This window comes from Salvelinus sp. IW2-2015, linkage group LG18 (assembly GCF_002910315.2).
Source record: "Salvelinus sp. IW2-2015 linkage group LG18, ASM291031v2, whole genome shotgun sequence".
Lineage (NCBI taxonomy): Eukaryota > Metazoa > Chordata > Actinopteri > Salmoniformes > Salmonidae > Salvelinus > Salvelinus sp. IW2-2015.
Window position 1 is genome coordinate 46,282,157 of NC_036858.1, and position 72,089 is coordinate 46,354,245.

Consider the following 72,089-nt stretch of genomic DNA (forward strand, 5'->3'; position numbering starts at 1 on the left):
GACAACACAATATGTATTTCTATTAGCTAACCACGATAGCAAAAGACTCAACCGCATATTTTAAAAAAAAAATTACCGCATAGGTAGCTATCACAAATTCGACCAAATAAAGATATAATTAGTCACTAACCAAGAAACAACTTCATCAGATGACAGTCTTATAATATGTTATACAATAAATCTATGTTTTGTTCGAAAAATGTGCATATTTCAGGTATAAATCATAGTTTTACATTGCAGCTACAATCACAAATATCACCAAAGCAGCTAGAATAACTACAGAGAGCAACGTGAAATAACTAAATACTCATCATAAAACATTTATGAAAAATACATGGTGTACAGCAAATGAAAGACAAACATCTTGTGAATCCAGCCAATATTTTTACAGCGAAAACACAATATAGCATTATATTAGCTTACTACAATAGCCAACCACACAACCGCATTCATACACCGCAAAGGTAGCGATAGCGAAAAAAACAGCAAAAGATATACATTTATTCACTAACCTTGACAAACTTCATCAGATGACAGTCCTATAACATCATATTACACAATACATATATGTTTTGTTCGAAAATGTGCATATTTAGCGGTACAAATCGTGGTTTTACAATGTGAATACGTAGTCAAAATGCACAAAATTGCCCGGAGAAATCTTGGAGAGTCACCTAATCTAATCAAATAACTCATCATAAACTTTACTAAAAAATACATGTTGTACAGCAAATGAAAGATACACTAGTTCTTAATGCAACCGCTGTGTTAGATTAAAAAAAAAAAACTTTAGTACGACAAACAGCTTACGTTATAGCGAGACAGCGCCCAAAATAAGGGCGGAAAACATTCCATCAGAATGTTGTACAAGTTGTCATTTGTCCAGAATAATCGTTGTTTGGTTGTAGAATGTCCTATTCTCCTATCGAATTAGCAACCAAAGCTAGCCATGTGGCGCAATCGTGCCCAACTTCACATAACGCAAAGAAAATAAAATGCCGAAAATCGCAATAAACGTTCAATAAACTGATATAACTCGGTTTAAAATAACTACTTTATGATGTTTTTGTCACATATATCAAATAAAATCAGAGCCAGAGATATCTAACGTCTATACCGAAAGCTTTTCAGAACGCAACCTGGGGTTCCTTCTCGCGTCTTCCAAGACAATGAAAATTCCAGACACGTCATTCCAAAAGCTCTTGTTCGGCCTCAGATCAAGCTAGACACCCCATTCCACCTCTCACTGCCTGTTGACATCTAGTGGAAGGCGTATGCAGTGCATGTAGATCCATAGATTTCAGGCAAATTAATAGGAAGGCCCTGGAACAGAGCCTCGATTTCAGATTTTTCACTTCCTGACAGGAAGTTTGCTGCAAAATTAGTTCTGTTTTACTCACAGATATAATTCAAACGGTTCTAGACACTAGAGAGTGTTTTCTATCCAATAGTAATAATAATATGCATATTGTACGAGCAAGAATTGAGTACGAGGCAGTTTAATTTGGGCACGATTTTTTACAAAGTGAAAATAGCGCCCCCCTATTGAGAAAAGGTTTAAGGGCTATTTGATCAAGAAGGAGAGTGATGGAGTGCTGCATCAGATGAACTGGCCTCCACAATCACCCGACCTCAATCCAATTGAGATGTTTTGGGATGAGTTGGACCGCAGAGTGAAGGAAAAGTAGCCAACAAGTGCTCAGCATATGTGGGAACTCCTTCAAGACCGTTGGAAAATCATTCCTCATGAAGCTGGTTGAAAGAATGCCAAGTGTGTGCAAAGCTGTCATCAAGGCAAMGGGTGGCTACTTTGAAGAACCTAAAATCTAAAATCTATTTTGATTTGTTTAACACTTTTTTGGTTACTACATGATTCCGTATGTGTTATTTCATAGTTATAATGTCTTCACTATTATTCTACAATGTAGAGCATACTAAAAATAAAGAAAAACCCTTGAATGACTAGGTGTGTCTAAACTTTTGACTGGTACTGTAGATCATGAAGGAACGTCTAGGGCAAGATTTTTATTTATTTATTTCTCTTCACAATTATACGAGGGTCAGGGTTTTTCAATGTGTAATGTCTAATGAAGGCAATAGGGCGGTGGTCACTGATATCATCTGCAACAACACCACTAGCCAAATACTTATGGGCATGGTTTGTCAGGATAAAGTCAATCAACGAGGAGTTTGCTAGGTTTTTTACATTCATCCGAGTTGGTTTCGTTATCAACTGAGTTAAGTTGAATGCAAGACAGATATTTTTAAACTGATCTGAGGCATGAGTAATCCAATCAAGATATACTTCTCCTAACACAACCAGTTCAGATGCCAGAAAGGGTTTCAAATAATCAGAAATAAAACCAACAGCCAGACGAAGCAGTTTGGGGTAGACCACAGCAATAAATACTGTATATGCATATTTTGGCTTATGGCCATTTCTACAATCCAGTTCACACATTTTGGGGACAGAGATGCTAAGATAGCATGATGCCATTAGAGTAGATCAAGGGTTCCCAAACTTTTGGCATCCAATGGCTCTATCGAACAAGGACAACCATATCTACACACACAAAAAAGTATAGTTCGATCAGTATAACATAGAGCCTTCACAAAATGCCTCAAAGCAGGCCTACATTTATTTTCAGATCTCACCCCCCTCCCCATTCAATACACCGGAAGCTGTCATAGGGTTTATCATTCAACGCACAAAGCCCAGACCTGCCTTCCACCTAGGCAATTATGTATAAAATACATCTCACTGTCCTAGAAATGCCTCGGACATGATGAAAACATGCCAAGATTCCCCCAGGGTGAAATTCCCCTTCAACCTTAACCATAACCCTTAACTAACCCTAACCTTAACCCTTACCTTAACCATTTTAAATTTCAACTTCAATGGGGTAGGGACGTCCCAAGGTACCCGGATAGAACTGACTATGCGCAATCGAGAGGGATAGAGTAGAGAGCAGTTGCTTCGCGAGGTATCTCTACATAAAAATACATGATCTAAGTGATTGATAGTTGGTATTCAGCAGACATAAAAGTATACCTTATTTAGTTTAACTTTTACTTGGTACTCATCCCGGATCCGGGAGCACCCCCCACAGTAAAAAAGCTGACTAGCATAGCCTAGCATAGCGTCACAAGTAAATACAAGCATCTAAATATCATTAAATCACAAGTCCAAGACACCAGATGAAAGATACAGATCTTGTGAATCCAGCCATCATTTCTGATTTTTAAAATGTTTTACAGGGAAGACACAATATGTAAATCTATTAGCTAACCACTTAGCAAAAGACACCACTTTTTTTTACCACCAGCTTTTTACTCCATCAGTAGCTATCACTAATTTGACTAAATAAAGATATATATAGCCACTAACCAAGAAACAACTTCATAAGATGACAGTCTGATAACATATTTATGGTATAGGATATGTTTTTTTAGAAAAATGTGCATTTTTCAGGTATAAATCACAGTTGTACATTGCAGCTGCAATCTGAAATAGCGTTGGAAGCAGCCGGAATAATTACAGAGACCGACGTCAATTACCAAAATACTCATCCTAAAACATTTCTGAAAAATACACAGCCTACAGCAATTGAAAGACAAAGATCTTGTGAATCCAGACAATATTTCAGATTTTCTAAGTGTTTTACAGGGAAGACACATATGTAAATCTATTAGCTAACCACGATAGCAAAAGACACAACTTTTTTTCTCCACCATTTTTTTCCTGCATCAGTAGCTATCACTAATTCGACTAAAAAAGATATATATAGCCACTAACCAAGAAACAACTTCATAAGATGACAGTCTGATAACATATTTAGGTATAGGATATGTTTTTTTAGAAAAATGTGCATTTTTCAGATATAAATCACAGTTGTACATTGCAGCTGCAATCTGAAATAGCGTTGGAAGCAGCCGAATAATTACAGAGACCGACGTCAATTACAAAATACTCATCCTAAAACATTTCTGAAAAATACACAGCCTACAGCAATCGAAAGACACAGATCTTGTGAATCCAGACAATATTTCAGATTTTCTAAGTGTTTTACAGCGAAAACACAATATATCGTTATATTAGCATACCACATGAGCTAACATCACACCAGCATTAAATCAAGGCAAAAGGGGCGATAACGTTATCGCCACCAAAATATATTAATTTTTTCACTAACCTTCTCAGAATTCTTCAGATGACAGTCCTGTAACATCATATTACACAATGCATATAGAGTTTGTTCGAAAATGTGCATATTTAGCATCACAAATCGTRGTTATGCAATGTAATCTGTCAAAACATGGCATGCATTCKGKSCGGCGCCATCTTGGAAAGGCACCTATGTTTACGATTATTTATCGATTAGATTGACTAMAAAAATACAGGTTGGACAGCTAATGAAAGATGCATTGGTTATTAATGCAACCGCTGATTTAGATTTTTAAAATTTACGTTACTAGACATACATTGTGAGTTACAGCCAGACTAGTGCCGCAAAAAATGGCTGACAACTGCGTTTACATTTTTCCACATAAATACGGAATAAAATCATAAATAACTCTTACTTTTGGACGAGCTTCCATCAGTATCTTGGGCAATGTGTCCTTTGTCCAAAAKAATCGTTCCTTTGTTGTAAAACGACCTCCTCAACTTCGGAACTAGCAGCTAACGATAGCTACACGGCACACACATGCCCAAATCCTCAAACGCAATACTAAGGAAATTCAGAAAAATAGCAATATACTCGCATAAACTGATATAAATCGGTTTCAAATAACTTCGTTATGATGTTTCTAACACCTATATCGAATTAAATCACAGACGGATATATCTTTGATCAATAACGAGAGCTTTTGAGCATGCGATTCTGATGTCCTCCCTTGCGTCCTGGCGAGCGTCGAAAAGAAGGGTCATCTCACTCCATTCCCTTTTATAAACTCTGAGAAACACCTAGAGACACCATTCCACTTCTCATTGGTTACTGACATCCAGGGGAAGGCGGGTGCAGTTCATGTCAAGCCATAGGGCACACACAGAGTTTTAAACTGATCYGAGATCAGAGACTATTTTTCAGAGCTTCGCATGTCCTGTCATGAGTTTCGCTGTAGAAAGAGTTCTGGTTYACCCACAGACATAATTCAAACGGTTTTAGAAAYTAGAGATTGTTTTCTATCCAATAGTAATAATAATATGCATATTGTACGAGCAAGAATTGAGTATGAGGCAGTTTAATTTGGAAATGTAAAAAAATAAGTAATGCTAACAGCTCCCCCTATTGACAAAAGGTTTTAAAGAACTACTAAAATAGTGATTTTGTTAGGCAGCAGCTCTACACTGAGTGTACAAAACACACCTGCTCTTTCCATGACAAAAATGTCAATTTATTATACTCAAATGTCCAGGGTTTGTAAGACGTGTTCCTTAATTGTTGAATGGTAAAACATGGACAGATTCCAATTGATGTTGATGCTAAAAAGGTATAACAATTATGAAGGTAAAAAATATGAAAGGCTTGCAATCAAAAGGTAAATCCAAAGGTATAATCCACAAATTAAGTATGAAACACTGATATTAAACTGTTGAAAACTGTATCTTAACCCTTAAAACCCAGATCCAGTTTTACTTGCGTGAAAATTAAGCAATTATTAAGACTGCCCAAGGAGACCCCAAATAACATATTTATATAAAAATACAAATAAATCAACAATCGTTTGGCCTGGTATCATTCTCAATCAGAGGCAGGTGTCGTTAGTTGTCTCTGATTGAGAATCATACTTAGGTAGCCTTTTTCCACCTGTGTTTCGTGGGTGTTTATTTTCTGTGTCTGTGTGTTCCGCACGGAACTGTTTCGGTTGGTTATTTCACGTGTCGTTTATTGTTTTGTTTCAGTGTTCGATTGTTTTAATAAAGAGTATGAACACGTACCACGCTGCGCATTGGTCCTCCGATCCTTACTACTCCTCCTCGTCAGAGGAGGAGGAAGACAGCCGTTACAAGGGTAAAGTCTACAAAACTTAGTCCACTCTTTTCGTAACCGATTGTAGTTTTGTAAACAGAAAACTGTATTGAGATCAAATGTTTAATTGATGAGAAATTTAGCAGAATGTTGATCAATAAAAGTAATTTAAAAAATGTCAAGATTATGTTCAGTCAAACAGCTGTTACCTTGCCAGCTTCATCAGTCAAATAAAGGGTAGCCAGTTCTTGCCCTGTTTGCTTTTACAACCCGGAGAAATAGAGCAACACACAGAGACAGCAGGTGCAGACAGCAGCACTGTGCTGGTCCTATAATAATAGCATTGCCATCACACAGCCTGTCCACCCGCTCTGTGGTATCTGCATGGTCCTAAATCCAGCTGACTGAAACTGCTAAACAGCCTGCCCGATCGTTCTGAGGCATCCACATGGTCCTAATGCACGCAATGCCATTATCTTGTATCACAGTGCAATGATAAAACTGGGGAGCACAAAAATGCAATTTCAAAATGTGTGTGTGTGGGGGGGGGGTCACAACATTCACAGTGGCGTGAATGTTGCGCCACTGTTAACCACAGACAATTATTTTGAGATAGAGTAATATAAATGACATTAAACTGTTCTATGGAAATGTGCATATGGAAATCATAACCGGCATCATAACTGGTAGCCATTTTTACATAAATTGTCACTCCAAATGGAAAAGGATGCCGACCGCTGGTGCAGCCAGCCTATTACCAACAACTTCCGAAGAATAATTCTGCGAAGACTACCAGCAGTGGGTGAAGGAGGGTCGGGCATAGGTTTTCTTCTTCTGGTTAGGCTATCTTGATCTCTGGCTCCCTCTTGAGTATTTTTTGTGTCTTAATTATTTAATCAAACAGCCTGCTTAAAGCATCAGACAAGTTCAGTGCATACTGTACAAGTCAAAGGTTTGGACACCGCTCCTCATTCAAGGGTTTTTCTTTATTTTTACTATTTTCTACATTGTAGAATAATAGTGAAGACATCACAACTATCAAATAACACATATGGAATCATGTGGTAACTAAGAAAGTGTGAAATATATTTTATATTCTTCATAGTAGCCACCCTTTGCCTTGATGACAGCTTTGCACACTCCTGGCATTCTCTCAACCAGCTTCACCTGGAATTATTTTCCAACAGTCTTGAAGGAGTTCCCTGATTGAAAAGATTTGGCATGGGTCCCCAGATCCTCAAAAGGTTCTACAGCTGCACCATCGAGAGCATCCTGACCGGTTGCATCACCGCCTGGTATGGCAACTACTCGGCATCTGACCATAAGGCGCTACAGAGGGTAGTGCAAACGGCCCAGTGCATCATTGGGGCCAAGCTTCCTGTCATCCAGGACCTATATAATAGGCAGTGTCAGAGGAAAGCCCATAAAATTGTCAGAGACTCCAGTCACCCAAGTTATAGACTGTTTTATCTGCTACCGCACGGCAAGCGGTACCGGAGCGCCAAGTCTAGGACAAAAAGGCTCCTCAACAGCTTCTACCCTCAAGCCATAAGACTCCTGAACATCTAATTAAATGGCTATCCAGACTATTTGCATTGCCCCCCCCTACGCTGCTACTACTCTCTGTTATTATCTATGCCTAGTCACTTTAATAACTCTTCATTAATTTACATATTACCTCAATTACCTCGACACCGGTGCCCCCGCACATTGACTCAGTACCAGTACCCCCTGTATATAGCCCCGCTATTGCTATTTACTGCTGCTCTTGAATTATTTGTAATTCTTATCTTTTACTTTTTTAGGTATTTTCTTTAAACTGCATTGTTGGTTAAGGGCTTGTAAGTAAGCATTTCACTGTAAGGTCTGCACCTGCTGTATTCGGCGCATGTGACAAATACAATTTGATTTGATTTGATTGAGATCCCCCCCACTGTGTACAGTCATATCTGAGGAGACAGTTATTTAACGGTGATTAACTAGATCATTGTGGTATCCCTTGTAGACCCAGAACTAAGTGGTATGAAGACTGTAAGTAGCAAGAAAAATATTGAGGTCAGAATAGAAGTAGAAGGCTGTATTGAAACGTTTACACAGGCTTGGTTCCCACACTCCTCATGTCAGGTAAGCTATATTTAAATATTGTTTTATGTAATGAGCCAATCTGCTGTACCTTCCATTTCCTGCATATCTAAGCCTCATCTCCTCATCTCTCAAAGGTGAGTTCCTCTGAAGGTAGAGTGAGAGTCACTAAAAAACAGAGCAGATAAGAGTGACTGTCTTTGCTTATCACCACACAGGCAGTAGTATGAAACAGGCCATGCAAATCACCCTGCCCACCTGACTGTACTGTGTGAGCCTGGACAGAGACAGGCTCCTATACGCTAGTCTTGGGTGCATGATGATCATCTCTCCAGATTGATCTCTATGCACACACCTGCTCTTAATGTGTGCCCACACACCCACACACTGCTGCTTGCTGTTGCTGTTCTTGTCAGTTCAATATTGGGACGGTTCCTGACGGTCTTTGTATTTTCTTTTGATACCATATAGTAACAGTCTGCTTAAGTGACAGCAGGGTTCGAGACAGCGACCAAAACACTCGCATTTGTGACCCTTTGACTTTGAAGTGTGACACCAATTTTTTATTGGTCGATAGGGTTCCAGTGAAAAAAATGTGACTGGTCACGTAAGTTTAGTATTGTATAGTATACTGAAACGTTGGTACCAGAACATTAAAAACTGTTTGGTACAAAATGTTTTGTTACTTTCGGTACTTGTGTCAAATGTGTCTCACGTCATCTACTGATTGAGAGAGGATTAAGTCCGTCTACGTCTCCTTATAGCACGAGCACACCGTGCCTGCTCCACTTACTCATTGCTAGCTCTAGCCTGTCAGAAGAACCATTGCACTCACTGGGAGTCTGGGCTGGATCATGTTAGCTCTCCACTCATGCTGCACAGAAGTTAATGCAACACGGCATGTGGAAGTGTTGCAAATGTTAATTACTGTTCGCAAAACATTGTCCATTTTCCAGGCTAGAACACTTTACAATGCAAGAAAATACCATTAGCATCCAGCTGTGTAGGCTAACTGTCCTAGCTTACAGCTGAAGCTAACATCAGTTCACTATCCTAGTACATTGTTTGTGATAATATGCAAACTATAACGCAAAATATGCTGATTTCAAAACTGATTGTCGCCAAAAACCATAGTCATTGACAAGAACTTGATTAATTCACTTCATCTCCCTTGCCTCACGCCTCTTCTGTCTCTCTCACTCAATGCTCTCACTGTGTGTGGATGACGTCATTAGGTCTAAATGAGACAGCGTACACTTTTAGAAAATAAGAGATTGCTTCCCCTATGCAAATGTTGATCAGTAGTACAATAAAATAAGTCCCAAATTGCTTTTTATTTTTCATCTGTAGCACAATGAAATCAGCCAAAACAAGTTTAGTAACTCAATGCATGCACACACTGATAATGCATTCACCTGTATTATGAACCATTATGTTATTATGTAGTTAAATTGGTAAAAGCAAAGTCAAATTGATTGCATGATTGTATAATTGATTGTATAAACAGACACAGGTCAAGTCATTTAAAAAACAATCTCTAATCTAGCCCCCTCTTCCTCTACTTTACAATGACTGTCTAATGAACGTTAATGAAGGAAGATGGTCTATGGATGTCTGTTGTTGTTGTGAAATAATTGACTGCAAGTTAGTGTGATTGTAGTTATTTAATTACACAAATTAATTACACATACATTACATACTGTATTACATACTGCTTACAGTTTGTTAGCATGGTGGCTCCATGTGATCTTGCTTAAGGCTCACTAAGAAAAGCTGTGTGTGATTGGGCGTGTGTCCCTGAGGAATATAGCGGGCACATGGGGGACTTTTTTCTGTTGTTTGTTGAGGAGACAAAGCACAGTTGGAACACATAGATGACATTTTCTCAACATGAGTCCAGCCTTTCAGAGTCACAGTGCCATTGTGAACAGAGCTCTCTTATTACACTGGTCAATATTGGGCTGTGGGGAGTGATATGGTTCACTGCATGGGAACCTGGGCTCTGCCAGCTACTGCTATAGCTGTCAATAGCTAGTCGTCAATAACCCCAAACACCCACTCACGTACACAGACACATACACACACACATTTTGTTTTACTATCATTGTGGGGACCAAACAATTGATTCCCATTCAAAATCCTATTTTCCTTAACCCCTAACCTCTAACCCTTAACCTAATCCTAACTTTAACCCTAAACCCCTAAACCTAACTCCTAAACCTAACCCCTAATTCTAACCATAATACTAACCCTAATTGTAACCCTAATCTTGAACCTAAACCCAAAGCGTAAAATAGCATTTTTCCTTGTGGGGACTGACGAAATGTCCCCACAAGGATAGTAAAACCAAACACACACACACATTCTTAACCTTATAGTCACTGCTCACTAACTGGAACATAGTCTATTACAGATAACAATCCCTCTATCTCTGACTTTCTCCCTCAGTCTGCTGCTGTGTCGATGTGGTGACGGTGACCTTTCCTTTGGCTCCTCTTTCTCTCTCTGTTTGTTTAAACCTGGCGCTCCTCTTCCTTTCACCTGTCTGGGTGCTGCTCTCCTTTCATCTTTGACAAGTAGGGAGGAAAGGGGGGAATGAGGCTTCAGAGAGAGAGGGAGTGAAGAGGGATTAGATTAAAACAAGTGACAGGTTGACACCCTGAGAACCTTTATAGGGGCGGAGGGCTCTTTAAAAAGGTGCAGACACCAGGTCAAACATGCCCAAGCATCATTTAGTGCCTGATAGACCTCAGATAAGATGGGGCTACACAAATAAAACACTGAAGGATTGTTTGAATGGAACACTGTATCACCTGCCGGGTCTATTTTGTTCTTTCAATCAGTGAGTTACTTTTAAGAACTCAATTATATCCAAGTTGTAGTGCAGTATCCACACAGTCTCTATAAACTTCCCCTTGTCCAGGGGTGAAATAAAAAAAGCACAAATGTACTGGAACAAATACCAGTTGGACAGGTAAATACTTTTAGTGTTTTGATTGCACAGTAGATTGCCTCATAGCTGACATTATGAAGTCAAATGACGTGCTATTGCTTTTCTGGTTAGGAGCCACTAGGTGGCATTAAAGTGGGTTTTAGCACCACACAAGCTGTGAATCTGAGGGAAAGATCTCAGTTAATGAAATTAATATTCTCCACACAATTGGAGACCTGCATGAACAATGACATGTTACTAGATAAACTTAATGAATTCAGAATTAAGGATATACATTTAGTCAGGCATATTATAAGCTAATATGTAAGACTTTTTTTAAACAATTATGCTTGATAATGCCTCACTTCATAAACTGAATTTCTTACTAAGTATTTAGCTGAAAAACATTCAATAAATTCATTACAGCATATAAGGGAATAACATATTTTTCTAGTCTTAAGAAATATGTATTTGTTCACACTGTCTCAGTGATTTGTGGGGTTGGCTGCCATTACTCACCCTCTCCACCCCATTAGTTTTAATGAGTTTCTGAATGATCCACAGGTAATTCTTCTCCCATGGAAACCATGGCTGTTAAGTTTACCCTCCTACTGACTGGGAACAATTACATCATAGGCCCTCCTGAGTTTATGATTAATATGACTGTCCACACAACAGCCATGGGGAACTGGTTGTCTAATGAGGGAGGCTGCCTGCACCTATGACAGAGAGACCTGGGGTCAGCTGAAATTTGTCAGAATAGCTCATCTCAATGTTTATTGCTATAATTAGGTTTGCCTGTTGCTGTGTAGTTACCTTCCTGTTTAGTTGCACAGTCAATATCTCAGATTGGATGTTGGTTCCAGCATTTTCTTAGAACAAGAGATTTTGTGTGTCAAAGCAAGAAAGTCAGACCGATTGTTATTGCAGTTAAAGTTAGGAACACTAAGTCAGTCGGCACTATTAAGTCCCATTGTAATATTTTACAAACTTGCATAAAGCCCCCAAACTTGCAAATACACTTCGTTCTTAGGCAGTTCAATCTGATTCCAGTCTGAGCCCTGTAAAGATAATGGCAGTGGTGGAAAATGTACTCAAATCTCATACTTGAGTGAAAGCTAAGATACATGAACAGAAAATGAGAAAATGTAAAAGTCACCCAGTAAAATACTTGAGTAAAAGTCTAAAAGTATTTGGTTTTAAATATACTTCAGTATCAGAAGTAAATATAGTTGCTAAAATATACTTAAGTGTCAAAAGTAAAAGTACAAATCATTTAAAATTTCTTCAATTAAGCAAACCAGGCAGCACAATTTTCTTGTTTTATTTACGGATAGCTAGGTGCACACTCCAACACTCAGACATAATTTACTAAAGAAGCATTTGTATTTAGTGAGTCTGCCATATCAGAGGCAGTATGGATGACCAGGGATGTTCTCTTGAGAAGTGTTCGAATTGGACCATTTTCCAGTCCTGCTAAGCATTCAAAATATAACGAGTACTTTTAGGTGTCAGGGAAAATGTATGGAGTAAAAAGTACATTATTTTCTTTAGGAATGTAGTGACGTAAAAGTAGTAAAAAATATACATAGTACAGTAAAGATACCCAAAAACATTACTTAAGTACTTTACACCACTGGATAATGGGCTCTGGTATATACAGTGGCAAGAAAAAGTATGTGAACCCTTTGGAAATAGATGGATTTCTGCATAAATTGGTTATAAAATTTGATCTGATCTTCATCTAGGTCACAACAATAGACAAACAGTCTGCTTGAACTAATAACACACAAACAATTAAGTTATGTCTTTATTGAACGCACCGTGTAAACATTCACAGTGAACCACTGGATTCAATAACTGGTTGACCCTACTTTGGCAACAATAACCTCAACTAAACGTTTTCTGTAGTTGCGGATCAGACCTGCACAACGGTCAGGAGGAAATTTGGACCATTACTCTTTACAAAACCGTTTCAGTTCAGCAGTATTCTTACGATGTCTGGTGTGAACTGCTCTCTTGAGGTCATGCCACAGCATCTCAATTGGGTTGAGGTAAGGACTCTGGCTGGGCCACTCCAGAAGGCGTATTTTCTTCTGTTGAAGCCATTCTGTTGTTGATTTACTTCTGCGTTTTGGGTCGTTGTCCTGTTGCATCACCCAACTTCTGTTGAACTTCAATTGGCGGACAGATAGCCTAACATTCTCCTGCAAAATGTCTTGATAAACTTGGGAATTCATTTTTCCGTCAATGATAGCAAGGTGTCCAGGCCCTGAGGCAGCAAAGCAGCTCCAAACCATGATGCTCCCTCCACCATACTTTACAGTTGGGATGAAGTTTTGATATTGGTGTGCTGTACTGTGCTCTTGCAGTCATCTTTGCAGGATGGCCACTCCTAGGGAAAGTAGCAACAGTGCTGAACTTTCTCAAGTTATAGACAATTTGTCTTACCGTGGACTGATGAACATCAAGGCTTTTAGAGATACTTTTGTAACCCTTTCCAGCTTTATGCAAGTCAACAATTCTTAATCTTATGTCTTCTGAGATCTCTTTTGTTCGAGGCATGGTTCACATCAGGCAATGCTTCTTGTGAATAGCAAGCCCAAATTTTGTGAGTGTTTTTTATAGGGCAAGGTAGCTCTAACCAACATCTCCAATCTCGTCTCATTGATTGGACTCCAGGTTAGCTGACTCCTGACTCTAATTAGCTTTTGGAGAAGTCATTAGCCTAGGGGTTCACATACTTTTTCCAACCTACACTGTGAATTTTTAAATGATGTATTCAATATAGACAAGAAAAATACAATAATTTCTGTGTTATTAGTTTAAGCACACTATGTTTGCATATTGTTGTGACTTGGATGAAGATCAGATCAAATTTTATGACCAATTTATTCAGAAATCTAGGTAATTCCAAAGGGTTCACATACTTTTTCTTGCCACTGTGGCTCCTTAAGTCAGTCTGGACTTTGTCTGCTGCTCCTGGAACACTTACTGTAGATCCTCAGTGCAATAAAACACCTGCCATCTGTCTGCCCAGAGTTGTCTGTATCTGAATGTACCGCCTATTCATGATGGCCAATGCTGTTTACTCAAGATGCTGAATCATTCTCTTGCTGGGGACTGTTGTGAAAATTAGAAGATTGTACAGAACTTTGACTTGAAGGTCATCACAAATCAGATCAGATTAATGCTATCTTTTTCTATACCCTGTCCTACAATGTTAAACATTTCAAGACATAACCTCCGTTATAAAAAATCAAAAAAATCAGCCATTGACTCACTTACAAGGCTATTCATACCAGTCTCTCCATTACCATTTTCTCACATTCTCATTCATTGATTTCATTGATTTATGCAAATGTTATGTCTCTGACTCCTGTTGTGTTTGTCCTCCAGCTGTTGCAGCTGTGTAGATCAGTGAAGGTTATGAGGCCCTGAAAATTGTGTCTGACTTCAATGTTCCCTCCTGCTGCATCTTTTTTTAATACATTTTTTATTTAACCTTCATTTAACTTGGCAAGTCAGTTAAGAACAAACTCTTATTTACAATGACGGCCTACACCAACCAAACTCAGACAAAGCTGGGCCAATTGTGCGCCACCCTATGGGACTCCCAATCACAGCCAGTTGTGATACAGCCTGGATTCGAACCAGAGTGTCTGTAGTGACGCCTCTAGCACTGAGATGCAGTGCCTTAGACCGCCGCTACGCCACTCGGAAGCCCCAGGTCCCCATTGCTTCTAGGTCCCCACTGCTGGGGTGGCCAACCCTCGGGCAGAGTGGGCCTTCTATTCCCCACCAGAGTACCCCATCAGAGCCTCCATTTTATGAGCCCCACTGTGCAGTATGCTGGGGCCGATCTCAGAGTATTAGCTCACACCAGCTCACTGCTTGACTCATCACATAGTTCTCAGTGAAAAGCCATGAGCTATGTTCCAATGTCCATACTAGCATACCACTAAGAATAAGGCAACATATTGGGCATGCATTCTAAGTCGCGTAGTGTGGATATTAGAACAGAGCCCATGGTATTTTGCCTAATCTGTACCAGGTTTGCAGACTACAGGCCCAGTTGTTGTCTACACTCAGTGTTGCTTAATGAATATGCTAATTTTGTTTGTACAAAAAAAGCTCTGAAATTAAATGTATTCATGATAGTAGTGGAACAGAACTACATTTTAACAACAAGTCTTAAGACTAATGTAATGTAACATTTGTTACTAGTTTCCCTCATGAGCTGAGACCTAGCCTTGGCCTGAGACAGTGCACCAGACCATAGGTGTATGGAAGCCGTATGTCTCAGTAGACACATGGACTGCACTGCTAACAGCATGAGGTAGCTTCACAAAGTGGACCAGTGAGCTATGTGCAATCACCCAACAAATACAATCCCCAGTATATACAGAGACCCACTGGGCACACACTGGTTGAATCAAAGAGGTTTACACGTAATTTCACTAACATTATGTTGAACCAACGTGGAATAGACATTGAATTGACGTCTCTGCCCAGTGGGGGTGGACACTTTTACTGTGAATCTCTCTGCCAGCCACTTTCTCTCATCAAGACCGAATAGGCCATTATGGCAGCTTTTTGATTCAGCGAGATACAAAAATTGTAAACACACAAGATATGTTTAGAATATATTTTATTAATACGAGCAAAGTCATAGAAAATGGTTTGTGACAGAATACATGTGGGAAATGTAGTACTTTATATCCCTCAATTCACTGATCAGATGTCTGCATTACATGTAGGCCTATAATGTTGATCGACTCTTAATAAACAAACATTGTTTGATCTTGCATAGAAACTTAAACTTTTCCATGACAGTGAAATCCGTTGTGTACTGTATCTTTGTCATAATCTGACAATCAATTATCAATGCCCTTAATACATGTACTGTATAGTGTATCTTGTTTTGTTCATGTTTTCCCTTTATAATTGTGTGATAGACATGCAGTCAACAGTTGAACCAAGGAGAAGTTAAAGTTGTCTGCGCATACATTATTCACAAAGATAAATGCCATGCTGTGTTTTAATTGGTTGCGAACCATTTATATAATAGTGTTATATTGTGCAAATGATCAACACATGGATGATTGTGAGAAGGTGCAGCTGACTTTTTAACACTGTCTTTTGATATAGCCTTTCTTCTAACTGAGAATGTGTGGGCAAAAGCGTGATGAACCAATGCAATAAATATTTTAGGGGCTCAAATATGTGTACTAAATTACTCTAGAAAAAGCCAATTCTTCTTAAATTAGATAATCTATAAAACAATGTTTAACTGAAATGTATTATCAGCTACTGGAGGTTGTTATTTTAATAGAAAAATATCCTCCTCATAATTTCTCTGACACAACTGAAATGTTGCTAGGTATTGGATAGCTGAAGTTGCCCCTCTGAATTTGGTAGGCTGATGTCAGTATTGTAAACGGTTCGCCTAAAGAGAGAGGGGGGAGAGAGAGGTTTATCTGGACACTTGAAGGGATGCTTTGAAACGAGGCTTAGATCCCACCCAGTGAAAGAGTAGGCGGGTCAGAGGCGGAGGATGGCATACAGGCGTCATCCCACTCTCGAGTCAGACCAGACGCTTCAACTTTTTATATCAATCGCGAGTGAACTGCTACAGCAAGGAAGTATTCTCAGCTGAGCTGAGATATCCACACCGGAGACAAAAGAGTCGAAAGCTTTTCCCCTCCTTCAAGCAACGTATATTTTGTAGGGGATCTGTTTTTACAAGGCGGAACCACTATTCTTTCGATGTTGACATCGTAGTTTTCTGATTAAAAAGGCATTGGGCTCTAAACTTTTGCGTTTTACGCGTATGTAAGAAGTTCAAAAGCGGATATTCAGATATTTTACCGTTATTAACAACTGTTATGTCGCGCTACTGAAGCGGTCTAGGACATGTCCTATTCGTCCAGGTGAGTGCAAAATAAACATAAGGAAATAGCATGCTGTGATGTTTTTGATAGCTATAATTTCAGAAGACTAAGAATAAACAATATAACAGAAAATCGCACCGCCGCTCTCCCAACTTTGGACTTCACTACCCAACATAGCCCCATAGGCCTAATTACTCGTTTTTAGACCATTATGCTGTCTGGTCTAAATGCATTTATTTTGTAGGCTACCATATCAAATAGGCTATTCATGTGTTTACGTAATGAAACAAAAGTGTTGTATTCAGCTCACGGCTCACGCCTAGACGCGCGCGATGTAACATTAATTGGAGAAAGTTCTTGTTTTGATTAAGTCCCTCCGGTGTCTGCACAACGGTTTAGCGTGGGAGAATTATGTTTTAACAGATGTCCGTCGTTCCTGATTATCTTTAGTAGCCCATTATTTCCATCATAGAAAAGCTTGAAACACTAGCCTACGCATTCTCACTGGGCACACACTGGTTGGAACAACGTTATTTCCACATCATTTCAATGACATGACAGTGAACCAACGTGGAATATACGTTGAATTGAAGTCTGTGCCTAGTGGGATTGGTATTGAATATAATAAAAATACCATATATATATATACATATAGGCGTTTTTTTCCCACGACTGCCTGGATTTAGTCTATGTTGTGTATGTAGCCCTGTTGGTTCCAATGCGATGTTGTCTATAATATGCCTATAGGGCAGTTTTTTGGGGATAGGAATGAGAGAAAAGCAGGCACTTGATTGTTTTGTTTCCTTTTGTTTTCCACATTAACCTATCTTCGCTCTTCTCAGTCTATCCAGCAGTTAATGTGCTACCTGTTGAAGTTGCACGACAATGGGGCTCCTGTTCTCGGGTGATTCAGTGAAGGCGAGGGGCCGAATTGTGTTTCCAATTTCAAGACAAAGTAAAAAGAGATAGGCTACTACTGCAACCTGTGGGTGGCGATAATGGACCAGTTGGCCGCTAGCCTATGATTTTGAATGCAGTTTTTTCGCCCGTCAGTCACAGAGGCATTAATCCAATCAGGTCTGCTTTCAACACATGTTGGTAGAATGTGTGCGGAGTCTGCCGACACTAAAGCAACAAACTGCGTGACTCTATTGTTCGTCGGTTTGACTGCGTTTTCGTTGTCTCTTAAATATGGCTTTCGATTTAACTCTGAATTTTTTTGATATGAGTAAGTATTTATGATATAATAGGCTACTGAAAGTATTATGAAGTATTATAAAGCCGACAGGTAGACTATAGGCCTAATAGAGAAAGAGTGTACGCTGCCTGCGATCCTTCATGCGCAAGAAATCCTCCATGCGTAATTTGGAACCAATTCGAGTATGCAATACATTTTCCCAAGTAACGATCAGATTAATTTCGAAAACATGAATATAACTACATTTGTCTTGGGGATGCACAATATGATATTCACAACTTTCATTTCAGATAGAAGAAGTTAACTTGGCTTGGAGATGGGGTTGTGACGCAGTTAGTACGGCTCGTAACTTCATGCCAACTGTTTCCCCCTGCTAAAAATGCTGGAATCAGCACTTATGTCCAAACAAATAATGGATATAGGCCTATGTGCAGAGGAAGAAGTAACAGCCGAGTCAACAACTTGACTCGACCGGGCGGGATATTTAGTCATGCGCGCTCTGTTTTATTAGCCTACACATTCTATAAAGTATGACTGTTTAGACTTTGAGTCCACAATAGCAAATCTCCAACAAATAATGACATTGCACCGACAAAATAATAAAAAATAGCCTAACTCTGATACTTGATCTATCCTACAGACAACAAAATCAGTCCAATGGCTCGACCATCCTAATTGAGAGAGGGAAATACGGAGAATTGAATCCCGGTGGCGGAGCAGCCTCCGGTGCCGAACCGACTGACAACCCCCAGTTCAGCGAAGGGGAGCAGCAGTCACGGGGAGGAATAATGATGCCGAATAGTCTGCTTGGTTACCAGTCGAGGTCGCCGTTGTTCAGAACACTGTCCAGGTCATCCAGTGGATATTTTTCGTTCGACAGCGATTCTATTCCAAGCTCCCCGCTATTGAAAGATAAGTCGACACAGACTCCGAGCCCATCTAGCCAAGTCATGACTCACGCACTGCAGCGCATGTCTCAAGCACAGGAGACCAATCGAGATTATGGTAAGGCACACCCTTGCTTGTGTCGCACAAATAAATGTTGTTACTCACTATCCAGCCCGCGCTGGGCAGCTGCATGGCATGGCGTATATGATAAATCCTTGACGCGCAAATGATGATATGTGCCACGCCCCTGTGTCAATCGGAAGGTGCACTTTGTTTTGAACTCTTAACCCACACCAGTTGACGACATTCTCTGTCTATTCCAACATATTAAGGTCTTGGTTTATTGCATGCTATTGTTCCTTGGGCGGTTTGTAATGTCTATTGTTATATTTACCTCAGTATCGTAGTCTTTACCATATCTGCATCTGTCCAGCCAACAGAATTACGTGACCATGAGCCAACAGTTGAATTCAACCTCAGCAGGAAGTTTCTAAAGAACAGTATCTGCCCTCTGTTTACTGAGTTGTGTCATAAACCACCAAGGATCCACCTGGGCTCAGACAGGGTGGGTGTGTGCACACGTCATAGCAAAACATGCGCGTGCATATGTGTGTTAAAGGCACCTGTGCGTGCACACAGATTTACACTCAACCTCAATAACATTCCCTGACAAAGCTAGTGGCCATAGAAGACAAGCTAAAGGAAATACACAGGGACAAACAGGCACAGTGCATAATAGATGTGATTGAGCAGCCTGATTCACTTGTGTCCTTTTATTTGCGCTCAGTGTTGCAAAGGCAACATGTAGCGAGTTTGAGTATAGGCCAGTCAAAATAGACCTCTGTGTCTTTTGTCAACAGCAGACAGGGATTCATCTCTGTTCATTCTCCTTAGGAGCCGGCTGATATAAGGACAGATAAATCTCTATCTGTAGTGTTTCACCACATCTCTAATCCCAGAGGCTACTCTTAATGGGGTAGAGAACAACAACTGTTCTATCTCTGATCTTGGGAAGTCAGTGAACTGGCTCCAACTCAAATCATTTTTTTTTAGATAAAGTCTGAATAGTATGTTTGTGGAGAATAACAAATGTTCTCCAGTTTTAGTTCTACCGTATGTCTGTTCTTGCCTGAGGGAGACAGATGCTGTGGAGGAATTATTTTCTGACTATCAGATATGAGTGATCCTAGCGCACATGTAGAACACCACAGCTGTGGTTTTATATCTTCTCAGGGCATAATGCCTTTGGTGACTTAAATGGCATTTTGATTTTGACAACTTTACTTGAGGATTCTTAACAAATATCCTTTATAACTCAGTCATAAGGTTGTCATAATATAACAGAATGCCACATTTCATAATACCAGTCCTACACTTATCTTGGGAAATGTTGTGGTGATGCATGATGCATGTCATGAATTGTCACTGTGCTGTGTTATTGTTATGTCTCTTTTATGACAGTGATTTAACAACATTATACCAGGCCACTTGCAGTAAAGTGTTTCCACATTAACATATGGTTCCACTGATATTACAGGGCCCGTGAGGGATATGAGAAATATTACACATATGTTTCATGACACCTGTGAGTCATAGAAAGAGATCAGAACACATTCATATTGACAACTTAACCACACTATAGGAACCACTTGGCATGTCTGCAAAGTGTCATACTGGCCTTTTCTTAGTAATGCTGTAGCTTGGTCTTTGTTACTAGATTGTGTTCTAATGAGTTCTGACAGCCATTTGCTCTTTGTCCACCAGACGCGTGGCCCAACCCCCTCCACCCCTATAGACCACGGCCACCGCCAACTGCAGGGGACATGTGGCCAGAGACACTGATCGGTCAGGAGCTTCAGCGCATTGGAGATGAATTTAACGACCTCTTCATACATGGGGTGAGTAGGTACACCACACCAGCACTGAGTCTTGTAACCTACTACTGTATATACACATACAAGGTTGGAGGAGCCACATATAAGTGATGATGAGGATGATAATGCCCCTTATATCCAGAAGATGCATCATTTTGGGGGTGTTAGCATTTAATTAAAGGACCCTCTTCAGGGAATGGGTAGCTTCAATATCCAGGGGGTACAAATATGCTACATAGGCACTGCAACAATTATTATATCAGGGTCTTGATAATCACAGGTGTCACTGCAGGGCAGGGGAAAGTTAATCTTCCCATTAGATAGTGTCAATAATTTAAGTGTTCTCTCAGAGCTGCTGCCAAAATCATGGCAGCACTGGTGAACAACATGCCTGTGCTGCCATACGTTTTTTTTCTTCTCTTGCTACTTGCACAGCACATTTCTGGAGGTTGCATCACCTTATTTACAAACCATATCAAGGACGGCACTGTATCAAATGGAGCTGATAAGGTGCTCAGCTCAACATGTGCCATTCTAAATTATTTCACGCTTCCATACTTTCTTTGTGACCTTGACCTAGCATAGACGCGTTCTGTGCTGTAATTTCTTATGTACCGAGGGCTCTCTGGTTTTATAACATTATTTATAATAGATACAGGACAGATCCAATAGCCACATTGAAATTGTGGTGCATAGTGCAGAAGGCAAGATAAAGGGAAATCTGTGCACCTGCTATTGCAACATTGTACAGTAGCTTGTATGTGGGCATGGCGATTAATCAGCCAGCTGTTCATCTACAGTATAATGTCATGTTTTTGTACCTTAAACAATATCTGTGAGTTGGTGATTCATCTTACCCCGGGTTATCATTTTCCTGGTTCATTTTGTAACTCTTACACTTGAACACTAATACTCAAGGCTTGTTGTGTTCATTTTTGGAGAAAATATTTTGTTTACACTCTATGGAGAGTTTTCTCCCATGTTCCTTTCTTGTCACTCTCCATCTGAGCAGACTTGAATTGGCTGAAATCAAATAAGTTTTTCTTGCCAGCTCATAACACCGGGATTTTCTTGTCGTGGACATTGTGTATCTTGCATCTGAAGAATGTTATGATGTGTTTTCTTCATCACCATCCCCAAGAGTCACTGCCTGGTACCCATAAAGGCGGACAGTTTGTCTGTATAACCAAAAAGATTCACTGGAGACACATACTTTTCTTTCAAATGAGTGTGTGAGGAATTGCCGTGAGGTAAATGTTGTGTTACTAATGGCCTCAATGTCTGAGGAGAAATAAATATTTATACACCTTTCAACAAATGAGGCTGTGATTCAGACTTAACACACATTGTAGAACAGAACAGGGCTTGTTTGTGTGTGTGTGGTACTGTATTGGCTAGAGGGAGGTGTATGTATTTTGAGAACAATGAGCCCAATAAAAAGCAGAACATGTTGTGTTCTATGTTCCGTGTTTTGGTCTCAGGTGTTTGGTTGACATCAGAGTGAGGAATTCTGCAAGACTGTCTCTGTCTAGAATCTAGAGCTGTCTCATATGTGACCGACCGCCTTGATTCGGTCTTATGTAGCAAAATTTGAAATTGTGTTTTTTACATTGGATAAAAGCAGAGACACAGAGCTACAAAATGGTATTTCATACACTGCATTTGAGGTACAATGGGAAAGTAATTCTGCTTTGAAAGTTGATGAACTTGAAACCTCACTTTAGAGAAAATGGTGTTAGAATATTTTGTTATCTACTGGAGATCTCTTCTTTTTCTACACCCATTCAACATTGTTCACACCCTCTTAAGCTTTAGCCCCCACCCAAACTCTGACCATTGTACTCGCCCTAGCAGAGCTGGTTAGGCTGTTTTCATGTTATCCAGAGCGTTGGTGACTGTAACTGTGCTGCTGGCAACGATTTAATTACGCTTTTTTGCAGATGTTTACTGACACCGGCAATATTCAATGGGTTTTGAGCGTTTGGTAATTCATCAGTTATTCTGCGCTCTGGCACACTCAGACAAGAGTGTAGATGGCCAGACTGAATTTATGAACGCATTCGAAATGGTTACTTGCATAGTGGAGTCTTTTGTTAAGACATGTAGCTAGCTAGCTAACTAAACAATGAACCATAATCCCAACTCATGACGTTACTACCCTGCATGAATCTGCAGGTAACTAACCAACCAGGTTCAATGTTAGCTAGCTAACATTAGGTTATAACTAGCCCCCAAAAATATTCTGAGGTATGAATAATAAGATCATACACATAACGTTAGCTAGCTAGCTAACAGTACACTTTAACTTGAAATGAAAACACTATGTCAAAATTAGAAATGTGTAATATCTGAAAATGTGGCCCGCTAGACTATCTTAACTGTGGTCTGAAATCGGAGTAGATAGCCAGAGCGAATTTACCAGATAACGTTGCATCTATCAACAGTTCTTGCAATGACATTCTATTGAAATGTATACTTGCATAGTGGAGTATTTTGTTAAGACATGTAGCTAGCTAGCTTGCTAAACAATAAACCATAATCCCAACTCATGACGTTACTAACCTGCATGAATCTGCAGGTAGCTAACCAACCAGGTTCATTGTTAGCTAACAGTACACTTTAACTTGAAATGAATTTTTTTAATGTCAAAATTAGAAGTATGTTATATCTGAAAATGTAGCTAGCTAGACTATCTTACCCGTAGACATCATAGATGTCACGGATGCCATGGTTGCACTTAGTTTGAAGATGTAATCCGGAGACAGGTGTTTTCTCCATCACCTTAGCTATCATACTCGAATTCTGCTAATGCAGTTTTACTACGCAATATTTTTTTTTTAAAGCAGCGTTAGACAGGATTACCTACACATACTGACCAGCTCAAATAGACAGAAGCTTGCTATATGGCAGACCAATCCAAATTCATCTCTAGGCATGTCCAGCCCACTCATTATCTCAGCCAATCATGGCTAGCGGGAAGGTTGCTGACTTTTTCTGTGGCTAAACCAACTAAGCTCATAATTTAACAATTTTATACATATTTACAGATGGCATACAAGTTTGATATTAAGACACTTGAAAGTTCACATGCTCGAGAAGGTATTTCTGCCAAAAAACGCATTTTGATTAAATACATTTTTTGTACGTTCAAATAGCTCTCCTGTGAAGTAGTGACCCGCGGCATAGGCCTAGTTTCCTGAAACAGGTCACATACTGTATGTCTCCTATCTGTCTCAAATGTATATTAAATAACTGCACTACCTTCGCAAAGTATTCAGACCTTGACTTTTTCCACATTTTGTTAGGTTACAGCCTTATTCTAAAATTGATGAGGGAAAAAAACTATTGAATCAATCTACACACAATACCCCATAATGACAAAGCAAAAACAGGTTTTTAGAAATTGTAGCAAATTTATGAAAAATCGAAAACATTACATTTACATAAGTATTCAGACCCTTTACTCAGTACTTGTTTGAAGCAGCTTTGGCAGTGATTTCAGCCTCGAGTCTTCTTGGCTATGACTCGACAAGCTTGGCACACCTTTATTTGGGGAGTTTTCTCCCATTGTTCTCTGCAGATCCTCTCAAGCTCTGTCAGGTTGGATGGGGAGCGTTGCTGCACAACTATTTTCAGGTCTTCAGAGATCTTCGATTGGGTTCAGGTCTGGGCTCTGGCTGGGCCACTCAAGGACATTCAAAGACTTGTCCTGAAGCCACTCCTGCATTGCCTTGGCTGTGTGCTTAGGGTCGTTGTCCTGTTAGAAGGTGAACCTTCGCCCCAGTCTGAGGTACTGAGTGCTCTGGAGTAGGTTGTCATAACGATCTCTCTGTACTTTGCTCCATTCATCTTTGCCTCAATCCTGACAAGTCTCCCAGTACCTGCCTCTGAAAAACATCCCCACAGCATGATGCTGCCACCCCCATTTTTCACCGTAGGAATGGTGGTGCCAGGTTTCCTCCTGACGTGACGCTTGGCATTCATGCCAAGAGTTCAATCTTGGTTTCCCCAGACCGGAGAATCTTGTTTCCCATGGTCGGAGAGTCTTTTAGGTGCCTTTTGGCCACTCGACCATAAAGGCCTGATTGGCGGAGTGCTGCTGAGATGGTTGTCCTTCTGGAAGGTTCTCCCATCTCCATAGAGGAACTCTAGAGCTCTGTCAGAGTTACCATTGAGTTCTTGGCCACCTCCCTGACCAAGGCCCTTCTCCCCTGATTGCTCAGTTTGGCCGGGTGGCCAGCTCTAGGAAGAGTCTTTGTGGTTCCAAACTTCTTCAATTTAAGATTGATGGAGGCCACTGTGTTCTTGGTGACCTTCAATGCTGCAGAATCTTTTTGGTACCCTTCCCCAGATCTGTGCCATGACACAATCCTGTCACGGAGCTCTACGGACAATTCCTTCGACCTCATGGCTTGGTTTTTTGCTCTAACATGCACTGTCAACTGTGGGACCTTATATAGATGGGTTTGTGCCTTTCCAAATCATGTCCAATCAATTGAATTTACCACAGGTGGGCTCCAATCAAGTTGTAGAGACATATCAAGGATGATCAATGGAAACAGGATGCACCTGACCTCAATTTAGGGTCTGAATACTTATGTAAATAAGGTATTTCAGTTTATTTTCTAAAAACCTGTTTTCACTTTGTTGTTATGGGGTATTGTGTGTAGATTGCTGAGGATTTTTATTTATTTAATCCATTTTGGAATACGGCTGTAACGTACAAAATATGGAAAAGTCAAGGGGTCTGAATATTTTCCGAAGGCACTCTATATACAGGTTATTACATTGTGTGTTACTGACAAATTCAGGTGTTTCATCTGGCTTTATGTATATGTTTTCAACTGCCATTAACTGTCATAATGCTTGTATCTGGATCAGATGTAGTATCTCCTGGCTAGTGAGTTATTTCCTTGTAAACAAACCGTTTGTGTGTTTTCAGGTGTCACCTAAGGTGAATTTAAAAAACTCCTGCGCAGTATGTTCGCTGATCTGCAGATCTGTGTCATTTGTCAGACTTCCCAGTCCTCACTTCGGATTGTCTCTATGGCCTCTGGCCACCCACGCAACTGGCCAAATCAAATCAAATTTATTTATATAGCCCTTCTTACATCAGCTGATATATCAAAGTGCTGTACAGAAACCCAGCCTAAAACCCCAAACAGCAAGCAATGTAGGTGTAGAAGCACGGTGGCTAGGAAAAACTCCCTAGAAAGGCCAAAACCTAGGAAGAAACCTAGAGAGGAACCAGGCTATGAGGGGTGGCCAGTCCTCTTCTGGCTGTGCCGGGTGGAGATTATAACAGAACATGGCCAAGATGTTCTATGTTTACATAAATGACCAGCATGGTCAAATAATAATAATCACAGTAGTTGTCGAGGGTGCAACATGTCAGCACCTCAGGAGTAAATGTCAGTTGGCTTTTCGTAGCCAATCATTGAGAGTATCTCTACCGCTCCTGCTGTCTCTAGAGAGTTGAAAACAGCAGGTCTGGGACAGGTAGCACGTCCGGTGAACAGCCTCAGTTCCATAGCCTCAGGCAGAACAGTTGAAACTGGAGCAGCAGCACGGAAAAGGTGGACTGGGGCAGCAAGGAGTCATCATGCCAGGTAGTCCTGAGGCATGGTCCTAGGGCTCAGGTCCTCCGAGAGAGAGAGAGAAAGAGAGAATTAGAGAGAGCATACTTACATTTACACTGGACACCGATAAGACAGGAGAAATACTCCAGATATAACAGACTGACCCTAGCCCCCGACACATAAACTACTGCAGCATAAATCCTGGAGGCTGAGACAGGAGGGGTCAGGAGACACTGTGGCCAATCCGATGATACCCCGGGCCAAACAGGCAGGATATAACCCCACCCACTTTGCCAAAGCACAGCCCCCACACCACTAGAGGGATATCTTCAACCACCAACTTACCATCCTGAGACAAGGCTGAGTATAGCCCACAAAGATCTCCACCACGGCACAACCCAAGGGGGGGCGCCAACCCAGACAGTGGGTTGGCGCCAACTGACCAGTGACCTATTACATTACACACACAGCAGCACGCACGCACGCACGCACGCACGCACGCACGCACGCACGCACGCACGCACGCACGCACGCACGCACGCACGCACGCACGCACGCACGACCCACGCACGCACGCACACACACACACACACACACACACACACACACAACACCACACACACACACACACACACACACACACACACACACACACACACACACACACACACAACACACACACACTCCTCCTTCTCTGCCTAATAGCCATTATGGAAAATACTCTAGCTGTCTGAGTGCGCAATCAAGATCAAGTTTTGGGGTTAGAGAGCTCCGAGGAGGAAGGGTCAGGTTATAGTGACTGGGCAGATGGTTAGTGAGTGAGTGGTTGTGTTGCAGCATGGCAGGGCTACGTGACTGCTCCGCTTCATTTTTCCTACCCTGTGGTTAAGGCTCTCAGAGAGTCCACTGTGGTCTCTAATTATCCACAGGTCCGCCTTTACAGGCCTCATTCACCCAGCGCCATGGAGACCCACTCAGTCCATCCCCGGCCTGGCTCTCCGGACCTGCTCTTTCTCCCAGAGTCAGTTTGAACCCAGGGCTCCAGCGGTTGTCATGCTTTGTGAGAGGCACTGGAAAGAACTTCTAAGTGGAGTTGGTCCGCTGTTAAGTCTTTGAGTGTGTTGTGGGTTTGGGTGTCTCCATACTCTGTTCATCTGGTTCTGTGTTGCTTGTGTGTGTGTTTAGTGGTGGCAATGCTGTGAAGTTAACTTTGCATGTGAAGGTGCTCTGTCCTGTGGACTGAAAAAGGAGGCTTTTAATTCAGGGCACTCGTCTGATACTTTGAGCGTTTAACTGAACCTTCCCAGACTGACAGATTTTTTATTTCACCTTTATTTAGATGTGCAGGGTTTGCATTTTTGGGATTATTCCATTGGTTCCATTGCACTAGGCCTGCTCAATAAAGTGCAGCTAAAGTATTTGAAAGAAATCCAAGTACTATTTGAGCCCAGGTCTGGTGAGACGTCTCTCCAGTGGTAGATATGGCAGATAGTAGAGTGAAACAAAAGGATAAGCACCCTGCTAATGCAAAGCAGATGTCTGGCCACAGAAACATGTTGTATTCTAAGAGAACTAATGTCTGCAGTTTGCCACCCAAATTATCTGAGCATTTACATGGCAGCTGACTTCTTTGTTGAGTTTCTATTCTGTTTTTAAATGGGGTTTGTTACTCAGTTATTTTCCTTAGAAAGTGGTGACACCCCATCTTATATGTGATGCAAGGTTATTTTGGCTTAGGACCAGCAGTCTTTCTCTTGTAGAAAGAGGGAGAGAGAAGTTTGTCTGTTTGGAAACTATTTTAAGCAGCTGTGTAATACCTTGTTTTGATCAAATAAAAGCACAAGCTGAGTAGCATTGAATGTTTCAGTGACAACTTTGTTTTTCCTCAGGCAGCAATTGCAGGCAGACATCTGCGAACGTAATAACGAGTCACTTTAATTTTATGTTGTCTATTCCAAATTCTGTCTGCTCTCCCAATTTGGTCGAATAGTTTTTCAGTGTTCTTCTGGTCTTGTAAGTCATGGCTTCTTGGTTTTGCTTGCATGTGGCGCTGTACTCTGCGTTCTCTCACCCCAGATCAATTGTCAGAGAGAGATTAGTCAGTCTGTGTGTGATGCCGGCATGCCACAACACATTTTGGGCACAGAAACAGCTGAATACTCACGCCCTGATCCATTATACTTGAGACATGGTTTAAGTGTTCATTGTTTGCAACATTGTACCAATTTGCTGGTTATGGGTGTAAAACGTTCAGTGTGTGTATTTCGTGAATTTGGGTATTCACAATATTCTTAAAGGGAAAGAGAAATTGATCCCAGTTTTTAAGGAAACTAACAAGTACAATACACACTAACTCCATTTCAGCTATGTGTGAAATAGCTGAACGTCTTTGAAAGTAATATTGGAATATGTTTTCTACTGTACCCCCCCCCCCCCAGCTAATAACATATTATTAAAGGGATCATTCACCTGTTGATTTGCCTTATGCCACCCTCTCATGTTGCATGCATCTGGGTGTGAAGTGGCGTGTGATTACATACTGTGTGTACTATATAATGCCATACAAAATGCAACATGTAGTCATGATACTATAATACACACCAGAGAGGTTTTACCCTCAGCCTCAATGGCCAAATCTCAGGATACAAGTCTATGTGTTTACACTGTGTTGAAACCACTGCCTGGAATGGCAGCATGTGTTTCATTTGTAGAGCTTACAGTAAGTATATAAGTCATTCCTCTTTCCATCTCATTCCATTAAAATCTCTTTACCATAGGAACATATAGTATTTGTTTCACACATTGTTAAATGGTCCTAAACTTCGAATGAGGATATGTTCTAATCAAACAACCTTTCAACAGCTTGTTTTAAGTTATTGTTAAGGCTTTCAGAACCATAATTTACATCTAGCCAAACCTTCGATCTGTCAATTCTCTAATGAACTCATCATGTTTGGCCTGAATGAGAATGGGGTTTTACAAGGTTGCCAGTCCTGCTCTAAGTCTATCTCACAGAGGAGTTAATGCACCTCAATTTAAGTTTACTTCCTCATCACCTGTTTCCTCAGACACTATTCACAGTCACTCCAGGTTTCTGTGGTTCTTGGCACGACTCATTTAGCGTAAAACCAAGCAATGATAGTCCTCTTGCATTTGTTCCTAAAATCCTTTTGTTGAGAGCAGAATACCTGAGGCACAGGGCTGGTTTACAATGTCTGCACTGTTATGGTTACCTGCCAAGCTGCTCTGAATCCACACACCTGCAGTGATTCACTAATGGAGCGATGCCCAAGTCATACTTCAGCACAGTTCCTGTAAGAAACAGTTGTTTTTTTCACCTCGAAGCACTAAGGGAAAAGTATAATTTTTTTCTCTTCATTTTATACTTGTAAAATGAATCACGCTTCCTCCGTCCCGTCTGCCAAAGGGCCACAGGGGAAATGCTCAGCGCTTATCGCAAAAGCCCTGCCAAACTAGTGGCCTCAGGCCAAAGTGCCGGCCTGGCCAAGATAGCCACCTGTTTTCACCTCCACTATGCCAAGTCTGCAGAGGTAATTGTCTGTGAGAGAAGTAGTCCATCCATCCCTCATTATTAGGATACCATGACCTGGCCATGTCCAAGTGCACCACTGAAGACCTAATAGAATGGCTCAATCTCTTCCCTAATCTCCATTCACCTCACAGTGAAAATGTCCCTATTTGTGTTTAGTTCATGAAGTGCCCTTTCCATTGGAGCTGAAGTAGCTGCCCTAATAGAATGGCCTTTATGACACTGCTGCTGCATTGTAGTGCTCATTAAGAGATATGTTGTAAACCTGGTATGTCAGGGTTCTCTTCAGCCCAAGGCTGTAGGACTAGTGTGGTTGTTTGCAGGGCCTCTGACCAACATAGCAATGTTGACACAAAGATCAGAAGAGCAGAACATTAACCCTCAATTGAGATGGTAAATACAGTTAACGTGGTTGCTCATTTAAATAAAATCACATTTTATTTGTCACATGCTTGGTAAACAACAGGTGTAGACTAACAGTGAAATACTTACTTATGGGCCCTTCACAACAATGCAGAGAGAAAAATATAAAAATAATTGAAAGATTATAATACGAGGAATAAATGCACAATGAGTAATGATAACTTGGCTATAGACATGAGGTAACAGTACCGAGTCGATGTGCAGGGGTACGAGTTAATTGAGGTAGATATGTACATATAGGTAGGGGTAAAGTGACTAGGTAACAGGATAGATAATAAGCAGTGGCAGCAGCATACGTGATGAGTCAAAAGAGTTAGTGCAAAAAGGGTCAATGCAGATAGTCCGTGTAGCTATTTGGTTAATTAGCAGCTTTATGGCATGGGGGTTGAAGCTGTTCAGGGTCCTGTTGGTTCCAGACTTTAATGCTCAATTGTGCTTCTATAATTCAATGCTGTGTACACATCATTACCAAACTCATTCGTATACAAACACATCATGGTACTGTATCACAGGAGCACAAACACATCATGGTACTGTATCACAGGAGCACAAACACATCATGGTACTGTATCACAGGAGCACAAACACATGTAAGAACATTATATGTATTTGTCTGGGCCTCTTGTCTGAGTGTGGAGTGAACCCACTGGTCCTAACACCTGGAGAGGGACCAAGGGTTTGGGTTGAAGTGGACCAGGATGTCAGGAACGAGTTGTGTTGGCCTGATTCCTGTGTTTGTAGGGCTGCATGTGTGTGATGACGAGAATTTACCCCTCATGAAAGGACTGGCACACTGACCACAGTTGAATTCAGCCATGTCCATAGCCAGTATTATCAGCAAACCTCAGCTGTCTGCGTTCCACACACAGCACGGGTCATTATGGTTGTCAGGTGAATGGCACTCTTACGCCATGTGTTATGGCAATAATGTTGAATGCTTTATCCTGTATGTTTGTGTATATGTTTAGTGGTTATGTATACAGGAGTATGTGTATGTAACAGGGCTCTTTTCGCTGTGTACCCCACAGCGCCTTGCTGGCAGAAACGGTCAAGTTGCCCAGGCAAACCTGCAGCAGATGCACCAAGAGCCCGCTTTCCTTCTGTGGATGGGGCTCCTGATTGGACGACTATTACAGATCATCCTGCAGAGAAGATGATGGGTAGACAGAAGCCTCAATCCCAATCCTGCAGCACCCAGCAGACATGTACTGTAGCACCTGGGAGAATTCTGTCAAAAGACCCTGTACATATGTGATTATATAAAATGCTACATTTTCAGAATGGATCCTCCTGCATATGTGGACCTATACAAATTTGTCTTGATGGTTTTTAACTTTGAATGGCCTCAAGATTCCCTGATCCAGGATAAGTTGGAATAGGGAATTTGTACAGCTTTGGAGAATACTTTCTTTGGGAATTCTACAACAACTGGAATTTTGCACCTACTGTATGTTTCCTGCTCAGATTTGGAAAGCTGAGCCTAATCAAACCACCAAAGATGGAGTGTCCTGTTGCAGAGCACTCACAGGGATAATGCCATGTGGGTAATGCGTTGTGGAGATTACATGTGCCTTGTACAGTTTCTCGCTTTTTTACTAAGCTGTTTTCTTTTTCTTGCAGCTATTTATTTTTCACCTATGTATTTAATTTGTTTGTGAGTTTACCCATGGTCAGATGTGTCGAGTCTGCGCTGTGTCTGTTCCTCCTGGTTCTCATGGCTTCTCACTGTTTCCTTTCCTCATCCAAACATCATCTGCAATTCTAATTTGATGCAGCCAGTTCCATGTCCGGTTCCATTGACCCCAGACATTTAAATCTTATTATTAAATATAAAATTATTTGTAAGCACCATTTTTTAAATGTATTTTCTTTCCAAACATATTCAGTACAATAGCAAGGATGTTAGTAATAATTGTAAGAACAACAACAGCTAAAAACATTGATAGCAAATACAATGCCTAAAATAATAATATTTAATTAAATTAAAGTACATGAATTAGGGCAAATAATGTAAGTTCTTGAAACAACTTATTTTACTGTTGTCTCACTTGTTTAACCCTGCCCCTTTTCAGATGTCAAACATAATTGCTGTTATCATTTAGCATTTACCTCGGACGGGCTGTTGTCATGGCTTTCTTAGCCCAGCTGACACTCATGTTGGCCCGGCCAGGTCCTGTGCAGCGCTGCCAGGTCATTAAATGCTCATAGAAGCTTTGCTGGAAGAGAACCAAACTCTGAGCACCAGGGGAGCAGGGCTTTGTCAATGGAGAGCCATGAGCTAACATTAGCCAGAGGAACAGGCAGAGAGAGCCAATGGGTTCAATACAGGTTTTAATGGATGGGATGACTTGCAGTGCTTGAGAACTTAGATCGATAGACAGGGATAAAAACCACCCAACAACCTTGAAGGATCTATATTCAAATTCTTGAAAAATTGTTGTATTTCTAATCTGTGGTAGTATGAATGTTTTTTTAAGGCCCAGTGCAGTCAAAATCCTGTTTTTCCTGTGTTTTGATGAAACTATCACTTTAAAAGTTGGAAGGAATTTGAGGCAGTATAAGTTAATATATACCAATAACAAAGAGTTCCAAACCTCTTTGCCAATAACAGTTAGTTTTCAGATTACATACTCAGACCACTCCGCCAGTCCTAACAAAATTATTGCCAGAGAAATAGTTTTTTGCTAAAGAGCTATTTTTGTTTATTTTTTACAGTTTTAATGGAAAACTATTACAGTAAGGCACTTGCTTAATTGTTACCCAGAAATGATTTGATATTGAGATAAAAACAGATGCATTGGGCCTTTAAGGATAAACAAAAATTGAAGTAGGGTTACTTTGAATGTTACATGCTACCACATTGTGCACCATGGGTTGGTTTGAAATGTTATGTGTCCTCTTGTGTGAGCCAAAGATTGATTACACTGTAATTTTGCTGGTTAGATCTTATTGTATAGTACAGTATAGGCGTGGTTCTGTCCAACTGCCGTGGCCACCCTTTTGATTCCATTGCCTCATATTTGTCAGTCTGCCAGTATTTGATTTGAAAATTAATTTCACACCCACAGTTCAATAAATGTTATCCATGGAATTAAATGTTAACGGTATAAAATGTGCAGATAAAAGCCTATCTTTAAAATAACATAGCACTTACAGCTCATTAGAGGTTTTAATTGCCAAACATCTGCCTTTTAGATTTTTTATTCGCCATGTAGACGAAATGTAAGGTATTAGTTGATGAAATTATCTGCAAACCCAATTTTTATTGAGAAGCGTATCATTCCGTCATGTTTTTCTTTGTGCCAAAATTTTATTTTATTTTTTGGTGTTGTCAAATGAAACCAAAGACCTAATTTCAAAGTTGTGTATCTCAGAAGGGTGTAGTCGAGTCTAGAGGCTTTCCAAGAGAACAACTGAAAGCTGAATTTTCACCTTCTGAAACTGATATGGAAACTTCTCAGACAGTCAGCCAATGGTTCCATGTACTCTAGATATCAATCCATTGACTGACAGCATAGTCCATACTGTCCATACTTCTTAATGGGTAGAGACCAGACCATAGATAGAAATAGCATTTTTCCCAGACACATACAATAACTTAATTTTGATCCGCAACATTCCCAAGTTGTCCTTAGCAAGAGCCATAAATTTCAACCAGTGTCATCTTGGTGGAGGAAGTGCAGGTGTGTCCCTCTTGCACTATGATTACTGTCCCAGATTTCTGTCTGTTCAGGACCCTTTTGCACTGAGCGCAGACAGACATAAACTGATTTATCTGACTCACAGGACCCAGTACATTTGTAGCAAAATGTCAATTTTTTTCAGTTCTTTTTTTTTTGCACTGAAATGTTTTAAGGTTGTGATTTAAATTGTGCATAATGCTGTGCCTGTATAAAGCCTTTTTTCATCTTTTTAAAAATGTGTTTCTGGAATCTTCTTTCATTGTTGATTAAACCACATTCTTTTTAATGATAAGTTAGTAAGCCCCTGTCATTGTTCTATAACTAGAACCACTCATATTGCAGTCATTAATCACAGGCAGTTCATAGAAAGTTTGACCAAAGAAAAATGTGTGGCGAAATATCTTTAGTGCAAACTCTCATTAACATGTCTACATTTTTGTAAGTGTCATACATTCTCAAAAAATGACTATTTGGGTTCAAGTGAAAATAGAAAAGACTATTCATTTGTGTATCTGTGTAAAAAGAGGACTTTCTTCCTCTGTGTGGTGGCCACGCTTATCTCTGATCATCTGCAGGACATGGAAAGTACGGTACCTTCCCTAGCTTGGCACAAACAGCCTGAGATAATTATACATCCCATATTCAGCCAGTCAGTGGCTGCTACACTAAGCTCCATGTGACTGTGCACAGTCCAGGGTGAATTCCAGTATCCGTATAGAGAAAACTTTTTATCCACTTAGTGGCAAGGTAAACTATTGGGAGGACAGTACGGTGGGTAGGTATTTATTCAGCCTGAGGTGTAAACATTCGGTTGAAACTTGCGTAAGAATTGTAAGATGAGTCAAATGAATCAAGAACGATCTGAACTCCTTCTCTCTATCACACACACACACTTGAGCATGTCTGAATTCGAGCATCACAATATATTTCAGCTAAGTATTATTAAAGTTCAGCTGCTTGGTGAGAGTTTACATGAACTTGAGTTTCACAGCCTAACAGCAGACACACACAGCCATTGTCTTTATCCAAAACAGACTAGCTGACTAATTGAGCTTTGTAGAGATCCAAACTGAGCCCTGAATCCCACACTCTTCACCACTGACTCAGTGGAATACCCAAAGTGGTGGACTACTACCTGAAGGATCACTAAAGACCCAACTATATCAGCCCTATGATAAATCAAATAAGTGCATAGCACACTTATATACAATACTATTTTATTTCTTATTCAGTTCTTCACTTGCTGGATTCAGTGGTATACATAGGACATAGCACTGTGTAATCTCTAGGAATAGCAAATTAATTAAAATCCATTATCTGTTCAGGTCATCCCTCAACACTTTCAGTGTTTCTCTTGTGACAGTGATACTGGCGCAATGGCATATTCCCTTAATATCACCTCAGGCGGAAGAACTCATAGCACATGGGATTTTGATCTAATACAGAATGAGAATGTCTACAGGATTAGAAATTCAAATGCTAATTCATTGAATTTGAGATTACTAGAAGCCATGCCATTTGTAGTGTATTGGTATAGTACAGTGGTGCTATTTCACAGTCATAGGCTTTTAGAGATGGCTGATTTTCAATGACAGCCTCTACAGCTTGAAATGCACAGTGAAAATCCATTCTTTCTGTATCTAATCAGAGTCTGTTTTTACCTCTCTGCACTAAAGCCAAGAGGCAACGTGCTTAGGATACTGTGGTCAGAGACCTCAGTCAAATCTCTTCCTCTGTTGAGTGCTTTGAAATACTTCATGTGAGACTCATGTTGAACTTAACTTTAGTGTCTTCCCTTTATGCCCCCCCCCCCTTTTGAAAATGTAATGAATTTTAGAAATGTTGAGTAGTTTCTTTGAACTCATCACTCGTCCCTTTGATAATCACAAGATTAAACTGTTTTTTTTCCTTCTCTCCTTTCTTCTTCAAACGTCAGCAGCTGGAGTTGACCTCCTGAGAGGGGGGGTGTGTGTGTGTGTGTGTGTGTGTGTGTGTGTGTGTGTGTGTGTGTGTGTGTGCGTGTGCGTGTGTGTGTGTTTTTGCGTCTGCATGCATGAGATTCGTATATGGCTCAGACACATAAAAGAAGATCCAACACAGAACAAGGGCATCTTCACGGGTCCTGGTTAATCTAGTGTGAGTTTTTTCGCTTGTGCGTGTGTTTATGTGTTTTCAACTCATCCTCAGTCTAATAATTGTACAGACTGTTCTGGATAGGCGTTAACCCCTGTGAGCCTCTCTTATTATCTACTTTCTAAGGAATCCTGAGAGGCCCTGGCTTTCAATACTCAGATAAACAGTAGTGTAAAAAGTACCCAATTGTCGTACTTGACTGAAAGTAAAGATACCTTAATAGAAAATGACTCAAGTAAAAGTCAAAGTCAAGGTTATAAATATACTTAACAAGAGGAATACCTATATACGAATGCTGTTCATTGGCTATAGCACAACATTCAACACTATAGTACCCTCCAAGCTCATCATTAAGCTTGAGGCCCTGGGTCTCAACCCCGCCCTGTGCAATTGGGTCCTAGACTTCCTGACAGGCCGCCCCCAGGGGGTGAAGGTAGGTAACAACATCTCCACTTCGCTGACCCTCAACACTGGGGCCCCACAAGGGTGCATGCTCAGCCTCCTCCTGTACTCCCTGTTCACCCATGACTGTGTGACCATGCACGCCTCCAACTCAATCATCAAGTTTGCAGACGACACAACAGTAGTGGGCTTGATTACCAACAATGATGAGACAGCCTACAGGGAGGAGGTGAGGGCACTCGGAGTGTGGTGTCAGGAAAGCAACCTCTCACTCAACGTCAACAAAGGAGATAATCGTGGACTTCAATGAACAGCAGAGGGAGAACCCCCCTATCCACATCGATGGGACAGCAGTGGAGAAGAAGTTCCTCGGCGTACACATCACGGACAAACTGAAATGGTCCACCCACAGAAAGTGTGGTGAAGAAGGCGCAACAGCGCCTCTTCAACCTCAGGAGGCTGAAGAAATTTGGCTTGTCACCTAAAACCCTCACAAACTTTTACAGATGCATAATTGAGGGCATCCTGTCGGGCTGTATCAACTGCACCGCCTACAACCGCAAGGCTCTCTAGAGGGTGGTGCAGTCTGCACAATGCATCACCGGGGGCAAACTACCTGCACTCCAGGACACCTACAGCACCCGATGTCACAGGAAGGCCAAAAAGATCATCAAGGACAACAACCACCCGAGCCACTGCCTGTTCACCCCGCTAYCATCCAGAAGGYGAGGTCAGTACAGGTGCATCAAAGCTGGGACCGAGAGACTGAAAAAYAGCTTCTATCTCAAGGCCCTCAGACTGTTAAACAGCCATCACGAACACAGAGAGGCTGCTGCCAACATACAGACTTGAAATTATTGTCCACTTTAATAAATGGATCACTAGTCACTTTACTAACGCCACATTAATAATGTTTACATATCTTGCATTACTCATCCCATATATATAGACTGTATTTTATACCATCTGTTGCATCTTGCCTATGCCGCTTGGGCATTGCTCATCCTTATATTTATATGTATATATTATTAATCCATCCCTTACTTAGATGTGTATATATTAGGAAGTTGTTGTGGAATTGTTAGATTACGTTATATAGTGCTGCACTGTCGGAACTAGAAGCACAAGCATTTCGCTACACTCGCAATAACATCTGCTAACCATGTGTATGTGACCAACACAATTTGATTTGATTTAAAATTGCAATATGTAACGGTGATCCGACTAAATTCACATAGAAATATGAGTATTGATATATCATTCTACTTGACAGCAAGTCTAAGAAGCGGTAAATCTGTTCTATGTCTGCTATTTCTATTTTTCTTTAGCTAACATAAGCTAGCTAATGTTAGCAAATAAGAGTAGCTCAATCTGGATAAACATCTAATTCACCCTTGTCTGGAAAACACTGTTACTAAAAATAGAATTGTCGATATAGCTAACTCACTCTGTTTGTGTGCTGGTAACGTTAGCAATAATGAATGTGTATAAATGGTTGGTTAGTTAGCTCTCAGACAGTCTCAGCTGAATAGCAATCTTGCTTGCAATTTAGTGAGGCTAGTTAGCTAACAACAACTACACAATATTGGGAAAAATTGAGAAAATTCATCCCATAACATTTTAACATGGAAATAGCTGTTCTATCTTTCAGCCTACAGTAGCAGCCAATGTGTGGTGTTCAATGTAGGCCTACATTCCATGAGACTTTTGAAAAAAAAACATGTAGGAATTGACATTAACCTGTTTATCCACTTGTTCTTCAGACAAGGAGGTGACTGAAAATGTTGTGTTATTTGATGCAAGAAACCACTTAACAAAATACAATTCATTATTTTTGCCAAACCATTATTACAGAGAATCAGACAAATTATGCTACCTTCTGCCTATTGGCTACTTAGCTTATTCAGGCCTGTCTCGAAATACAACATTGCCCCTTACAGAAGAAAAAGCTCTTTAATTGACTTGCTTTTCAAAGACGGCTAGAAATGCACATGTTTTGTGCTCTTGTAGGAAGAAACCAATCCCCCATTGCTGACTAGAAATTACCTATAACTGGGCTAATAATGCTACATGCAGCTCTTGCTTTGATCTCACAATAAGTGTGTCTACTTGCGACCACTTATGCTGTAAACACAGTCCAGTTCAAAGTGAATGGCACAGATCCATATATGGCAATGGTCTATTTGGATATAGGGATACTGCGGCTCTGATTGGTTTTGGTGCACCGGTCTGTGTAGAGTATGGGCCTGAGTCATGTCTGTAAATGCAATTGAATCCTACCCCAATGCGCTCTGCCTACAAGAAAATATATTGCATAGTTTGTTTTGTTTTCGTATGTTGCATTGAAAGTGGCTAATATTGCATTGATTCGATTACAATTCACACAGTAGAATGAAATGTTGATAGTATTAACTAAAGCGGAAAACTAGAAAGTTGAGTGAAGTTCAGTCCAGGGAGAGCTGCTTAGAGGGAATATTGGTTACAGATGGTTAGAGGTAGCCTGAGAACCTTCCAGAACATGTAATTCATTTAGTCTACCCCTCTTCTCTTTTTACCTTTTGTCTTTGTAAAACTCAGGTTAGCTGGAGTCATTACACAGTGCCCTGCTGAAAAATACCCCAAAGCGGTGGCATTTGTGGGTACACAAGTATCAGGGAGCAGAAACAGCTTGCGGTCATGGAGCACAACAAGATTTTGGGACAGAAACCAGCAAGGGACACTAAAATCTATCAAATCAAGACTCCAACAGTAATGACACAACCACCTCATTCTTCTCTCTGCAGATTCTTAAAACATAATGCAAAGACATGCCTACAAAAATCCCCTGCAAAGGGCTACTATTGACAAGAATGATCTGTGAAAGTCAATGGGCTGGAGGAAGTTTACAGACAGTACTTTGAGATGAGGAAGGGGTTTTTGGTTGTGCAGTGTTGTGGTTAGACAGTAAATGTATTGTTCTGTATGAGAGCGATTGTGGTGTCAATTCTCCTCAGTCTCCCATACACAACAATTCATACTGTGTAAGAACTGCCCTCCTAAGACTTTTCACACCTTTTTTGGCCCCCCAGCCCATTCACTTTGTTGACTGATCTTTCCTCTCAAAAGCAGCTCCCAATGTCCCCTCATTGTCCCTAAACAATATGCTAGCCGTCCCAGTCGGTTGATACATTTACCAACAAAGGTGTGCTGCTCTACGTCCCTTCCACAAAAAGTGTAAAATGCTAACACCACAACCATGTCTTTGCAGGAGACGTGCAGTACCAGGACAAAACAGTTGGTAGTTAAGAATCCCTACACCACTTTTTGAAGAGTCTTAAAGGCTCAAATCAAATCAAAGTTTATTGGTCACATACATATGGTTATCAGTTGTTATTGCGAGTGTAGCGAAATGCTTGTGCTTCTAGTTCCGACTATATCTCAGCATTCAACACCATTGTACCCTCCAAGCTCATCATTAAGCTTGAGGCCATGGGTCTCAACCCCACCCTGTGCAATTGGGTCCTGGACTTTCTGACGGGCCGCCCCAGGTGGTGAAGGTAGGTAATTCTCTGTGGTACACCAAACAGTAACTATCCTGTAACTCCCAGTAATGGATACCAAAAATCTTTGGTTAAATCACATTATCTGGTGTAACGATCTGTAGCTAAGAGAACTGGTGGTCTTGATGAAATTGCCATTCACAAAGAAACATACAGTACGCAAATACAATAAGATCAGTGTAGTAAAGTTCAGGGAATACTTGTAAAGCTGTGGGAGGAGTATTGTCATGATCAAACTGCCATTCAGCTCCTCATGAGTCATCTGCTTGAAATCCAGCATAATGTATGAACCCTCGAGAGGGATACAGATCACGGGATACAGTTCTGTGACAATGACACACGCAGGCAAAGGAATTCTGTTTCTGTATCTAGAATTCACTCCAGGAAGAAGCCCAGGCACCCGGTATTGTCTGTAAAACAAAAGAATGTAATCAATTATACTCTATTGTAGTTTGAACAACAGTTGAACTGTGCCAGTATCAACATTAAGGTAGACTAGTTGAACATGCATACATGTGAACAGGCACAGAGATTACATTTCCCACCATATCTAGCCTAATAGAAAGAAATATGGCATAACTGTCACGGCTGTCTTCGTCCTCCTCATCTGAGGAGTAAGAAATGTCGGACCAATACGCAGCGTGGTAAGTGTTCGTCATTTTAATGGAAAACTGAACACTACAAAACAACAAAGTGACAACCGTGAAGCTAATGAACAATCGTGCTGACACAAACACTACACATAGACAATCACCCACAACCCACAATGACAAAACAGGCTACCTAAATATGGTTCCCAATCAGAGACAACGAAAAACACCTGCCTCTGATTGAGAACCATATCAGGCCAACCATAGAAATAGACAAACCAGACAACACATAGAATGCCCACTCAGATCACACCCTGACCAAACAAAACATAAAACATACAAGCAAACTATGGTCAGGGCGTGACAATAACCCTCAAACTTTGCACAGTGACCAGACCGTACAAATGTACCTAGGTAGGTAGGCAGACAGTATCTACCTACATCCATGTCTATCAGGCATGCAGAGGCAAATATGTTTTTAGTAAAACCAGCTTCAGTTTTAGAGATTTACAACAGCAAATTGTTGTATAGTGTTCTCCTCATTTTTTGCTAATAAACTTAGCTAGCTATCTTGCTGGATATACAATACTGTTATTTACATCTGTTAGGAATCATATTTTGTGTCATGCCTATAATTTTGTGAGATTGAAATGCATCCACAGCATAATCATAATCAATGTCAACTCTCGTCAATTAATCTCTACTTCATCACCATCCCTGATCCGGGAGCATCCTCATCAGTAAAAAAGCTGACTAGCATAGCCTAGCATAGCGCCACAAGTAAATACTAGCATATAAATATCATGAAATCACAAGTCCAATACAGCAAATGAAAGATACACATCTTGTGAATCCAGCCATAATTTCCAATTTTTAAAATGTTTACAGCGAAAACACAATATGTATTTCTATTAGCTAACCACAATAGCAAAAGACTCAACCGCATATTTTCACCATTTTTTTACCGCATAGGTAGCTATCACAAACCGACCAAATAGAGATATAATTAGTCACTAACCAAGAAACAACTTCATCAGATGACAGTCTATAACAGTTATACAATAAATCTATGTTTGTTCGAAAATGTGCATATTGAGGTATAAATCATAGTTTTACATTGCAGCTACAATCACAAATACACCGAAGCAGCAAGAATAATTACAGAGAGCAACGTGAAATACCTAAATACTCATCATAAAACATTTATGAAAAATACATGGTGTACAGCAAATGAAAGATAAACATCTTGTGAATCCAGCCAATATTTCAGATTTTTTAAGTGTTTTACAGCGAAAACACAATATAGCATTATATAGCTTACCACAATAGCCAAACACACAACCACATTCATTCACCGCAAAGGTAGCGATCGCAAAAAAACAGCAAAAGATATAAAACACTAACCTTGACCCACTTCATCAGATGACAGTCCTATAACATCAGGTTATACAATACACTTATGTTTTGTTCGAAAATGTGCATATTTTGAGCTGAAAACCGTGGTTATACATTGTGAAAATTAGCAACTTTTTCCCAGAATCTCCGGATATATTCGACACTCACCTAATCTGACCAAATAACTCATCATAAACTTTACTAAAAAATACATGTTGGACAGCAAATGAAAGATACACTAGTTCTTAATGCAATCGGCGTGTTAGATTTTTTTTAAATAACTTTACCATAACAAACAGCTTACGTTATAGCGAGACAGCGCCCGCAAAAGGAAGGAAAATACGACTAAACATTTTCCACAGAAATACCAAATAACATCATAAATGGTTTTACTTTTGCTGAGCTTCCATCAGAATCTTGTACAAGGAGTCCTTTGTCCAGAAAAATCGTTGTTTGGTTTTAGAATGTCCTCTTCTCTGTCGAATAGCAACCTTAGCTAGCCAAGTGGCGCGAAGATGTCCATCTTCACCTAACGCAGAGAACGGAAAACTCCAAAACTCCCGATAAACGTTGAATAATCTGATAAAACTATATTGAAAAAACAACTTTACGATGATATTACACATGTATCAAATAAAATCAAAGCCGGAGATATTAGCCGTCTATACCGAACGCTTTTCAGAAGCCAATGCTGATGTCCTTCCCGCGCCTTGGTAGACAAAGGAAATAGTGGTCACGTCATTCCAAGAGCTCTTGTTCGACCTCAGATCAAGCTAGGCACCCCATTCCACCTCCCACTGCCTGTTGACATCTAGTGGAAGGCGTATGAAGTGCATGATATCCATAGATTTCATCAAATGAATAGGAAGGCCCTGGAACAGAGCCTCGATTTCAGATTTTTCACTTCGTCAGGAAGTTTGCTGCAAATGAGTTCTGTTTCACTCACAGTATAATTCAAACGGTTTTAGAAACTTGAGAGTGTTTCTATCCAATAGTAATAATAATATGCATATTGTACGATCTAGAATAGAGTACGAGCAGTTTAATTTGGGCACGATTTTTTACAAAGTGAAAACAGCGCCCCATATTGACAAGAAGTTAAGTTACTTAACTAGTGTAACGCTGTCGTCTGGTTGGAAGAAGAGGAGGACCAATGCGCCGCTGTAAGTGTCCATATTGATTTAATACGAAATAATGAACGCTGAACAAAAACAAGAAAATGACAAACGAACAATCCTGTACGGTGAACAAAAAACACAGAACAGAAAATAATCACCACAAAACACAATGAAAAACAGGCTACCTAAATATGGCTCCAATCAGAGACAACGACTGACACCTGCCTCTGATTGAGAACCATACTAGGCCAAACACATAGAAAATTACACAGAACAAAACATAGAAAAACATAGAATGCCCACCCCAACTCACTCCCTGACCAAACTAAAATAAAGACATAACAAGAACTAAGGTCAGAACGTGACAGTACCCCCCCCCCCCCCCCCCAAAGGTGCGGACTCTGGCCGCAAAACCTGAACCTATAGGGGAGGTCTGGGTGGGCATTTACCGCGTGGGCGGCTCTGGACCGGACGAGGACCCCACTCCACCATAGTCTCGGCCCACTTCTGTGACACCTTAGGAGTGGCGACCCTCGTCACCGAACCTGGATTGGAGACCCTAGTAAAGGGCACCACTGGACTGAGGAGCGCCTTTTGGACTGACGGCGGCTCTGGACTGACGGGCGGCTCCTGACTGAAGGGCGGCTCCTGACTGAAGGCGGCTCAGGCGGCTCCTGACTGAAGGGCGGCTCAGACGGCTCCTGACTGAAGGGCGGCTCAGCGGCTCCTGACGAAGGGCGGCTCAGGCGGCTCTGACTGAAGGGCGCTCAGGCGGCTCCTGACTGAAGGGCGGCTCAGCGGCTCCTGACTGAAGGACGGCTCAGGACAGACGGGCAGCTCAGGCGGCTCAGGACAGACGGGCGGCTCAGGACAGACGGGTGGCTCAGGCGGCTCAGGACGACGGGCGGCTCAGGCGGCTCAGGACAGACGGGCGGCTCAGGCGGCTCAGGACAGACGGGCGCTCAGGCGCTCAGGACAGACGGGAGCACCTGTAGGAGGAGACGGAGAGACAGCCTGGTGCGTGGAGCTGCCACAGGACCCACCAGGCTGGGGAGACCTACAGGAGGCCTGGTGCGCAGCCTTGGCACCACTCCCCCAGGCTGGAGACTACTCTAGCCCGGACCCTCCAGAGTGCAGGCACAGGTTGAACCGGGCTGTGGGTGAGCACTGGAGATCTGGTGCTACATCCGCACCTCTCTTAGGCTAATTCCCACATTCGCCCGGCACGAGCGGAGCGCAGGCATAGGACGCACTGCACCCTCCAGCGCCCCGGAGACACAGCACGCAGAGCCGGCGCAGGATACTCTGGACCGAAACGGCGTACCGGAGACCAGACACGCTGAGCAGGCACAATACGCCTGGCTGGATGCCCACACTCGCATGACACTTTCGGGGGCTGTCCTATAGCGCACCGGGCTATGGGCGCGTACTGGCGACACCGTGTGCTAAACCGCATAACACGGTGCCTGACCAGTAATGCGCTGCTTACAATAAGCACGAGGAGTGGGCTCAGGTCTCCAACCTGACTCTGCCACACTCCCCGTGTGCCCCCCCCCCCAACATTTGTTTGGGGCTGCCTCGTTACCTGTCGCGCTGCCGTGCTGCCTCCTCATATCGCGCCGCTCAGCTTTCGCTTCCTCCAGCTCTGCCTTGGGGCGGCAATATTCCCCAGCCTGTGCCCGGGTCCTTACTCGTCCAAAATCTCCTCCATGTCCAGGAGTCCAGAACTCGCTGCTGCCCGATACCACGCTGCTTGGTCCTTGGTTGGTGGGTGATTCTGTAACGCTTGTCATGGTTGGAAGAAGAGGAGGACCAACGCGCAGCGTGGTAAGAATCCATATGATTTAATACGAAATAATGAACACTGAACAAAAACAAGAAAACGACAAACGAACAATCCTGTACGGTGAAACAAAAAACACAGAACAGAAAATAATCACCCACAAAACACAATGAAAAACAGGCTACCTAAATATGGCTCCCAATCAGAGACAACGACTGACACCTGCCTCTGACTGAGAACCATACTAGGCCAAACACATAGAAAATGACCTACAGAACAAAACATAGAAAAAACGACATAGAATGCCCACCCCAACTCACGCCCTGACCAAACTAAAATAAAGACATAACAAAGGAACTAAGGTCAGAACGTGACAACTAGCTAGTAAAATTATTTACATTTGCTGATGTTACACGGTTTGCTAACAAGTTACAAATGCAAGGTGTGGCGCATAACAAGTTAACAAGCGCCAGGCTAACTAGCTTGCCAACTTAAGTCATCTGCTAACATTTGCTGGTAAACCTAGCTTTAGTTTGCTGGTTGTAATATTGTAGCTTGCTGTTTAGTAGCCATATCTACAACTAAAAATAAGAGATTTTACAATCAAGAAACAAAAGATCTCTGATTGTAAAGCCTCTTCTATTTTTTTTTGTCATAGATATGGCTACCGGTAGTTGTTAAGCTAAGTTAACTACCTAGCTAGCTAGCTACCTTGCTAAGTTAGCAAACAGATTTTTCCCCCTTCGATTTCCCCCCACTGTAACACAGTAGTACAGTACCAGTCAAAAGTTGGGGCACACCTACTCATTGCAGGGTTTTCCTTTATTTTTTACAATGTTCTACATTGTAGAATAATAGTGAAGACATCAAAACTATGAAATAACACATATGGAATCATGTAGTAACCAAAAACCTTTAAACAAATCAAAATATATTTTTGATTCTTCAAAGTAGCCACCCTTTGACTTGATGACAGCTTTGCACACTCGCTAAATCCACAATCACTAAATCCAACTCATTATTCTCAAATCTTCTTCGCTATATTCTGTTTGAAAGATGTATGGTTGATTATACAACGGGTGGGCCTAATCCTAAATGCTGATTGGTGAAAACCGTGTCTATTCCACAAGTTATCACCTGCTAAATCTATGACATTAAAATGCCTATTTACTCTGTTCTATCTGACTGCACAATCCATTGTCTTATCAGCCCAGCCAGGCACTTTATAAACTTGATCTCCACTATAAATGCATCTAGACATTATCTCACATTTCTTTTAGACTAAAATATTTGTATAAACCTTGCTGTCTGTCTCTGACTTTTGCAACATTGTTTCAATATTCAAATTCCATCTCCAGCTGTCCCATAGTAATGAACATGTCAGGAGTCGGGACAAGACAGACTGCAAGGCAGCGTTTCTTAGTCAGTCGAAATCATGAATCAGCTGGCATGATTTTTAAGGATATATACAGAGAAATGTCAATTGAAAAAAGGTAAAACGAAATGAAGTGCAGCTAGTTTACAGTCTTTGCAGCTTCAGTTTGAAGTGATTGTGTTAGCTGTGTTGTTGGCTAGCTCCTCTGAACAAGAGTCTCCTGATGAGTGAGCACATTTTCAATGCCTCATTAGCTCATTGTTATGGATGTATCCAAATAAATGTCACTAGAAAAGAGCTTAAACAAATGCTGTACATCTGGCTGCACTTTTTGACGTGGCTGTAAATTAGCCGTAGTTGGCTAGCTAGCAAGCAAGGGATAAGAACATTGCCAGCCAGTATGGCAATGGAACATTTATAATGAACGACTGGGTCGTGTCCATAGATACAGTACAACTGGATTGCGTCTCTAGCAACCAAATCAGTGCGTGTGTGTGTGTGTGTGTGTGTGTGTGTGTGTGTCATGGGGGGTGTGTGTGTTGTCGTGTGTGTGTGTGTGTGTGTGTGTGTGTGTGTGTGTTTGAAGCACAGTTTCTCTAGCCCATCTCAGTTAAAGCTTGCAGAGATTGCATCACATTTACATCAACCCCACCACGCATACAGCTTTTTGATGTCAGTAACAGCATTATGTTTACATGCACACTAATAATGAGATATTAAACAGATTATGGCCAAATATGGCAATAGTCATGTAAACACCTTACTCTTCTTACCTTAATAGACGTAAGGTCATAATCGAAGTAAGCATACACCGATAAAAACAAATGGTTTTCTACGCAATCTTTCATATTAATAGGACATATAAACAGCTTAATCAGTGTTCCTGTGGTATATCAGAACCAGTAGTGCAAGCCACCAAAGGCTCTGCATGGTCAATCCGGCATCTGCATTGGTCATACAGCCTTTACGGGGAAAAGGCCTCTGCAGAAGTCAGGGAATTCATACATTTTGCGTTTCGGGGAGCAGAGCTGTTGTGAAGGAAGTGAGTTTGTGTTTATACAGGACCTACCGGCCCCACTTACCGTCAACCAATCTTGTCATTGTCGAAAATGGCGCCGAAGAGGGTGGCTGACGTTTTACATGCTCCTAACCAACTATGCTATTTTGTTAGTTTTTTTGCGTTGTTTGTAACTTATCTTTTGTACTTATTTTGTACATAATGTTGCTGCTACCGTCTCTTATGACCGAAAATAACTTCTGGACATCAGAACAGCGATTACTCACGTCAAACTGGAAGAAGCTTTTTCCTTTAACGAGTCCGACGAGAAGGATATACTGCTTTCCGGGGACAGGCCCAAATCCAAATCATTTGTGTAAAGAAAATTTGGAGAAAAAGGGGGCGGAGGTCAGGCTGAGAATTCATAGGCGAGCGAGTAAACTCCCACTGCCATCCTTTCTATTGGCCAACGTGCAATCATTGGAAAATAAAATCGATGACCTACGGTGAAGATTATCCTACCAACGGGACATCAAAAACTGTAATATCTTATGTTTCACCGAGTCGTGGCTGAACGACGACATGGATAATAAAGAGCTGGCAGGATTTTCCATGCACCGGCAGAACAGAGAAGCTACTTCTGATAAAACGAGGGGTGGGTGTGTGTGCCTATTTGTCAATAACAGCTGGTGCGAGATGTCTAATATTAAAGAAGTCTCAAGGTATTGCTCGCCTGTAGACCACACTATCTACCAAGTAAGTTCTCATCTATATTATTCGTATCCGTCTATTTACCACCACAGACCGATGCTGGCACGAAGACCGCATTCAACCAACTCTATAAGGCCATAAGCAAACAAGAAAATGTTCATTCAGAAGCGGCGCTCCTAGTGGCCGGGGACTTTAATGCAGGCAAACTTAAATCTGTTTTACCTTATTTCTATCAGCATGTCACATGTGCAACCAAAGGAAAAGAAACTCTAGACCACCTTTACTCCACACACAGAGATGCATACAAAGCTCTCACCCACCTTCCATTTGGCAAATCTGACCATAATTCTATCCTCCTGATTCCTGCTTTCAAGCAAAAACTAAAGCAGGAAGTACCCGTGACTCGCTCAATACGGAAGTGGTCAGATGACGCGGATGTTACGCTACAGGACTGTTTTGCTAGCACAGACTGGAATATGTTCCGGGATTCATCCAATGGCATAGAGGAGTATACCACCTCATTCACCTGCTTCATCAACAAGTGCATCGACGACGTCGTCCCCACAGTGACCGTATATACATATCCCAACCAGAATCCATGGATTACAGGCAACATCCACATCGAACTAATGGATAGAGCTGCCGCTGTTAAGGAGCGGGACACTAATCCGGATGCTTATAAGAAATCCCGCTATGCCCTCAGAAGAACCATCAAACAAGCAATGCGTCAATACATGATTAAGATTGAATCCTACTACACCGGCTCTGACGCTCGCCCCGGACCTGACGTCACCACCAACCAGAAAGCCAGCCCCCCCCCCCTTCCCCCTGATGCTTTGGGCCGACGCCGGAGATGAGAAGCAAATACGGGAAGTCAACATTTAATAAAGAACCAACATGAAACAAGACAGGCACAGCGTCCGCACACGGGCGAAACGACATTCGACAACCAATGCAGCACCGGGGAACAGAGATGGCAAATATAGGGGAGGTAATAAACAGGTGATTGAGTCCAGGTGAGTCCAATAATACGCTGATGCGCGTGACGGGGAGAAAGGCAGGTGTGCGTAATGATGGGGAGCCTGGCGCCCTAGAGGGCCTGGGGGGAAGAGCGGGAGCAGGCTTGACAGGAGTTAAGACTGCACCGTTTTCCCACCTGCAATCCATCCCGAATCTCCCCATTGTCCCCCAGCAAAATGTGCCTACATTTAGGCTATTGTTCATGTGTACTTCTCACTATGTTGAGGTAAAAATTTGAGTATAATGCTTGTATGGATGTCAACCCTAATACATGTTCATGTTATCGTCATCAGTCAACTGCATTACAGTTAAAAACTACTGACTACCACCACCTATTTCTGTATGCTAGCTATGCTACCAGCTTATATGAACTGGAGTTAGCATTCAGCCGGCACTTTTTCTAAATCTGAAAAGGGACAACTTCTAAATGCTGTGCAGTGAAAACACTGTAAAATATATCCAAATCGGGTTTTAGTAACCACATTGTGGGCCTGTTACAATACATCAATCATGACGGATTTGACAAATATCCACTTTGTTTGATCAGATTTGATGAATGTGCGCCTATCCAGCGTACTTCTATCCCTTCCCCACGGTCTGCATTCCACTGACCTCTTTACCGAATCTATCACCATTACCTCCCTGGTCTCTTTCCAGCAGTTCAAACCCATTTTCGTGTCTTTGAAATCCCTACACGAGGTATCATTACGATGTTTTTTATTTGTGAACTTGTTCTGATAGCATTTTGTCAAAGTTCTTTATGTTTGTTGTCAAGGAAGTGAGTTTGTGTTTATACAGGATGTACCGCCCCCAACGACTGTCATCCAATCATAAACGGAGCTATGCGGAGCCCTCTGCATTGTTACAAAATATGGGAGGCGCACGGCATCACCATACGGAGCTTTATTTGGCCTCCGCAAGCCTCCGGAGGCTGCGTCACGCCCTCTGTAAGGAGTGTGTGACCCACATTACTGGATCAAGCATAAATTTACTTTTAATAGGCTGTAATGCTCAGAAAAATTATGCATCTTAGAAATAGTTTTCACATAAACTTTATATGTCCGAAATCAGAATCAAATAGTCTCTGCAAAAGTAACATGGTCACTGTGCTAGAACGTTTATTTTGATTGCCGATTTTCTGCATTCATCAAAAGTCCCATCAGGTAGCCTGATTTCAGATGTATCCAACAAGATTATTGGGTCCTTCTATAAATAAAAGGGTCAAAATGTCAAAATGGTTTGATATACACTACCTGTCAAAAGTTTTCGAAACACTTACTCATTGAAGGTTTGTTTTTTTTGGACAATTTTCTACATTGTAGAATAATAGTGAAGACATCAAAATGATGAAATAACACATATGGAATCATGTAGTAACCAAAAAAGTAAACAAATCAAAATATATTTTATATTTGAGATTCCTCAAATAGCCACCCTTTGTCTTAATGACAGCTTTGCACACTCTTGACATTCTCTACCAGCTTCACCTGGAATGCTTTTCCAACAGTCTTGAAGGAGTTCCCACATATGCTGAGCACTTGTTGGCTGCTTTTCCTTCACTCTGTGGTCCGACTCATCTCAAACCATCTCAATTTGGTTGAGGTCTGGGGATTGTGGAGGCCAAGTCATCTGATGCAGCACTCCATCACTCTCCTTCTTGGTCAAATAGCCAAGCATAAATCTCCAATTTGGACTCCAGACCAAAGGACACATTTCCACCAGTCTAATGTCCATTGCACGTTTTTCTTGGCCCAAGCAAGTCTCTTCTTATTATTGGTGTCCTTTAGTAGTGGTTTCTTTGTAGCAATTCAACCACGAAGGCCTGATTCACACATTCTCCTCTGAACAGTTGATGTTGAGATGTGTCTGTTATTTGCACTCTGTGAAGCATTTATTTGGGCATTTTCCGTATTGACAGACCTTCATGTCGTAAAGTAATGATGGACTGTCATTTCTCTTTGCTTATTTGAGCTGTTCTTTCCAGAATATAGACTTGGTCTCTTACCAAATAGGGCTATCTTCTGTATGCCACCCCTACCTTGTCAGAACACAACTGATTGGCTCAAACACATTAACTTCTTATGGCTGTGTAGCTTGGATGAATAAGGTGCCCAGAGTAAATTGCCTGCTACTCAGGCCCAGAAGCTAAGATATGCATATTATTAGTAGATTTGGATAGAAAACACTCTGAAGTTTCTAAAACTGTTTGAATGATGTCTGTGAGTATAACAGAACTCATATGGCAGGCAAAAACCTGGGAAAAAATCCAACCAGGAAGTGGGAAATCTGAGGTTTGTAGGTTTGCCTATCCAATATACAGTGTCTATGGGGTCATATTGCACTTCCTAAGGCTTCCACTAGATGTCAACAGTCTTTAGAACCTTGTTTAATGCTTCTACTGTGAAGGATGAGGGAATAAGAGCTGATTGAGTCAGGGGTCTGGCAGAGTGCCACGAGCTCACTCAGGCACGCCCCCGTGAGAGTTAGCTGCGTTCCATTGCATTTCTACAGACAAAGGAATTCTCCGGTTGAAACATTATTGAAGATTTATGTTAAAAACATCCTAAAGATTGATTCTATACATCGTTTGACATGTTTCTACGAACTGTAATGGAATTTTTTGACTTTTCGTCTGGCCTGCGCGTCATGAATTTGGATTTTGGAACTAAATGTGTGAACAAAAAGGAGGTATTTGGACATAAATGATGGACTTTATCGAACAAAACAAACATTTATTGTGGAACTGGGATTCCTGGGAGTGCATTCTGATGAAGATCATCAAAGGTAAGTGAATATTTATAAATCTATTTCTGACTTCTGTTGACTCCACAACATGGCGGTTACCTGTATGGCTTGTTTTTGTTTCTGAGCGCCGTACTCGGATTATTGCATGGTGTGCTTTTTCCGTAGAGGTTTTTAAAAATCTGACACAGTTGCATTAAGGAGAAGTTTATCTAAAGTTCCATGTAAAACACTTGTATCTTTTATCAATGTTTATTATGAGTATTTCTGTAAATTTATGTGGTTCTCTGCAAAGTCACCGGATGTTTTGGAGGCAAAACATTACTGAACATAACGCGCCAATGTAAACTAAGATTTTTGGATATAAATATGAACTTTATCGAACAAACCATACATGTATTGTGTAACATGAAGTCCTATGAGTGTCATCTGATGAAGATCATCAAAGGTTAGTTATTCATTTTATCTCTATTTCTGTTTTTTGTGACTCCTCTCTTTGGCTGGAAAAATGGCTGTGTTTTTCTGTGACTAGGTACTGACCTAACATAATCAGATGGTGTACTTTTGTCGTAAAGCCTTTTTGAAATCGTACACTGTGGTGGGATTAACAACAAGTTTATCTTTAAAATGGTGTAAAATACTTGTATGTTTGAGGAATTTTAATTATGAGATTTCTGTTGTTTGAATTTGGCGCCCTGCACTTTCACTGCCTGTTGTCAAGTCGATCCAGTTAACGGGTCTCAGCCGTAAGAAGTTAAGAAGGAAAGAAATTACACAAATTAACTTTTAAGAAGGCACACATGTTAATTGAAATGCATTCCAGGTGACTACCTTGTGAAGCTGGTTGAGAGAATGCCAAGAGTGTGCAAACCTGTCATCAAGGCAAAGGGTGGCTATTTGAAGAATCTCAAATATAAATATATTTGATTTGTTTAACACTTTTTTGGTTACTACATGTTTCCATGTGTTATTTATCGTTTGGATGTCTTCACTATTATTCTACAATGTAGAAAATAGTAAAACAAAGAAAAACCCTTGAATGAGTGGTGTTCTAAAACCTTTTACCAGTAGTGTACATTTAAATATGATTTTCTAGCAGCTTCACATGTGTGTTATAGTAATAAGAGTCTAGATAGGCACAACAAGACCATAACTCCTAGCAACAACAAAACATCTACATGTCATTCAAATATTAAATGTCATGCCTAGCAGCCAGGTCTATTTGTGCATTGGTCAACTTCTCTATCATTTATAGCCATGCTAAACATTCCAGAAGAATGAAAAGATACACAATTTTTTTTTAAATAGTTGATATAATAATTGATTACAATCATATAATACAATGTGTCTGTCAACCAAAATCATTAATAACCATATTTAATTTACTATATCAGTAAACTCTTCAGCAGTGTGGTGTGTGTGTGTGTGTGGTGTGTTGTGTTGTGTGTGGTGTGTTGTGTGTGTGTGTTGTGTGTGTGTGTGGTGTGTGTGTGTGTGTGTGTGTGTGTGTGTGTGTGTGTGTGTTTGTGTGTGTGTGCGTGCGTGCGTGCGTGCGTGAAAACTATCACTTTCTTGCGTCCTCTGTCTTTGTTTCCTCCACTCCTTGCCTCTCCTTGAAAGTGCATTGGAATCTGAGGCGAGGAACCTTCCCTCCTCTCCTCAATGTGCTTTGAGGAGGTGAGGAATGGAGGAAACAAGAAGAGAATCTTAATTGCATTTCCTTCATTCCTCACTTCCTCTCTCCTCGCCTCCTCAAAGTCCATTGAATAAGAAGGTGAGAGGGGAGGGACCTCTGACCTTCTCATTCAATGGGTTTTGAGAAGGAGATGAGGAAGAGGATTCAACAAATCAAGGATATGTAATTTACATTCTCCCAAGGGCAGAGGAAGCAAGTATTTCACAGCTATTCCCATTTTTTGACAGTGCCAGACTGACTGACTGAGCTACCATAATATTCATGGCCTTTCCAGAAACAACCCCTTGCCCCTACTGCCCAGATTCTAGACACTTGTGGAGATCTGAGAGGGATTGATGGGTGGTGACATGCTGAGAGCTCCACCTTACCCTCTGATATGCATGGTGGAATTTTGGCAGTATTGCTTACACCAGTCCAATTCTCTCAGATCTCCACTAGGGGTAAGGGGTAAGGGCTAGGGGTTGTTTCTAGACAGAACCCCACAACCCTTTGGGTGTGTGGTGGACCTACAGCATGACATTTGAGGCATTGGATATTTACTTCCATTGCTATACACACACAGATTTGCACAGGCGTGAACTGGACACACCCACGGCACCCTACCAGGCTGATCAGACAGGTCTGGGTAGCTGAAGACCTGCTGTAAACAGTGAAAGGATATATTTACATGTCTACTGTTCACACCCTTGCTTCATTCCAGCTAGTTAGATGTGCAACCACTGACTAACTATAGCTAGTGCATATCTCTAGTCTAGCAATAGATACTGATGTTTTGGCTGTATAGCATCATTCAATAAGATTACCAATGGTTAGCTAGGTATCTAGGATATATCAATATTTTAATAAGTCAATATACACTAAATCGTATGCAGAAATTGAGAAATCTTACCTTATTTTGGCACTGTGGCAGGTATGGGCAGCTATTAATCAATTAATTAATAGATAGTAGATTAATAGATTTGAAGAATGGAGTTAGAAGGGGGTCCTGCTTTGAAAGGATAGGAAGTGTTGGCTGTTCACTTGACCAGGCATTCCACATTTAACCTCACCCACATTTTAACATTGAAATATCAAGTATTTTTTTGTTTTATATGCAAAAATATAACAAATTCAAAAAGCAATTAAAAAATGAAAGGCTGTTTTCACGTTGCTCCGTTTTAACTCGGAAAACAAATGATCAAAACGTACAAACCATAATCTTCCCTCAATTTTACCGAATCTTGATATAATGTTGTCGAAGAAGTAGGCTAATTATTTAGACCACCTTAACAACATAGACACCAAAATGTTCTGTCAATCCTCAAGATAAACATTAATTCCCGCACTTTAGCTGTTGTTAAATCGCGTGCAGTATCACACAACCTCTTTATCACTTGACAGTCATTCTGAAAATCCTTTCCTGAATCAGCTGATGTTGCGCGATATTGTCCCCAATTAACTAAACAGCTAGACATAAAACGCATATCAAACAACTATTATGAGTAATTATTGAAGGACCCTGTTAATGACAGTATCAAATTTTGTTTTATTAATCATATTAAAGTTACTCTTTCTGTTTGAAGCATTGGATTTTGCAATCACATACATTATTTTGGATATGTGGGTGCATGAAAACTCTTTTCACACCGTAACATAGGGAACAGTGGAGGCTCCTCAGAGGAGGAAGGGGGGGACCATCCTCCTCAGTGAATTTCATAAAAATAAAACTATACTAAATATGTTACCAAATAATTGATAAAAAGACACTGTTTTGCAATGAAGGTCTACAGTAGCCTCAACAGCACTCTGTAGGGTAGCACCATGGTGTAGCTGGAGGACAGCTAGTTTCCGTCCTCCTCTGGGTATAATGACTTCAATACAAAACCTAGGAGGCTCATGCTTCTCACCCCCTTCCATAGACTTACACAGTAATTATGACAACTTCCGGAGAACGTCCTCCAACCTATCAGAGCTCTTACAGCATGAACTGAGATGTTATCCGCCCAATAAAAAAGCCAGAGAATGAATCTAGTATTGAAAGCATAAGCTACAGCTAGCTAGCCCTGCAGTGCATAAAATGTGGTGAGAAGTTGACTCAAAGAGAGAGAAAGGCAAAAGTTGAACAGTTTGAACAAATTCATTTCTTTAGAAATGAAGGAGAAACAAGAGAGCAAGAGCGAGAGAGAGAGAGAGAGAGAGAGAGAGCTATGTTTCGTTGTATTGTTTTTCACTTTCACTTAGCTAGCGAATGTAGCTAGCTAGTTTAGCCTACTCAAACAACCAGTTCAAACTGAGAAGGATGCTATGTTAGCTAGCTGGCTATGGCTATCCAACACTGGAACTCTTCCAAGTCAAGGTAAGCTTTTGGTTTTATAAATTAATTGCCATCGGAGCCTGCCAGTGTAACTGCTAAACTGCTTGCTGACTGTACACTGTACTGCATGATTGTAGCAGGTTTAATAATGCATTACTTCTAGTAGCTATGTTGACTAGGATGTTAGCTAATATGGTGACAACGATGTAGGCTGTTTGTAGCGGTTAGTGGTTATGATATGAAGGTTTGGCTTGGAAAGTTTTTTAGCCATGTCACGGACAGCTGATGTGTTGTGCACTGAAGTCCACAAGCGAAGGGAAAACATGAGAGGAAGAGCACATAGATGCGAGAAGGAATTATACAACGAGCAAATTGATCATTCTGTTTGTGTGTGGCTGCTATGAAAGTGAACTATGTTTGCGTGTGATCAGGGGTGTATTCATTCTGCCAATTCCGTTGAAAAATGTTTCTTAAACGGAAGCAAATGGAACAGGGATAAACATACCTGAATTGTCCAATAGAAACTCTAGTTTGCAACTGATGGACTAATGATTACACCCTAGATCAGCTAGATGCAGACAAGAGTGTGCAAGGCGGTATTGAATGTGTCACTGTCTGTCACATTGATTTCTCTAATTTTTTTATCGACCTGTGCACCTACATTGTAAACTTTCATTGATAGGCTAGGTTGTAGCTACCTCATAATGGGTACTGATAGGGAGATACGAAATGTTACAAGGTTACAGTACACTTCTGAGATCGCCATACAAAAAAGAATCCAACAGCAATATCCAGGAATGTCACAGGGTCAAGGTCAATGTGTAATTCAATTATTAAATGCTTAATATATGATCTAAGAACAAACAAGAGTATCATGAATGTAAGAAAAGAAATGTAATGTATTCACATAAAAAAGTCCACTACAATAAATGCTCACTGGTACCCTAGTTCATAGAAAGACCCTATTAGGGAAATCATTATTCTTGCAAAGCATGTAAGCATTTTAAACAAGCTATTATATTAATCTTACTATTAACAATAATAATGTTATTGTGTGCATGTAACCGTGCATAAGTAACCGGTTCTGTACCCATTACACTCAACAAAAGCGTACAGTAAAATCAATCTTTTTTTGTGGCACAATGCATTTGACAGGTCTGGATCCATTTTGTGTTAAGTTGTGTAAAATGCAGATGAGTAGGACCCACTGCAACCACATCCTGTGATCAAGAGCTCAGTGACACTTAAAACTACAGAGTGTTTAATTATACAGTAAATGTAGTAGAAAACTTTCAATGAAATAACAGCTCAACAGAGAGAACACACCAAAATATAATTTAATTTACATTTTATACTATGTATGTACCACTAGCATCATGCGGTAATGATAGGTTGTTCCTCACTATAATCCTGAGTTGTGTTCTGTGACTGAACAAACAGGTTGTGATTCTCAGTGATTCACTATGAGTGGTTACCCTGTCAGTATTCCCCTCGTGCTATGTTTCACCAGACCTTGAATCACTGCCAGAGAAACAAGTACTGAAACATTGGTAATCTGCATAGAGTGCACTAAGGGTTTGTTTAAAGATTATAACATCTGTGGTTATTGCAGTAATTTACACCACAGGTTTTGGAATCGAAGTGCATCTTCAAAACAAATACATAAAATGTTACTACTACCTTAGGCAACTAAAATCCCATCTTAAATCCTCCTGAACTTTTGACCTAAGGTGAACCGAACTGAACCAAACCTTACAACAAACAAAGTGCAAAAGCAGGATGTTCATGTAACCTTTACAGACTTTTCCAGAGCATTTGACACTAGACCATGGCTAGCTCCTACTCAATCTAGCAGAGCATGAGGTGTCCCGGACACAATGGTTTCCTATGAAGAGCATGAGGTGTTCCGCTCACAATAGTTTACTATCAAGTGCATGAGGTGTTCCGCTCACAATGGTTTACTATCAAGAGCATGAGGTGTCCCGCTCACAATGGCTTACTATCAAGAGCATGAGGTGTCCCGCTCACAATGGCTTACTATCAAGAGCGACCTAGAAAACCGCAAGTGAAGGGTGAGGTGGAAAACATGCCTTTCTAACCCACAGCCAGTCCCAGCTGGAGTTCCCCAGGGTGGAGGGCTCTCTCCCCTACTGTTTGTGCTATGCACGAACACCCTAGACTCCAGCCTCCTAAGGCAGCATCCACCCTGTTATGTACGCTGATGACCTTACATTCACTGAGTTGTGCCATGGCAAGCTACCTGGCCAAACACAAGCAGCAGTCAATGCAGTGACAATACCTGGCACATGTATTAAATATCCTACTTCAATTTGTTTGAGTGCCTTCTTGTATTTCATTTTTCTTATATTTTTATCAATTGTTTATTCATTGAGCTTTTTATGTTTGTATTACCCTTTATTCGCTTACTTACTTTTCGTATTGTCGTTGCATTGTCGAGAGGTGAAACTGCAAGTAAGCATTTCATTGCACTGTTTACCCAATGTATATCATGTGTATATGACGAATAAACAAACTTGAACTTGTGAGGAAAAACCAACTGCCTGCAAATGAAGGAAAAGAAGACAAAGGATATGGTCATTTGCTTCAGGTCTACTGACAAGGCCTTTCCAGCAGCGGTTGCTGTAAACGCCCATCCAGTTGAGCGTGTGGAGTCCTTCAGTCGACTGGGTGTAATGGTGTCAGCTGGCCTGACCTGGGATGAACACATCAGGTACATTCTAAAAAAGGTTCAACCCAGTATCTACTACCTACAGTTGAAATCAGAAGTTTACATACACTTTAGCCAAATACGTTTAAACTCAGTTTTTCACAATTCCTGACATTTAATCCTAGTAAAAATTCCCTGTTTTTAGGTCAGTTAGGATCACCACTTTATTTTAAGAATGTGAAATGTCAAAATAATAGTAGAGAGAATTATTTATTTCAGCATTTACTTCTTTCATCACATTCCCAGTGGGTCAGAAGTTTACATACACTCAATTAGTATTTCAAATCAAATCAAATCAAATCAAATCAAATCAAATTTTATTAGTCACATACACATGGTTAGCAGATGTTAATGCGAGTGTAGCGAAATGCTTGTGCTTCTAGTTCCGACAATGCAGTAATAACCAACAAGTAATCTAACCTAACAATTCCACAACTACTACCTTACACACACACAAGTGTAAAGGGATAAAGAATATGTACATAAAGATATATGAATGAGTGGTGGTACAGAACGGCATGGCAGATGCAGTAGATGGTATAGAGTACGGTATATACATATGAGATGAGTACTGTAGGGTATGTAAACATAAAGTGGCATAGTTTAAAGTGGCTAGTGGTACATGTATTACATAAAGATGGCAAGATGCAGTAGATGATATAGAGTACAGTATATACATATGAGATGGGTAATGTAGGGTATGTAAACATTATATTAAGTGGCATTGTTTAAAGTGGCTAGTGGTACATTTTTACATAATTTCCATCAATTCCCATTTTTAAAGTGGCTGGAGTTGAGTCAGTATGTTGGCAGCGGCCGCTAAATGTTAGTGGTGGCTGTTTAACAGTCTGATGGCCTTGAGATAGAAGCTGTTTGGTGGCATTGGCTTTAAATTGTTTCACTCTACTATTACTATTATTCTGACATTTCACATTCTTAAAATAAAGTGGTGATCCTAACTGATCTAAGACAGGTAATTTTTAATATTATTAAAGGTCAGGAATTGTGGGAAAAAATGAGTTTAAATGTATTTGGCTAAGGTGTATGTAACTTCCGACTTCAACTGTAGCAAGGTCTCCCAACTGAAGTCCTACTGCAGGTATGCCTGACCTTCATTTGTCCAATCATGGAATATGCCTCCCCAGTGTGGGCCAGCCTTCCAAAGTGTCTCTCCAATGACTTAGAAGGCATTCAGGGATTATGTTGCCTAATCATTGGCACTCCCTACAACTCACTCACATCTCCAGAGAGTAGACGGGATAAAGCCACAGTCAAGACTTTCACAGCGTTCCTGCACGACCACACAAGTCCACTGCATAAGTTCCTAACCCGTACACAGAGTCAGCATGATCTGAGTAGTTCAAGGCAATACTCTATTGCAACAATAAGACACCAGAGATATTTATTGGCAAGAGCTCTCAAACTATGCAAATGTAACTCCCTATCACTAAATCCATTAGTTATGCATATTTATTGATTTAGTGGCATGCCAATATGTTGTTTATGACTCATGACTTATGCACTGTCCATATAGTTAGGCTGATCCTATCTATATTTTTACTTGCATTTTACACTGAACAAAAATATAAATGCAACATGTAAAGGGTTGGTACCATGTTTCATGAGCTAAAATAAAACATCCCAGAAATGTTCCATATGCACAAAAAGCTTATTTCTCTCAAATTTTGTGTACACATTTGTTTACATGCCTGTTAGTGAGTATTTCTCCTTTGCCAAAATAATCCATCCACCTGACTGGTGTAGCATATCAAGAAGCTGATTAAACAGCATGATTATTACACAGTTGCACCTTGTGCTGTGGACAATAAAAGGCCACTCTTACAATGTGCAGTTTTGTCACACAACACAATGCCACAGATGTCTGAAGTTGTGAGGGAGAGTGCAATTGGCATGCTGACTGTAGGAATGTCCACCAGAGCTGTTGCCAGAAAATGTAATGTTAATTTTTCTACCATAAACCGCCTCCAACATTGTTTTAGAAAATGTAGCAGTACGTCCAACCAGCCTCACAACCGCAGACCACGTATATGGGGTGGTGTGGGCGAGCAATCTGCTGATGTCAACGTTGTGAACAAAGTGCCCCATGGTGGTGGTGGGGTTATGCTATGGGCAGGCATAAGCTACAGACAACGAATACAATTGCATTTTATCAACGGCAAATTGAATGCTCAGAGATACCCTGACGAGATCCATGTTTCAGCATGATAATGCACGGCCCCATGTCACAAGGACCTGTACACAATTCCTGGAAGATGAAAATGTTCAAGTTCTTCCATGGCCTGCATACTCACCAGACATGTCACCCATTGAGCAGGTTTGGGATGCTCTGGATTGACGTGTACGACAGCGTGTTTCAGTTCCCGCCAATATCCAGCAACTTCCTAAAGCCATTGAAGAGGAATTGGACAACATTCCACAGGCCACAATCAACAGCCAACTCTATGCAAACGTGTCGCGATGCATGAGGTCACACCAGATACTGACTGGATTTCTAGTCCACGCCCCTACCTTTTTTTAAGGTATCTGTAATGTGAAATCTATAGACTAGGGCCTTTTCCTTATTTGAACTGTAACTCTGTAAAATCTTATAAATTGTTGCATGTTGAGTTTATATTTTTGTTCAGTATATATTGTATGAAATTGCATTTTATGTATGTTTCTGCATATTTTTTACTTTATTTAACTAGGCAAGTCAGTTAAGAACAAATTCTTATTTTCAATGACGGCCTAGGAACAGGGGGTTAACTGCCTTGTTCATGGGGCAGAACAACAGATTTTTACCTTGTCAGCTCAGGGATTCAATCTAGCAACCGTTTGGTCACTGGCCCAACACTCTAACCACTAGGCTACCTGCTGCCCCAATATATGTACCAAGATCTTCAAATTAACCTAAACCTAAACCATGGAGATGTGGAATGGGCTGTATTTAACACACTGTGTGACAGATACTGTATTAAATGAAAAATCCCCTGACAAAAACTGTAAAGTGAGCCCATAACAGGGACAGACACCTCAGGCTGTGAGTGTCAGTGTTTCAGGTTGAAGAATCCCCATGTCCCAGGAGATGAGGAAGAGAAACCATGGGCTTCTGGTAATACTGACCTAGAACAAATACTTACATGCACCCTGCTCTTTTATTGCCTTGCCCTTTTCTCTGATAGCAGCTGTTTCCAGGAAAGGGGCTTTGGCACGACTCTGAGCCCTTCGGAGTGTGACCAAGGAGGACAACCACATCTGGAGGGTCATGGAAACTGTGTGTCACGTTGTGAGAGATGACAAATAAATACTGTCTGGTCTGGTCTGCATATCGAGGTTGCTGAGCTGCTGGTCTGTTGAGTATTTTGGAACTATGTTTAAAAGACACAGGTCACTGAGTGCATAATTGTGCAAGTCCCAAAACAGCAGAGGTGGGTTGAATTTAAAAAATACATATTTTTGGTCCCATTTTAATTAGATAGTCCCCTACAGATTGTCAATAGATGCATACTATCAACAAACCTTCAACAAAAATGAAACAGCTTGCTCTAGGGTATGGATTAGGGTTCGAGTTAAGGTTCGAGTTTTGATAATGATAAATATTTTTAGTTTTAGTTGAACGGTTTTACTTAGGCAACTGCAGAAACCAGAATGCATTTTCAGTCCTTATTTAGTCTGAGTGGCGCAGCGGTCTAAGGCACTGCATCTCAGTGCAAGAGGCATCACTACAGACACCCTGGTTCAATTCCAGGCTGTATTACAATTGGATGTGATTGGGAGTCCCATAGGGTGGCATACAATTGGCCCGGGTTTGGCCAGTGTTGGCTGTCATTGTAAATAATTATTGGTTCTTAACTGACTTGCCTAGTTAAATAAAGGGTCAATAAAAATAAATAAATTGGACAGAAAAAAATAACTGTTGATGCCACGTTGTAAGAATCCTGTCAGATAAGTGTTTAGTGATAAAATGTTGCAAGAAGTGGAGGGGCAAGGTGCATAAACAAGTAAAATGGGTGTGAAACGTTAGCTAACGAGCCAGCCAGCTAGTTAAACAACAATGAGCACAGTGCCAAATCATGTCATTACTACCCTGCATGAATACGGCTCTGGGATACGACTAATAGCGTCAGCTGGGGAGCCAGCGAGTTAACAGTACACTTTAGCTTGAAAATAAAAAACTTTGTCAAAATTAGAAACGTGTAATATCTGAAAATGCAGCTAGCTAACGATAGACTATCTTACCTGGATTCATCATCATGCATGATGAACGCGTCTCCCTGTCAGGAATGCCATACCACGGTTGCCCTTAGTTTGAAGATGTAATCCAGAGACAGGTGTTTTCTCCATCTCTTTAGCTATCATACTCTAATTCCACTGATTACAAAACTTGATCCTCCACAATGTGGAGAGAAACACGTATGCAGTTCCACTACATAATCCATTTTTTTTATCCACGTTCGACAGGATTACCAACACAGACTGACGAGCTCAAATAGACAGAAGCCTTCTATATGACAGACCAATCCGAACTCATCTCTCGGCATGTCCAGCCCACTCATTATCTCAACCAATCATGACTAGTGGGAAGGTTGCTGACTTTTTCTGTGGCTTAACCAACAAGGCTCGTAATTTAACTATTTTATTTGTATTTACAGATGGCATACCCACGTGAATATTTATTCATATATTTCAGCTTCTAATTTTGTATTAATTAGAAAAAAAATTAAAAGCATAATTCCACTTTGACATTATAGGGTATTGTGTCTAGGCCAGTGACCAAAACTCCATTAAAATCCATTTTAAATTCAAACTGGAACACAACAAAATGTGAAAAAATTCAAGGGGTGTGAAACCTTCTGAAGGCACTGTATTTTGATGTGTAAAGGCTCTCCAAACCCATTTTTTTTATTCACAAATACTTTCCTAACCCTAAATAATATAGAAGATCAGAGTATTTTTTTTATCTACCAATTGGTGCTGAAAAGGAGACGAATATGTGTGCATTTACATGTTTTTTTACATTTATTGATCACTAATATTGTGAACTGTTCTCTCCATACAGTCTAGTGAGTCTGTCAAGAAACTTCAAATTAAAGGAACACCAAATTTATAGGGTTGGCTTTAGATAAATATACTGAAACCCCTATTGAATGAAAACTCCAGGAGAAAATCTGTTGGCCAGCAAGTGGGAGGGTTTTCAGCAGTTGAATTAAATGTATTCAGCATGCGCAAAGGAACAACGCCTTACAAAGTCCGTTATGCAACTGAATAAGGTAAGTCTGAATATCAACTACTGAGAAGTGCATAACAAAGGCATACATTTCCTATTGGCCCATAATAGGGGTCTACACAGAATATGCAGACAACATGACAGAGTGTAACACAGTGTAGCAATGTTGTTTTTCTTCACAAAAGGGGCGGCTCCTTGTAGTGCGCTCCGACAGTCAACATACTCCCTACTCATACTCCCTACTCCCATGCCACATTAACATTTTAATGCGTCTTATTGTCCCTTCCGTAGACGTGGGGGCAGTGCAGTGTAGGCAATCAAGCATGGATTAGTTGCTTAATCTGACCTATAGTCTATATGCTATGCATCAAAGTAGCTAATTTTGCATTGATAAACAAATGTAATCTCAGCTACTGTTCAAACAATAAACCAAACAACATTGTAGCCATGTTAGAATAACATTGTAGGTTACAATGGCAAGTACACAAATATTTGCCAGAGCATATTATTTAATTTTAAATCAGATTATTTCACATGGCGATGTGGGAAGCTAATCAACTTCAAAATCACTTTAACTTCAAGATTGCTGTCTTGGTTGAGCATGCCCTTTCAAAAACGTCCTGGAGGAATCCTGCATGAATTCAACCTTTTGTGAAGGAATTGTGCAGGTGTCCGGCAGGAATCCTGTAGGCTTGACAAAATCCTGCAGGAAAAGTCCCTGATACTGTTGAAAAATTTGCACAAACATGACAATTCCTGCAGGATTTTCAACATTTCTGTAGGACAAGTCATTCATGCAATGGCATTGTAGTAACCTTAAGAGCTCTCGTTAGGGCCCCTAACCTCACCCTTCTCCTCTGCTAAAGCTGTTGATATGTCCAAATAAAAAAATAAATAATTGTATTTGTCACATGCGCTGAATACAACAGGTTACAACAGGTTTCACCTTACAGTGAAGTGCTTACTTACAAGCCCTTAACCAACAATGCAGTTTTAAGAAAAATAAGTGTTAAGTAAAAAATTGCTAAGTAAAAAAAAATACAAAATGAACAGGTTTTTAAAGAGCAGCAGTAAAATAACAATAGCGAGGCTTTATACAGGGGGTACTGGTACAGAGTCAATGTGCGGGGGCACCGGTTAGTCGAGGTAATTGATGTAATATGTACATGTAGGTAGAGTTAAAGTGACTGTGCATATATTATAAAAAGAGAGTATCAGCAGCATAAAAGAGGGGGGCAATGCAAATAGTCTGGGTAGCCATTTGATTAGGTGTTCAGGAGTCTTATGGCTTGGGGGTAGAAGCTGTTAAGAAGCCTTTTGGACCTAGACTTGGCGGTCCGGTACCTCTTGCCGTGCGGTAGCAGAGAGAACAGTCTATGACTAGGGTGGCTGGAGTCTTTGACAATTTTTAGGGCCTTCCTCTGACACCGCCTGATATAGAGGACCTGGATGGCAGGAAGCTTGGCCCCAGTGATGTACTGGGCCGTACGCACTACCCTCTATAGTGAATTGCGGTTGGAGGCTGAGCAGTTGCCATACCAGGAAGTGATGCAACCAGTCAGGATGCTCTCGATGGTGCAGCTGTCTTTTTGAGGATCTGAGGACCATTGACAAATCTTTTCAGTCTCCTTAGGGGGAATAGGCTTTGTCGATGCCCTCTTCTCAACCGTCTTGGTGTGTTTGGACCATGATAGTTTGTTGGTGATGTGGACACTAAGGAACTTGAAGCTCTCAACCTGCTCCACTACAGCACTGTTGATGAGAATGGAGGCGTGCTCGGTCCTCATTTTCCTGTAGTCCACAATCATCTCCTTTGTCTTGATCACGTTGAGGGAGAGGTTGTTGTCCTGGCACCACACGACCAGGTCTCTGACCTCCTCCCTATAGGCCTGGCCATGCAGTCATGATTGAACAGGGAGTACAGGAGGGGACTGAGCATGCACCCCTGAGGGGCCCCCATGTTGAGGATCAGCATGGCGGATGTGTTGTTATCCACCCTTACTACCTGGGGGGCGGCCCGTCAGGAAGTCCAGGATACAGTTGCAGAGGGAGGTGTTCAATCCCAGGATCCTTAACTTAGTGATGAGCTTTGAGGGCACTATAGTGTTGAACGCTGAGCTGTAGTCAATGAATAGCATTTTCACATAGGTATTCCTTTTGTCCTGGTGGGAAAGAGCAGTGGGGAGTACAATAGGTATTGCATCATCTGTGGATCTGTTGGGGCGGTATGCAAATTGGAGTGGGTCTAGGGTTTCTGGGATAATGGTGTTGATGTGAGCAATGACCAGCCTTTCAATGCACTTCATGGCTACAGACATGAGTGCTACAGGTCGGTAGAAATTTAGGCAGGTTACCTTAGTGCTCTTGGGCACAGGGACTATGGTGGTCTGCTTGAAACATGTTGGTATTACAGACTCAGTCAGGGACAGGTTGAAAATGTCAGTGAAGAAACTTGCCAGTTGGTCAGCGCATGCTCGAAGTACACGTCCTGGTAATCCGTCTGGCCCTGCGGCCTTGTGAATGTTGACCTGTTTAAAGGTCTTACTCTCGTCGGCTACGGAAAGCGTGATCACACAGTTGTCCGGAACAGCTAATGCTCTCATGCATGTTTCAGAGTGTCTCAAAGCGAGTATAGAAGTAATTTAGCTCGTCTGGTAGGCTCGTGTCACTGGGCAGCTCGTGGCTGTGCTTCCCTTTGTAGTCTGTTGTAGTTTGCAAGCCTTGCCACATCCGACGAGTGTTAGAGCCGATGTAGTATGATTCATTCTTAGTCCTGTATTGACGCTTTGCCTGTTTGATGGTTCGTCTGAGGGCATAGCGGGATTTATTATAAGCTTCCGGGTTAGAATCCCGCTCCTTGAAAGTGGCCGCTCTACCCTTTAGCTCAGTGCGGATGTGTTCTGTAATCCATTGCTTCTGGTTGGGGTATGTACGTACAGTCACTGTGGGGATGACGTCATTGATGCACTTATTGATGAAGCCCGTGACTGATGTGGTGTACATCTCAGATGCTATCGGAAGAATCCCGGAACATATTCCAGTCTATGTTAGCAAAACGGGCCTGTAGCTTAGCATCTGCTGACCACTTTTTCATTGACTGAGTCACTGGTGCTTCCTGCTTTAGTTTTTTCTTGTTAGCAGGAATCAGGAGGATAGAATTATGGTCAGATTTGCCAAATGGAGGGCGAGGGAGAGCTTTGTGAGAGCTCTGTGTGTGGAGTAAAGGTGGTCTAGAGTTTTTTCCCTCTGGTTGCACATTTAACATGCTGGTAGAAATTAGGTAAAACAATTTAAGTTTTCCTGTATTAAAGTCCCCGGCCACTAGGAGTGCCGCCCCTGGATGAACGTTTTCCTGTTTGCTTATGGCCGTATACAGCTCATTGAGTGTGGTCTTAGTGCCAGCATCGGTTTGTGGTGGTAAATAGACAGCTACGAAGAATATAGATGAAAACTCTCTTGGTAAATAGTGTGGTCTACAGCTTATCATGAGATACTCTACCTCAGGCGAGGAAAACCTCAAGACTTCCTTAGATTTCGTGCACCAGCTGTTGTTTACAAATATATATAGACCGCCACCCCTTGTCTTACCAGAGGCGCCTGTTCTATCCTGCCGAAAAAGTATAAAACCCGCCAGCTGTATGTTATTCATGTCGTTGTTCAGCCATGAGTCAAGATATTACACTTTTTAATGTCCCGTTGGTAGGATATACGTGCTCGTAGCTCATCTATTTTATTATGTGATTGTACATTGGCTAATAGGACCGATGGTAAAGGCAGATTACCCACCGCTGTCGGATCCTTACAGCCTCACACCTCTAACCACAGAAAGCCTCTCCTGCCCCAAGGCTCTAAGTCATCAGTCTTAGAGCCCTCAGTACTTTGCTGAGATATTAGTCACTAAACATGGTGCCTCACTCTCTCAACACATAACCCTCCCGTCAGGGAGCTCTCACGTGAACATCCTGCTTCAAATAAAGAGATGGAATGATGACTAATGTCTAGTTTGGGATTTGAATGCTTTGCTGTGATAAGATGAATGTTTCAGCTTGTTTGACAAAGACATTTGGAATGCTTCTCATTAATCTTCCAATTCAGCACCTTATCTGATATCCTTGTATTGTATTTGTTTCCCAATGGAAAGTCTCTCAGAACACTATGCTTTTGTCATTGTGAGTTATTTTTGCTGTGGTGAGTCATCTTACCTGTCAGTCTTCTCATCTGTGATTGGCTGGGCTATTTCAATGCAGGTATATAATGAGAGTTGGTCAGATCCTGTGGTAGTTAGTTTCTGTAGCTGAGCTCAGGGATGAAAGTCTACCATCTCAATCTCATATATCTGCTTTCTGTTTTCTTATAAATTCAAACATATTTATGATGTGAATTAGTCCTTCTGTAATATTTCATTTTGTCAGTTTTGTTGAAACTGTATTTTTTTAAATTCATAGTTAATTTCCTAACACAAGACTTTATTTGTTACATGAGTTTCTTTTGTTACATGACTCTGCATTTTTCCCTGTGAGTGCACAATCAAAATGACTGCCGTCTGAACAGGAAAGAGTCCTCCCATAAGTCAACAGGCTCTGTCACTGAGACTAGTTGACTGAGGTTGTGTGCCTCCTCTCCTCTCAGCAACACAGAGCTTCTCCTTTTAACCAGAGAGAACATGTAACTAACCTTCCATATGCTGTTTGAAGAATATTAGACTGTTCTAAGAATTATTGAATTAGATATGTCCGATTTACCTGTGCATCTAATTAAAAATGCCGTGATTGTAGTACATATGCTCCTGTGGATGGTGTAATTAATGGACTGTAATCCATGCAGACAGCAATGTCATACTGTTGGACATTTAAAGTTCCAGTGGTTACAAACTTCTGCTTTTTTGTTTCATTTCAGGATTACAATACACTGCTTATTTTTAAATCCAATGAGAGTGAGAATCTACTTAGATTCCATCAACTGTTCCTTGTATTCTAACAAGCAAGAAACAAAAACAAAACTACAGTAGATGCCTCCTCAGGTGTTGCTCAGCCACAAAGTGAAAGAGTTGGTGTGGTGTTGGTTGACTGGTAATGAGGGATCATGCTGTCTTCCAGGCTGGGGTAAGAGACAGACAGCCAGGAGCTCCACTCTGCTATCTGCTATCTGATCTCACCAACATGTCTTCCAACAGCCGAGGAGCACTTTGGCAAAACAAAAGAGTCTAGTCAGCATCTCATTCCTCTCCCCAGTTACCCGCACCTTGAATCTGACTATCACAACCCAGTCCTGACAACCCAACCCTGTTCAAAGTCACATCCCTGAAATGTGACTAGACTATCTAACAATTTATCCAAACAAGGAAACCACTGCCAGAGTTCTTATCAAGTTGAACTCCCCAGACACCTGTATGAGACTATGTTCTCCTGACACTCAGCATGGTTAAAATCAGATTTTTAATCAGTGTTTGATCCCAAGTTCAATGTTAAAGCCTCTTTGTTATATACCTCACTGGCAAAGCACTTGTTGTCAAGCAGAAGTAATCAGTGGGTAACATGTGTTACCACCCAGAGTTCTAATGGTGGAGTAATGCTGAGTTAGTTAGTGGTTGTGGGGAAGAGGTCATGGCTGCGTTCACTGCTATGGAGTTGTCCTAGGCAAGCAGGAACCAAACAGTTTTGAACAGACTAATATTATCACATTGGGTATATAGTATCATTGCAGGGATATAAGCTTGGGGTCCGAGAAGGATCATCATTGTATTGGTACAGTGCTGAGAATAAAGGATATGAGTATATGTCATCAGTTGTCAAACAGTTCTGTTAGCATCTTCTTTTTATTTCAGTTCCTGACAATTCCACCTTAAGTTCTAATTTTGTATTACACAAAAAAATTATACTTGTTAAAGAGAAGCCCTTTTTACATGTGGTAGAAAACGCACATTTGGGGAGAGATTACAGTGTTAAGGGCCAGTGTTGGAGGGGTACAGGGGTGAAGGGGAGTTGTTGAAGTAACACTGAATTATGTACAAGACGCTATGCTGCACTGGGTAATAGTGAGGCTAAACAGGCCTATGAGTGAATATAGACTACATTCTGTAACAGACTATTAGCAGGTTTCTACATAATAGGATGCCTGTTGATTAGGGTGTGGGGGACTGTGTCATAAGGTTATGATAAGGGGATGAATGAAGGGTCAGTGTGGTTAATGGGTGCTGACTGGAAGTAAATGAAGTAACTGGCTATACAGAACAAATGGTTCAATAAGGAACATTATAGCTGAGCAGCAATTGATAGCCCAGATAGCAACAAGGCTGTGTTTATATTGCTGGACAGAGCAGTAAACCGGGGGAGTGAGCTACCGACTGCTCAACATGTCTGGGCGTATCCCTGTCTGTACATTGTAGAGCTTGCACCCTGAGGCACTACTGAGCATGCTCACGAGTGTCAGACAGAAACTGTTCAGACGCTCACTCTATCTGCCTGCCACTGTAACTGTAGCCAGTTCGGACATGAAGGAACAAAAGGCAGACGGCCGTCTCAGAGTGATGACCTGGGGATATAGTTAGTATTTCAGCCAGGAATATAGTAACAAATTAAACAGATACAAAAAAACACACAGGCACACACAGTAAACACTCAGTACATACATGCTCACGTAAATAAATAAGTTAAATGTGCTACTCCCCATTGCAACTGTACCATGTGTACCTTCAGACTAGCGCCCCTGAGTGAGCCCAAGTAAGGCGACAATAACATTGGCAGAAAAGGAGCTAGTATAACAGCCTGTGTCTCTGATTGCCATGAGTCACTCCAGCCTTTGTGTGGCGGCTTTCAGTAGCTTGTAAACAGATATTCATCCGACGTGCATCACGTGCGCCCTGGCTCCTGCAGGTTGGTGTGTGTCGCTCCAGACACATTCTCTGCTCTGTTGATCTTGACAGACTACTGTCGACAAGCATTCAACACAATAAAAGCAATTTTTTATTACATGTAATATTAGTTTGTTGATTTATACAAAAAGGTATGTGATGCAAATGAATGTAGCTAAGCAAGCAGGTAACTGATAGAAGTTGGTAATTTGGTGAGTGTCCATTGCAAGGAGAGGTGCAAGGAGGGGTAGAAACTAAGCTGTACAGAAATCTCAGAGACATACAGTACATCACTATGTAAGTAACACAACTTCCTGTATTTTCGCTGAGTCACCAGAGTTGTTAGAGGGATCACAGAAAGATGTAATCATGTAAAAAGAAAACAGTGTTATGCCAAAGATACATTGTCTTGACAACTGGCATTGTCTTCATCATCTTGACGATAAAGTATAATGAGAGTAACAAAATACAGTCACAAATTCATTTGAATCCCCTATTATACAGCAACACTAATAATCTAATACCATATTCAAGAAACATGAGAAACATTCATTTAAAAAGCTGTGTAGAAGCATCTCAATTGAATCAAAATGAACACGTACTGAATAAGGCAACCACACAGTAGTTTATTGGGCAATTGTGCTTGTTCATCACCCTCTATGACGTTATGTGGAGCCAGATGTATCCAGGGTATGTTCTGTCTAAAAGTTCACTGATTGATTCATATTCTGAGGCCTGACCAATGACAACACCCAAAATCCTACGTGATAATGTTGTATTGCCTGACCCGATAAACCAGTTTTGATTCAATTCTGGACTTTGGCCATAAACATTGAAACATGTCATGACACAAATTAGCCATAAAACAGTCCTAATAAGAATTAACTGGGGCTATAAAACATCAGTTATACCTGGTGATAGCTGTGGGTCTATTGTATAAGGCTGTCTTCAGCGTCATATCATAGACAAACTGTATAGGAGTCGGGCATTACCAGGTGCCCGATAAGACACTCTACTCTGCTGTACTGGAGATAACCCATTTATAGCCTGGGATAGATAGATAACTGCTTACCCCACATTATACTAGAGCCAGCTGTGGCTGTCCCTACCTCACCCAGTCACAACCTTGGTCATGACCCAATCTCACCCCCTGGGGAACCCCTGTCCATGACCTCAACTACCCTTGTCTACCACTGTCAGATTCACTTTTAACACCCTATCCAATTCACCCTGAATCAGACTAACCCTTTTCATGACTTAAAGACACATTTTGTGACCCCAGATACCCCCAGTTGCTGACCTTCATGACCTCAAACACCCCAGTGTGCAGCTTGTGACAGAAAATGACAGTATCTTCATTGGAAGAGTGTTTATTTTGAGTAATTTGAGTGGACATGGAATCACTAATCATTCTG

The 72,089-nt window shown here is 41.1% G+C and overlaps 1 protein-coding gene across 1 annotated transcript; it reads left to right on the forward strand.

Annotated features, from left to right (window-relative positions):
• The first annotated feature begins 16,532 nt into the window (after nucleotides 1–16,532).
• LOC111978524 (bcl-2-like protein 11) lies at nucleotides 16,533–34,381 on the forward strand. Its single transcript, XM_024008634.2, has 4 exons — nucleotides 16,533–16,919; nucleotides 18,719–19,083; nucleotides 20,731–20,864; nucleotides 31,421–34,381. The coding sequence occupies exons 1-4, from the start codon at nucleotides 16,903–16,905 to the stop codon at nucleotides 31,547–31,549; spliced, it is 645 nt and encodes a 214-aa protein (XP_023864402.1). The 5' UTR covers nucleotides 16,533–16,902; the 3' UTR covers nucleotides 31,550–34,381.
• Nucleotides 34,382–72,089: the final 37,708 nt, after the last annotated feature.

Excerpts from the sequence above, each read along its gene's own strand:
- LOC111978524 (XM_024008634.2), top strand. Across the intron at positions 19,084-20,730 it reads GGAGACCAATCGAGATTATG|ACGCGTGGCCCAACCCCCTC; the intron begins GTAAGGCACACC and ends TTTGTCCACCAG. Across the intron at positions 20,865-31,420 it reads ACGACCTCTTCATACATGGG|CGCCTTGCTGGCAGAAACGG; the intron begins GTGAGTAGGTAC and ends TGTACCCCACAG.